Genomic DNA, 72,089 nt, shown 5'->3' with positions numbered 1-72,089 from the left:
TCCTTAATCTTACAAGAAAAATACCATGTACATCTCCGCCAACACACTTGGAAATTTTGATAAAATGATTATTAACAGGGCAGGCATTTGGTGCAGCCATTAACAGGCCACTTAGGACACCTGTATCCTGCATCAGAGGGCCTGAGTTTCAATCATAACTCTGCTTTTTATTGCAGTTTCCTGCTAATGCACCTCTGGGATGCTGCTGGTAATGGCCTAAGTACTAGGATCCCTGCTTCCCACATGGGAGACCTGAGTTCTGGGCTCCTGACCCAGGCCAGGCTGTTTGCAGGTGTTTGGAGACTAATGGAAGGTTGTTCTCTCTCTGTCTCTTTCTCTCTGCCTCTTTGATTTTCAAATAAAACAATAAAGAATAAGTAGATTATTTTTATACAAAAATGATTACACAGAAAGGTATGCTTAGTCAGTTTATTGAATAAGCTGTGCTTATTATGGGTAATATTTAAAGTAGCTCATCTTTTTGTGAATAGTTGAGGTTGCAGGCAGATCCCATAGTTCATGTCCTATTCCAGTCTGATTCATTTTATTTTTTATTTTTAAAAATATCTGGTAGTCAAATAAAGAGGAAATATAGTCAAAGTGTCCAACATGATTTGTTAAATGCATAGATTGTATGATTACCACAGTCAGATTTTCAAATCTTTCCAAGATGACTCAATACCAGAGATACTAGGGCCTGGCTTGACTGCAGGTGCAGTGTCATGGTTTGTGGGGAGCAACTCGGACTAGACTAAGTTACTGGAATTAAGACTTATTCTATGCATCTGCTCTCCCACAATATGGCGCTGGGAGAGGAGTAAACAACTTCTACACAGCTGCCTCCAGTTCGACCAATAACCTCCAGGAGCTGATCCTGCTCCTGATTGGAGGAGAGCAGCGTACTCGGCCTGTGGGTAGCAGAGTTGGGATTGGTGGAAGAGGACTATAAAGGAGGAGAGAGACAACATGCACCAGGAACATCTAAAGGGAACATCCGGATAACACCTGTGCAGCCCCCGAGAGAGCCGGCCGGCGGTGTGCCGCTCCCCCGCAGAAGTGGGGAAAGTGGCAGGGGGAGCCGCCCTTCCACGGAGGTGGAAGGATCGGCAGCCAACCCGGGAAGGACCGGCAGCAAACCCGGGAAGGGCCGAGCAGACAAAAGAACAGCGCAGGGTCTAGTGTCGTTCCTCCACGAAGAGGGGGAGCGACAATGGTTAGCTTTTCTTTGCAACAATACCTGATAATGTACACTTTTTAAAGGAAAAGGTTCAAGAACACAGCACCATCTTCTGCTTGTCTCAGATGACATCTCAGTATCAGCAGTGTGTGTCAAAGAGGGAATCAGGGGCGGATGGCCATGCTGCAGTACAACAACCCCCTCTCTGGAGAAGCTAAAGCAGAAACCTGCATGACTCCCTCCCAGGTGTGCTTCTCCCATGACCAGGTTAACTTCCACGAGGCTCCACCCCTTAAGGTTTCCATCACCTCAATATAGCTGCATGAGGAACCATGTGTCCAGTGCGTGAACTTCTGGGAACTTATTATCAAACCCTAGCAGGCTGGTTGCTTCCTATGAAGTCCTCTCTCTCCTCTGTAACATCAGTGGTTCCAGCAAGCCTGTGTGCTGGGCCCTCCGGAGGCCAAGAAGAGTTCTTTGGAAACCTTTGCTTTGGTTTGGTTTGAAGTGAGGGAAGAAAGCTCTGGACACTTCTGCTATCTGGGGACCCACAGGGCGCCGACAGCTGTCCTCAGAGCCATCCTCACTGTTGACCTATCTTGAGGGATTTCCTCACTTCCACTTATAAACCCTCAAGGACAGCGACCAGCTGAGGTTTCACAGCTGCTTGGGTTGCCCTGCAGAGAGGGGTGGGGACTCATATTTCTCAGTCTTGAGGTCCTCTGCTGAAAATCTGCGATAACAAAAAAAGTGCCCTCCAGCATCTCCTTACATATAAATAACTGAATCTACCAAAAGGATTGCAAGACCAAAAAAGAACGATTTGAACAGTCAAAGGATTTACCTCTAAAATAGAGAAAACTATGACACTTTTCATATAAGTTTTATAAAAATTTCAGAGATAATTTGATATTATGTTAAATTTGCCAATATATTGTAAATGCTGGAAAGTTTTTATGAGACCAACATATCCAGATACTGGTACTGGACAAAGATACCACCATGAAAATTATAGGCTGATATTATTTAGGACCAATGAAGGCAAAAATTCTATCTAAAACTTTAGCAAATAAAACTCAATCAAGGGCCAGCGCCGTGGCTCACTAGGCTAATCCTCCGCCTTGTGGCGCTGGCACACCGGGTTCTAGTCCCGGTCGGGGCACTGGATTCTGTCCCGGTTGCCCCTCTTCCAGGCCAGCCCTCTGCTGTGGCCCAGGAGTGCAGTGGAGGATGGCCCAAGTGCTTGGGCCCTGCACCCCATGGGAGACCAGGAGAAGCACCTGGCTCCTGGCTTCGGATCAGCACGGTGTGCTGGCCGCAGCACAACGGCGGCGGCCATTGGAGGGTGAACCAACGGCAAAAAGGAAGACCTTTCTCTCTGTCTCTCTCTCTCTCCATCTGTCTGGCTATCTATCTCTCTACTTTGAACTAAATAACTAAAATTCTTTTTTAAAACATAAACTCATTCTAGCCCTCCTCACCATTTTGATTTTCCACTTTCAGTTTGCTTTTTGCCCATGAGTATTGCCCTCTATTCATTCTCTCAACCTTTACTGTGTACAAGCTGTGTTCCCACACTGTCAAAGGCATTCGGAATACAGCAGTAATTAAAGCATGCATAAATCACTGCCCCAAATGTAAAAACTTCTAGAAGAAAAAAAAGACAAATATATTTTGATGGCAATGGGATAACACAGATTTATTTATTTCAAAAGATACAGAAAGCACAGACTATTTTTTAAAGGTTTAAGAATTTGACCATATTAAGATAAAAATCTTTGTCTCTCAAAAATCGTGACATAGGGGCTGGCCCTGTTGAGCAATAGGTTAATCCTCCGCCAGCATCCCATTTGGGTGCCAGTTCTAGTCCTGGCTGCTCCTCTTCCAGTCCAGCTCTCTGCTCTGACCTGGGAAAGCAGTAGAGGATGGCCCAAATCCTTAGGCCCCTGCACCCACATGGGAGACCGGGAAGAAGCATCTGGCTCCTGGCTTCGGATTGGCGCAGCTCCAGCCATTGTGGCCATTGGGGAGTGAAACAATTGATGGAAGACCTTTCTCTCTGTTTATTCTTCTCACTGTTTGTAACTACCTCTCAAATAAATAAATAAAATCTTCTAAAAAAATCTTGACATAAACAAAGTGAAAACATAAGTCACAAATTAGGTCACATGCAACTCACATAACACATTTGCAAAAGTATGCAAAGTATACCAGGAACTACTAAAATTCAATAAGAAAAAGCAAACCACTCAGTAGAAAACCAAATGAAGAAAATGAATCAACAGTGCGTTGAAGAAAAAATTCAAATGACTCACACATTTGGAAATGATTGTAAACCTCACTGATACTCAGTAAAATGCACACTTGAAATGAGAGGGAATTCCAAGATGGTGGAATAGTGACAGGGTGGTCTGACTTATGCAGGATGACATTGATATTAAAAAAAGGAGAAAGTACACTCTGAGGGTATAGCTGCAGGGGAAATTGCAGTGGGAGATCCTGTGAAAGCAGTAGAAACAGCCCAGACCTGTGCAGAAAGTGCAGACATGCAGCAAGGTACAGCAAGACAACAAAAGACCCAGCAGCTTGGATCCCAGGAAGAAGGTACCTGCCCTGGCAAACCAGGTGAGATTGGACTCCAGCAGTGTGTGCCACTGTAGATACAGAGGGAGGGAGAGCTTGGTGAACTGCACCTTTTTGAGTCCAGCTGGGATCCCACAGGATAGCCGGGTAACTGCTCTCACGGTGTGGGGGTAGGGAGAAAACAGCCTGTCTCTCTCTCTGCCCCTCCCTCCTACAACAGCAACCTGCAGCCCATGTGGGATGGCTGGGACCATTTTTGAACACAGGCACGCAGCAGCCACCCCAGCTTGCCTGCACATATCCAGCAATTGTTGGGGTCGCCCTCTACCCAGTCAGCACCACAGCAGTGCAAGAGCAACTGCTGGAGACAGTCACCACTGTGCCAGCTGCCACTACCTAGCAACAGGAGGGGATGGTGCAGCCTGTGGGACTCACTTATGCACCCAGCACAACTGTGAAATGAGCAGGGCTGTAGCCGGCAGTTATTGTGTACACCTGTGATCCAGAGAGCCTACAACCTGCATACCCCACTGGCATCAAATCTGGTTGTGAGAACAGGACTTGATCCATTATGCTGGAACAAATCCAGACAGTGGCCCTGGGAGCACATCAGTCCCTCTGCAGTCAGGACAGGTTAGCAGAGTGGAGGGGCTACACTTGTACTCCTTGACCCAGAGGGCCCTGGGTGCTGAGACTGAGAAAACACAGTGATTGTTTGAGAGGAGACAAGGTGCAGCTGAGTTCTGGGCAATCACATAGTGCTGTGGTAGATTCTCAGAACTCCTTGGTTGCCTAGAGAAGCTCACGGCAGGAGGAACAGTGCTCACAGGAGGGGCTGTGCAGATCATACATGCAGTTCATACAGTAGTTCAGATGAGTGTTGAACACACTGGGGGCTAAACTTGGGCACTCCTTAGCTTGGAGAAGGAGTGGTTGCACCAACAGAGGTGACCATTTCTCTCCATTCAGTTAGCAAGAGGAAAGCTACCACACCCAACTTGGGCCTTACCTCAGATACTTACCCCATCCTGGGGCACGGACCAGAACTCCCTGGCCACACTCACCACATCTTGGTATTCACTCAAAGTATAGACATTTCACTAAGCCACAGAGACATAGCTCAAAGATAAAAAGCCATCAGAAGAAAAAAATTCTACAAATGCCTAAGAATAAATGCAAAAATTCAGAAAACAAGAATAAGGAAGACACTATGTCTTTCACAAAGGAGTATGATATTTCAATATTAGAATGTGAAGATGAAGAAATTGAGGAAATGCAATTCAAAAAACTAAAACTAATCATAGGATTCCTCAAAAGTAATCAGAAGCAAATCTATGAGCTAAAGAAAACCATATATGATAGGAATGAAAAATTTTCCTATGAAATTCAGATTTTAAAGAGAAAAATGAAATACTAGAAGTGAATAATTCAATAGATCAAATAAAAAATGCAGTAGAAATCCTTAACAATCGAGTTGGTGAGGTAGAAGAAAGAATATCTGAGCTTTAAGACAAATCTGGAAATTTTATAGTCAGACCAAAAACAAGAAGAACAAATTAGAAAGCTTGAAGACAATGTTAGAGATTTATGGGATACTATCAAATGATCCAACAAATGGGTCTTAGGAGTGCCTGAAGTAGTGGCAAAAGAGAAGAGATTAGAAGGCCTACTTAGTGAAATAATTACAGAAACCTTCCCTCACTTGGAGAAGGGAATGTCCAAGTACAGGAAGCACATAGGACTCCTAAAAGATATGACCAGAAAACATCTTCATCATGACCCATTGTAGTCAAACTTTCCACAGTAAGGCATAAAGAAAAGATTTTAAAATGTGCTTGAGAGAAAAGCCAGATTACCTTCAGAGGATCTCCAATTAGAACCACAGCTGACTTCTCAGCAGAAACCCTGCAGGCTAGAAGGCAATGGCAAAGGTCTAAAGTTAGATATAGACTCCAATATAATATTAGTAGGAGATTTCAATATCCCACTTTCATCAATGGATAGATCAACCAGACAGAAAATCAACAAAGAAACAACAGAGCTAATTGACACTATGGACTAAATGTACCTAACTTATATCTACAGAACTTTTCACCCCACAGTTGCAGAATACACATTCTTCTCAGCAGTGCATGGAAGGAACTTTCTCCAGGATAGACCATATACTAGGCCATAAAGCAATTTAAAAAAAATGAAAATCATACCATGTACCTTCTCTGATCACAATGGATTGAGATCAAAACCAATGACTCAAGAATCTCAAGAACATGTGCAAACACATGGAGACTGAAAAATATTCTCCTAAATGAACAGTGGGTCATAAAAGAAATCAAAAGAGAAATTTAAAAATTTCTGGAATATAATGAAAATGACAATACTGCATATCAAAACTTCTGGGAGGGGCCAGCACTGTGGCAATGCTGGTAAAGCCACCACCTGCAGTGCCTGCATCCTGTATGGGTGCTGGTTTGAGTCCCAGTTGCTCCACTTCCCATCCAGCTCTTTGCTATGGTCTGGGAAAGCTGTAGAAGATGGCCCAAGTTCTTGGACCTCTGCACCCACATGGGAGACCCGGCAGAAGCTCTTGGCTCCCAGCTTCAGATTGGCACAGCTCCAGCTGTTACGACCATTTGGGGAGTGAGCCAGCAGATGGAAGATCTCTCTCTCCCTCTCTCTCTGCCTCTCTTTCTCTCTTTCTGTGTAGTTCTGACTTTCAAATAAATAAATAAATCTTAAAAAAACTTATGGGATACAGCAAATGAAGTGTTAAGAGGGAAGATTATAGCAGTTCCTACATCAAGAAACTGGAAAGTCACCAAATAAATGAGCTATCAAAGCACCTCAAGGAGCTAGAAAAACAACAACAAACCAAACCCAAAATTAATAGGAGGAAAGAAATAATTAAAATTAAGGAAGATATAGGCCGGCGCCGCGGCTCACTAGGCTAATCCTCTGCCTTGTGGCGCCAACACACCAGGTTCTAGTCCCAATCAGGGCGCCGGATTCTGTCCCGGTTGCCCCTCTTCCAGGCCAGCTCTCTGCTGTGGCCTGGGAGTGCAGTGGAGGATGGCCCAAGTCCTTGGGCCCTGCACCCCATGGGAGACCAGGAGAAGCACCTGGCTCCTGCCTTTGGATCAGGGCGGTGCACCGGCCGCAGCGCGCTGGCCGCGGTGGCCATTGGAGAGTGAACCAACGGCAAAGGAAGACCTTTCTCTCTGTCTCTCTCTCTCACTGTCCATTCTGCCTGTCAATAAATAAATAAATAAATAAGGAAGAAATAAACAAAATTGAAATAAAAGATACAAAAGATCAGTGAAATTAAGAGGTTTTTTTTTTTTTTGGAAAAAAAATAAACAAAATTGGCCCACCGTTGACCCAACTAACCAAAAAAAAGAGGGAAAAGATCCAAATCAACACAACCAGAGATGAAAAAGGAAATGTAACAACAGATACCACATAAATAAAAAGAATCATCAGCAAATACTACAAGGAGCTGTTTTCCACAAAATCGGGAAACCTAGAAGAAATGAATAGAATCCTGGACACTAAATTGAGTTATGAAGACAAAGAACACCTAAACAGTCCAATAACCAAAACAGAGATTGAGTCAGTGATAAAGACCCTTCCAACAAAGAAAAGCCTGGGTCCTGTTGGCTTCACTACTGAATTCTACCAGACATTTAAAGAAGAACTAATTCCAATTCTTCTCAAGCTATTCAAAACAATTTTAAGGGAGAGAAACCTCCCAAACTCCTTCTATGAAGCCTGCATCACCTTAATTCCTAAGCCAGAAAAAGCTACAACAGGGAAAGAGAACTATAGACCAATATCCCTGATGAACATGGACACAAAAATCCTCATAAAATACTAGACAATCAAATCAAACAACATATCAAAAAGATCATTAATCCAGACCAAGTGGGATCTCTTCCTGGTATGCAGGGATGGTTCAATACCCAAAAATCAATGAATGTGATTAACCACATCAACAAGCTGAATACCAAAAACCATATGATTATCTAAATAGATGCAGAGAAAGCATTTGGCAATATTCAACACCGTTTTATGATGAAAACATTAAGCAAATTGAGTATAGAAGGAACATTCCTCAACATAATCAAAGCAGTTTATATACATACCCACAGCCAGCATCCTACTGAATGGGGAAAAATTCATGGCATTCCCAATAAGATCTGGAACCAGACAAGGATGCCCACTCTCACCATTGTTATTTAATACCAAGGACATCAAAGATCTCTATGATGAAAATTATAAAACATTAAAGAAAGAAAGAGAAGAAGACATAAAAAAGTAGAAAAATCTTTCATGTTTGTGGATTGGAAGAATCAACATCTTCAAAATGTCCATACTACTGAAAACAATTTATAGATTCAATGCAATACCAATCAAAATATCAACAACGTTTTTCTCAGATCTTGAAAAAATAATGCTAAAATTCATATGGAAACACAAGAGACCCTGAATAAATAAAGCAATCTTAAACAACAAAAACAAAGCCAAAGGCCTGACAATACCAGACCTCAAGACATACCAAAGGGTAGTTATAATCAAAACAGCCTGGAACTGGCAAAAAAAACAGCTGTGTAAACCAATGGTGCAGATTAGAAACTCCAGAAATAAGTCCACACATCTACAACCAACTTACTTCGTCAAAGCAGCAAAATATCAACTCCTGGAGCCAAGATAGTCTCTTCAACAAATGATGCTTGGCAAACTGGATCTTTACATGCAGAAGTATTAAACAAGACCCCTACTTCACACCTTACACAAAAAAATCCACTCAAAATGGTTCAGAGACCTAAATCTATGATGTGACACCAACAAATTACTAGAGAACTTTGGGGAAACTCTACAAGACATTGGAATAGGCAAAGTTTTCTTGGAAAAGACCCCAGAAGCAGAGGCAATCAAAGCAAAAATTAGCAAGTGGGATTATATCAAACTGAGAAACTTCTGCACTGCAAAAGAAATACTCAGCAAAGTGAAAAACCAACTGACAGAATGGGAGAAATATCTGCAAACAATGCAACTGACAAATGATTAACTTCCAGAATCTAATAAAAGAGCTCAAGAAATTCCACAACAACAAAACAAACAATCCAATTAAAAAATGGGCAAAGTATCCCAACAGACATTTTCCAAGAGAGCAAATTCAAATGGCCAACAGACACATTACAAAATGCTCAGGAGGGGCTGGTGCTGTGGCGCAGCTGTTTAAAGCCATGGCCTGCAGTGCCAGCATCCCATATGGGTGCTGGTTTGATCCTGGCTGCTCTGCTTTTGATCCAGCTCTCTGCTATGGCCTGAGAAAGCAGAGGAAGATGGCCCAAGTCCTTGGGCCCTTGTACCCACATGGGAGGCCTGGAAGAAGCTCCTGGCTCCTGGCTTCAGATCAGTTCAGCTCTGGCCATTGTGGTCATTTGGGGAGTGAACCAGTGGATGGAAGACCTCTCTTGCTTTACCTCTCTCTGTAACTCTGACTTTCAAATAAATAAAATAATTTTTTTTAAAAAAGCTCAGGATTGCAAGCCATCAGGGAAAGGCAAAATCAAAAATAAAATGAGGTTTTACCTCCAACCTGTCAGAATAGCTTTTCTGCAGAAATCAACAAACAACAAATGCTGTCAAGGATGGGAACTTTAATCCACTGTTGGTGGGAATGTAAACTGGTACAGCCACTGTGGAAGACAGTATGGAGGTATCTCAGAAAGCTGAGATATGTATGAATATACACATACCATATGACCCTGCCATCCCACTCCTGGGAATTTATCAAAAGGAAATGAAATCAGCATATTTAAGAGTTATCTGTACCCTATGTTCATTTCAGTTCAATTTATAATAGCTAAAATATGGAATCAACCCAGATGTCTATCAACTGAAGACTGGATAAATAAATTATGGTATTTATACACCATGGAATACTACACAGTGGTAAAAAAAAATAAAATCCTGTCATTTGCAACAAAATGGATGCAACTGAAAACCATTACATTTAGTGAAATGAGCCAGTCACAAAAAGACAGATACCATATGGTCTCTCTGATCTGTCATAACTAATAGAGTACTTAAAATTTAATCTACAGGAGGGAAACTTATACTTTGAAATGTTATAATTTTGAACAGCCCTTACCTTAACTGTCAGAGAACAATGTTTTTCTCGTTTGTTTTTGTTCTTTACTTCATTTTTTTTCCTTCATACTAGTTGGTGAACTCTCTGCTAAGTGTAGGGTTAATATTCTGAGTATAAAAATTAACTGAAAATTGATCTCTGTAAAATATAAGAATGGGAAAGGAAGAGGGAGGAGGAAGAAAAGTGGGAGTATGGGTGAGAGGGAAGTGGCAGGGAGAAGAATAATCATGTTCCCAAATATGTAATATTACATGCATGAAGTTGTATTCTTTAAACAAAATTTAAAAAAAGAAATGAAATAGTGTTTGATATTCATAAGATTAAAAAATATACAGTTGTGCTATAAGTGTTGATGAAACTCTGGAGTTCTGGGAAGATGCATATACTTTGGAGAACAATTTACCAGCTATTCCAACAAAGTTGAAAGTGCAATACATCTGGAAGAGTAATAATACCACTCCTGGCCATATTCTCTTCCACATTGTCTTTCAAACTTGTAGGACTGGGCATATTAGAAGGTAGTAAAAAAAAAAAACCAACAAAACAAAACAAAACAAAACAAACTAGGCCAGTGCCATGGCTCAATAGGCTAATCCTCGGCCTGTGGCACCGGCACTCCGGGTTCTAGTCCCAGTCGGGGCACCGGATTCTGTCCCGGTTGCCCCTCTTCCAGGCCAGCTCTCTGCTGTGGCCTGGGAGTGCAGTGGAGGATGGCCCAAGTGCTTGGACCCTGCACCTCATGGGAGACCAGGAGAAGCACCTGGCTCCTGCCTTTGGATCAGCACGGTGCGCTGGCCGCAGCGCGCCAGCCGTGGCGGCCATTGGAGGGTGAACCAATGGCAAAGGAAGACCTTTCTCTCTGTCTCTCTCTCTCACTGTCCACTCTGCCTGTCAAAAAAAAAATAAAAAATAAAAAAAGGAACAAGCTACGTCCTTGTTTATGGCAAGAGATGGAATAAGATGAGATAGGAAAGAATAGAATAGATTTCAATTCAATAGAAAAAGAATAATCAAATTTATTCCAATAAGTAAGATCTATCATCTCTTTTGAAAAGTTTATCTTTTATTACTCCCTCTTTGTGTGCCCATGTGTTGTGTCTTCCCTTTTTTTTAAAAAAAATCATTTTATCTATTTGAAAGGCAGAGTCACAAAGTGAGAAAGAGAGGGAGCTGGCACTGTGGCATAGTGGGCTAAGCCTCTGCTGGTGGAGCTGGCATCCCACATTGGCACCAGTTCAAGTCTTAGCTGCTCCACTTCCAATCCAGCTTCCTGTTAATGGCCTGGGAAAGCAGTGGAAGATGGCCCAAGTGCATGGGCCCCTGCACCTGCAAGGGAGACCCAGAAGAAGCTCCTGGCTCCTGCATCAGATTAGCCCAGCTCTGGCCATTATAGCCAGAGCTATAATGGAGAGTGAGCCAGTTGATGGAAGACCTTTTTCTCTGTCTCTCCCATTCTTTGTCTGTAACTCTACCTCTCAAATAAATAAAAACAATCTTTTTAAAAAAAGAGAGAGACAGAGAGAGAGAGAGAGAAGGGAAGATAGAGAGTGAGATTTTCCACCCACTGGGTCACTCTCAGAAATGACTGCAACAGCCAGGGCTGGGCTAAGCCAAAGCAGGAGCCAGGAGCTCAATCCAGGTCTCCCATATGAGTGGCAGGGGTTCAAGTATTTGGGCCATCATTTGATACTTACCTAGGCACATTAGCAGGAAGTTGGATCAAAGTGGGGTTGCTGGGTCTCAAACTGGTGGTTATATGGGATGCTGGTTTGCAGGTGGCAGCTTAAGTTGCTGTGCCAAAATGCCATGCCCAGAATTGACTTTAATTATGCTCTCTGAGCTGGTCATTCTCAATTTCCTGCTTGTATTTTCTGAGGCGCACTCTCCCCTCCTTCAATACTAGGTAAGCTGGTGGAGACATGATGAATTTCTGTTTTCCTACATTTACATCTTACCTTCTCAGAAACATAAGAGAAACAGAGATGCTGTTGTAGTTTGCATAAAATTCCAGGAACCACAAGTCATTGAGTCGCCTTGGATCATGAAATCTTTCCTATAAAACAAAATCATATCCAAATCAACCAAAGTGGCTGGGGGGATTGAAATGCTAATTAACTTGGCTAGACCTAGGCCACGTGTTCACTTCTGAACCAAGTGCTATGGCTGAATGCTATCATTTATCTGCATCTGATTCAATGGCGCACCTCTAGGCTGCTGCAGTAATTTGTGCAACAAAGTGCCTTCAAGTTTAAGTGGCAAGCTTTGTTGTAGTGATTTTGTGGATCACGAATGTGGGCACAACATGGAAGGAAAGGCTCATCTTTGCTTTCCAATGTCTGAGGCTAAACCTTGTGTGGCCCAAAGAGCTGGATGGGATTGGGACATCTTAACCAGTCCCACATGTCTAGGACCAATGTTCTGACTGGTGAATGGGTTTCCACATTTTCACAACATTGTATCAGCTAGGACTTGGAAAGTCCATGGCGGCTTCTTCACTCCTATTGAAGAGTTAAAGCTTAAGCTTACAGGTTTAAACCTTCCTGGTACAGCTGTAAAAAATAAGACAGAGTAGCACCTTGGCAGTAGGGACTCCATTTTGGAGCACTTGAGACTGCATTCTGGGAAAGCACCCCCCCACTGTGAGACTCTGGTCTGAAACTATGATCTCAAATAGTCGGACAATAGCAGTGCACTACATCACCCTTGGCAGAGCACAAAAACCCCCTAGCATGATTGCTCAAGCTTAAAAGTAGAAAGGTTGCACTTGGGTTACCTGGGCTAATAATAAAGATGTGATTTGTCTGTGTCTTACATTAATGTCAAGTCCTAATTGCTAATTGTAATATTGTAACTGGTATTGTCAAGATTATGATAAATATTAATTTCACTTAGGTTTTAGGTTACGTTGACCCCAGTAACCATATACTCTCTTTTGATTTTATGTACTCTCTTTTGATTTTAGCAACTGTGTATAGCAACCGTGCATAGCAACCATGTATTCCCCCCTTCCCGGTTTTGTGGTTTTTGCCTTTATAAACCCTAACCTTTGGTTATTCGGGGCTGCTCTGTTCATGTATGATCAGACAGCCCCAGCATGCTGGATAATCAATAAATCTTTAACCCTTTGCTGGTTGCATGAGAGAAAAGTCTCTTGGAGTCGTTCCTCAGGCGGTGGGCTTTTTCAGACTGTAACACTATGTCGTGTGCCTAGGCAGGAGCTGCTGAGGCTGACCAGGTGTCTATCTCTCCTTGGGGCCTTCCCATGTGGAAGCTTGGTTTTCTTCCCAACGTGGCAGTCTCAGTGTGGTCAGATTTGTTCCACAGTGACCAGTGTTTATTAAAATGAGTTTTCCAAGATCCCTGGGTAGACAGCACAAGTCATCTTATGAACTAGTCTCAAAAGTCTGAGAGTCTTACCTCTGCCACATTCTAACTTACCAAGCAAATCACTAAGGTATCCCAGAATCAAGAGGAAGGAAATTAGACTTCTCTCTAACTGGAAGAATGATGAATACTTGGCAGCCACATCTAATCCCCCATGGAAGCCACTGATGGAGTCAGCTCAACTGAAATACTCAAGTGAATAGAAAGGGATAACTCCCCCATGAAAAAAGTGAATTCTGTTATAAGAGTGGAATAGAAAATATGTACTATTTATATGGCCAGGTCAGTGCTATTAGGATAGACCAGCAGGGGTGTTTGAATGTAGGCCTGAGAAACCTCTTGTAAATACTCACAAGAGAAAGTAGAGGCTCATAGGTTCAATCAACAGGCAAACTATTTTCTGAATCTATCTTTGAGGGTCTTATACTGGGTTCTTGAGAGAGGGGTCCCTGCTCGTTAATTGGATGAGAAGATTCTTTTTTTTTTTTTTTTTTTTTTTTTTTTTTTTTTTTTTTACAGGTAGAGTGGACAGTGAGAGAGAGAGACAGAGAGAAAGGTCTTCCTTTTGCCGTTGGTTCACCCTCCAATGGCCACCGCGGCCGGCGCGCTGCGGCTGGCGCACCGCACTGATCCAAAGGCAGGAGCCAGGTACTTCTCCTGGTCTCCCATGGGGTGCAGGGCCCAAGTACTTGGGCCATCCTCCACTGCACTCCCTGGCCCCAGAAGAGAGCTGGCCTGGAAGAGGGGCAACCGGGACAGAATCTGGCGCCCCGACCAGGACTAGAACCCAGTGTGCCGGCGCCGCAAGGCAGAGGATAAGCCCATTGAGCCGCGGCGCCGGCCGAGAAGATTCTTTATTAGATATTGGGAGCAAAAAATACAAGAGCCTTATATTTTTATAAAAATGAAGGTAGAGTTTAATTAACCTCACACCCCAGGTCAAACAGTGACAAGAAAGCACAGCAAGATGAGGACAAAGCAGCCAAGACAAAGAGCCAAACTAACATGTGCACCACATGGGGCTCACAAGGCCAGAAAAGGACCAAGAGCAAATGACAAGGGATATCCCCATCAGTTGGGACTTAGATAACACTAAAACTGCAATGTGCCCTATGTTCATTTCCAGACATATAATCAATGTTTCTTTCTAAAAGGCCCAGTGTAGTGCCTGGAACACAGAGGTAGGAGAGAAGGAGGAATTGGAGCCCTGTGGCTAGGTGTGGCATGGTGTTAGAGAACAGACTGGGAGAACTCACAATTCACAAGATGGAACATGAACCAGAAAAACATTGTTTGATTGTTGTTTGTCTATGAAAATCCTAGGTAAATGCTGCTTAGATAAATAGAGGTTCTATGAAGAAATACAGGGGGAAACAAAGAAATATTGTATACTTATCCCTCTACCCAAAGGTGACTCTTCTTAGCTTGAAATTTAAATGCTTTCATTAATCTATTCAACTTATTGGAAATGTCATTTATCTTCACCTGTCTGAAAGTAATTAACATTGTTAAGGCATTTTCCCTTCTTGTCTTTTGGAATGAATGGGAAAAGCATGCATTTTAAACCCAAGTTTAAAATTCTCTTAAATTTTAAGAGAAGCTGAGAAGCCAAAGTCAGTTTACAATCAATCATACATAGCTAAGAGTTGCAGTTACTATAAGACATAAACACTCATTTATTCCTGCCTCAGGGTGCAGAGAGGGTGAGAAGTGAAGGTCCAGAGGTCAGATGAAAGGGAACCAGTGTCACTGACAGTCAGGTTTCTAACTTTGAGGCTTTGGTTAGGTTCTCACAGGAGAGAATTTTAGGAATCTTTGTTCAAAGTATATTTCCAACAAAGTGACAGTGTTTTACAATTGTTATCCCTTGAAGCAGTTTGGAGTAGTTTTAATGATGTCACTTTTATTTCTCCAATTAGTTGCAATAGTACTCATCTAAGTTAGAAAAATATCCAATACACTTTTGTAAGTTTTCTCATCAAGAAAAAAGAAATCAAAAAATACAGTTAATCTAAAGGGGTCAGTCTTGTTCCCAACCACCAAAAGGGAAACAAGTACAAAATCCCATGAGTTTAACAGTGGACTATAGTTTCAAAATATTGCTACTACAGGTTGTCGCAATACTAAAACTTTTTTCTACTTGACAACACCAAATGCTGGTGGGAATGTGGAGTAACAGGAATTCTCGCTTTTTGCTAGAAGGAATGTAAAATGGTACAGCCACTTTGGAAGAACATTGGGCAATTTATTAAAAAAGCTAACCATGGTCTCACATACAATCTAATAATCACAATCCAACATTAAAGTGAAGTGAAAATTGAAGTCCATGCAAGACCAGGTATTCATATGTTTAGAGCAAATTTCTTCATAATTGCCAAAAGTTAGGAACACCCAAGATGTTTGTTAATAGGCAGATGAATAAAAGAAAAAAAAACTGTGGCAAGTCTATACAATGGGATAATCATTCATTGCTAAATAGAAATGAGCTCTGAAGCAATGAAAGCACATGGAAGAATCTTAAATGAGCATTGCAAATGGAAGCCAGGATTTTCAGATTGAAGGTAGGCTGAAAAAGATGCATATTGGTATCTTTCTAACTTTTTCACATTTTGCAAATGGCAAAGCTAAAGAGAATATAGAAAGATCAATGGTGGCTAGGAGTTTGCCAGGGAGGGAGCTATAAACAGGTGGATGACAATGCAAAACTCTTCTGTGTGATGCTATTCTGGTGGATACATGATATCACACAACTCTACAAAGATCGAACCCCAATGTGAACAGTGGACTTATTGAATAACAATGTAGCAATAGTGGTTCAGCAATTGTTAACAAGTGTACCTTGACAATGCAAGGTGTTAATAATGCAGGAAACATATTATGGGAGAGGCAGGATATGGAAACTGTACTTTCTGTTCAATTTTTCTGTAAACCTAAAGCTGTCCTACAGAAAAGAAGTTTGATAATTAAAAACAAAATTGAAGTATTATTGTGTTCCTTTTGTGGGATCAGATTATCTTACTTCTTCATGTTTCTTGTATTTCTACACTTATTTTTGTGCATCTGGAGAAACACTTGTTGATATCTCCTCTGAAGTCTTTGAAGTCTTTGTTCTTGGGAATGTGCCTCTAGGTATAGTGGGTTGCCTGCATCTTCAGGGGCTATTCAGAGGTGTGTACTAGGTAGGTGGGGCCAGGGATCTCTGGCCAGCACTTGTGGGTGGGGCAAAAGTCCAGGGTAACACTCAAATTATTCATGGTAGCTCTCCTCTGTATTCAGTAGGGGAGAAGGAATGAACACTCTGGTTGGCGCGATCACTGCCTCCATCATTCTCTATGCCAAGGTGGACCTCTCTGTGCCAGCACCCCTAACTCACTCAGGTTTGTGAACTAAACAGAGAATCTATATACTCCATGGTGTGAGCATGGAGCCTTCCACAATGTCTGATCCCAGACTCAGGGAATTCAGAACTCCTGGAGTTGGGCTCAGTAATTGCCCCCAAACCCTGCCATGCCCTATACACTTATTGGCTTCCCAACCTATCACACACTCACAGGATTCCCACAGTCACAGGCTGCAGGGGATCCACTGTCTGCCCTGCAAGCTTCCTGGTCCAAAGAGAGAGCCACCCAAAATGCTTGAAATAAATTCCAAAGATTGATTGGAAGATTACTTAAATCACAGATATTAGAAATGAAGAAGGCCGGCGCCGTGGCTCAATAGGCTAATCCTCTGCCTGCGGTGCCGGCACACCGGGTTCTAGTTCTGGTCAGGGCTCCAGATTCTGTCCCCGTTGCCCCTCTTCCAGGCCAGCTCTCTGCTGTGGCCCGGGAGTGCAGTGGAGGATGGCCCGAGTGCTTGGGCCCTGCACCCCATGGGAGACCAGGAGAAGCACCTGGCTCCTGGCTTCGGATCAGCGCCATGTGCCAGCTGCAGCGGCCATTGGAGGGTGAACCAACGGCAAAAGGAAGACCTTTCTCTCTGTCTCTCTCTCTCACTGTCCACTCTGCCAGTCAAAAAATAAAATAAAATAAAAAGAAATGAAGAAATCAATATGTAAAATAAAAAACATAGCAGAACGCCTGAACCACAGACTTGGTGAGGCAGCAGAAAGAATATCTGAAGTGGAAGACAAAGCTTTTGAAATACCTCAGTCAGGCCAAAAAAAAAAAAAAAAAAAAATAGGAGAAGGAAAAATGAAAGGAAATGAAAATAGTGTTCAGGATCGATGGGATACCATTATACAACAAAATATATATGTCTTAGGCATTCATAAAGGAGTTGAAAAGCACAATGACTTAGAAAACATATTTAGCAAAATAATAACAGAAAATTTCCTCAAGTTGGACAAAGATATGGACATCCAAGAACTGGAAGCATATGGGACCCCAAATAGACATAAGAGAAGATATTCACAATGATACATTATGTTTCTCGTCAGAAACATTACAGGCCAGAAGAGACTAGAGAGATATAGTCCAAGTCCTTAAAGAAAAAACTGTCAGATAAGAATATTGTACCCAGAAAAGCTTTCATTTATAAATAAAGGGGAAATAAAAACCTTCCAAAACAAACAAAAATTGAAAGAATTTGTCACCACTCAGTCAGCTTTAAAAATAATACTTAAGGATGTACTAATCATAGAAGTAGAGAAAGATAACCAGCATCATGAAAGACTGTGAAGACAGAAAAACTCTTAATAATTGTACAAAGGAGATAAAAACCAAAAATAGGAATATTTACAGAAAATGGAAGAACAAGTCATTAATTATCAATAGTGACCTTTAATATAAATGAACTAAATTCTCCAATTAAAAGATATGGGCTGGATGAATGGATTGAAAAGCAAGACCCATCTATATACTGCCTACAGGAAACACACCTCTATTTGTTAAATAAACGAGTCACTGTGCACTAACTTCCCATGCAGGAGTTCTGTCCCCATAGAGTTGCATTATGAGATTTAATAGTAAAATTTGTGCTCAAGAATCACTTCCTTTTAGTGTATTAAATGGAGGATATTATCAAGTCTCATAAGTTATAGTTATGTCTAAGAGTTCATAAAAGGTTTATCATCTTTGGGTTCTTCTTTAAAGACAAGTCTCCAAAGGAAAGAAGGGGAGGAGGGCAGGGAAAAGAGGAAGGGAGAAAAAAAAGCAAAATCACCTTCGAGAAGCAGTAACACAGAACAGCCCTTGTTTAGACTGTTGAGGAATAGTTTTCTTAGTTTTTTTTTTTTTACTGCATTTTTAAAAAATTTATTTATCTTCCTTTTTTCTTCCTTGGACTAAACAGGAGAGGGAGAAGGGTAGGGGGACAAGTGGCTGGGAAGGTGGGTACCATGGAAGAATTACTGTGTTCCTAATGTTGCATTTATGAGATACGTACAAAAAGAAAGAAAGAAAGAAAAGAAAAAAGAAACACACCTCACCAACAAAGATCACACAGACTAAAAGTGAAAGGATGGAAAAAGATATTCCATGCAAATTGAAACATAAAAATGAGCAAGAGTAGCTATCTTGATATCAGATAAAATGGAGTTTAAGGCAGAAACTGTTAGAAGGGACAAAGAAGGTCATTATTCAATGATTAAGTGAGCAACTCAAGAGGGAGATCTGACTGCAGTAAATGTATATGCACCCAATGTTAAAGCACCCAGTTACTTAAAACAAATGTTGACAGATCTATATGGAGACATATGATCCAAGGATACTTCAACACCCGACTTTCATCAATGGCCAGATCAACTAGGCAAAAAAAAAAAAAAAAAAAAAAAAAAAGGCAACAAAGAAACAACAGACCTAATCTGCCCTATCTACCAAATGGATCTAATCGATATCTACAGAACATGTCATCTCACAGCCTCAGAAACACATTCTTTTCATCAAGGCATAGAACATTCTGTAGGATAGACCACATACTAGGCCATGAAACGAATCTGAACAAGTTCAAAAAAATTGAAATCAAGCCATGTATCATTTCTAATCACAATGGAATTAAGCTGGAAACTAACAACTTAAGAAATTCTAGGCCGGCGCCGTGGCTCAATAGGCTAATCCTCCACCTTGCGGCGCCGGCACACCGGGTTCTAGTCCCGGTTGGGGCGCCGGATTCTGTCCCGGTTGCCCCTCTTCCAGGCCAGCTCTCCGGCATGGCCCGGGAGTGCAGTGGAGGATGGCCCAGGTGCTTGGGCCCTGCACCCCATGGGAGACCAGGAAAAGCACCTGGCTCCTGGCTCCTGCCAGGATCAGCGCGGTGCGCCGGCTGCAGCGGCGGCCATTGGAGGGTGAACCAACGGCAAAAGGAAGACCTTTCTCTCTCTGTCTCTCTCTCACTGTCCACTCTGCCTGTCAAAAAAAAAAAAATAAAAAATAAAAAAAAATAAAAAAAAAAAGAAATTCTAGAAAATATGCAAACACATGGAGACAGAACAACATGCTCCTGAATGAACAGTGGGCCATAGAAGAAATCAAAAGGGAAATAAAAAAATTCTTTGAAACAAATGAAAATGACAACACAGTGCACCAAAACATTTGGGGTACAGATAAGCAGAGTTATGAGGAAAGTTTATAGCAATCAGTGACTACATCAAAAAATTGGAAAGATATCAAGTAAATAATCCAACAATGCATCTCAAGGATCTAGAAATACTGTTGGGCACCAAAAAGTATGTTGTATCCAGATCGTTAGATCGCCGCAGAGACCCCCAGAGAGTCGATCACACCGAACTGCAAAAGCAAGGTTTATTCGGGAGTACAAGCCGCGACAGGGACCCCGTCCAACCAACCGGCACAGCGGAGGAAGGAGTGAGGCCCCGGTCTTTGTTTGGGAGAGTTTTTAAAGGAAAAAAGAGTTACATACAGCACGGAAGCTTTGGGCGCAGGGAGTTACTTTGTTCAGCAATCTCTACTGTGCTGTCCTTGGTCTACCGAGCTAGCTGTCCCTGGTAAGCTTTGCTATCTCCAGAATGCCTGAATGCCTGCTTTTACAAGGACCTGGGTCTGCTATGGGAAACGGAGGCTGCTTTTTTTATTGTTTAAAAATGGAGTCACTTTGGTTCTTCATTCCCCCCTTGTTTTTGTACGTGTTTGAAAAACCCAGTCATGGGTTTTGGACTGACATTTTATAGGTTTTACAAACATTTAAGGGTTTATATTGGGACCGTTGGACCATTAATTGAATGGTACCCAATCTCTGTTTCATAAACTGTACAAGTTTGTTAACAATGCAAGGGCCAAACGTTAAAATTAAAATCAGGAGAACAAGGGGCCCTATGAGTCCTGATAGTAGGGTGGCTTGCCACGGAGAAGAATTGAACCAAGACTCAAACCACCCCTGAGAGGCCTCCTTTTTTTTTTATTTTGCCAGCCTCTCCCTGACCTTAGCCAGCCATGTTATCTTTTATTAGGCCCGAGTGATGGGCGTAAAAGCAGCATTCTTTCCCAGAGTGGGGCATAGCCCACCACATCAGTCCCAGAAGTCCCAGAGGTGCAGAGGGATCCGTCTTCAGAGTCACCCCTGCTGACGTGGAGCAATGAGGCACTCTGCGCTGCCATGGGGTGATGTCTTAAGCCACTGCCTCCTGGGTGGGGAGCCGAGCACATTCCTGTAGTAGCATTTGGTTGACCGCCTGGTTGCCGAAGGCCTTGGTTTGCTCCATTACCAGCTGTAAACACTTAAACAGACACTGTAGTATAGAGGTAGGGTGAGAATAAAGCAGATTCCAGCCAAAACTGGGAGAAAAGCCACTCATTAGTGTGGGAGAGGATTACCAGTACACACATGTTGGGAGTATAAATGGCATTCTACGACCGAGAACAAAAAATTCACAGAAATCCTCAGCGTTTAATTTCTGCTCTACTTTTATACACAGAATAATGACTAGCTATTTGCAGCATGTCTTTAACTTCTTAACTTTGTGTATTTACTTTTCCTGAACAAGGCGGAGCTGCTGCTGCTATGTGTAACTGAGACAGTGATTGATATTTAATAGGAAACACTGCTCACAGAACTGTACTTCCTACTAGCCAAATTTACCTAATAATGAATTATCCTGATAATGGAGAATAGATACCATATGCACTAATTATACAGATGTTAAAGTCACAGTTTTAAACAAGGTAATTTATATTTTTTCTTTTTTCTTTTCTTTTTTTTTTACAGGTAGAGTGGACAGTATGAGAGAGAGACAGAGAGAAAGGTCTTCCTTTTTGTAGTTGGTTCACCCTCCAATGGCCGCTGCTGGCGCGCTGCGGCCGGCACACTGCGCTGATCTGAAAGCAGGAGCCAGGTGCATCTCCTGGTCTCCCATGCGGCTGCAGGGCCCAAGCACTTGGGCCATCCTCCACTGCACTCCCTGGCCACAGCAGAGGGCTGGCCTGGAAGAGGGGCAACCGGGACAGAATCCGGTGCCTCGACCTGGGCTAGAACCCAGTGTGCCGGCACCACAAGGGGGAGGATTAGCCTATTGAGCTGCGGTGCCGGTGGTAATTTACATTTTGAAGTACACTATTTACGGTAATACTGTTTAAAAGATACTACTGCTGCCCCCACAGGATATGTACAGAATGTCTGTATACCACTGATTTTAATAAGCAACAAAATTACAAAGGAATGAGGCCCAGGAGTGGGCCAGACAGGGTCTAGAACAATGGACAGAGTTGCTATTAGAGGAGTCAAGAAAGGTGTTGTCCAAGTTACAAATAAGTTTTCTGATTGAGAGGCAAAGAGAACCTGATAGAAGGGGCTTGATAAGAACCTGGTGGACTTTAGGCCTTGTAAGTTAAGGGAGCTAGACCTATCTATCTTTTTACATAGGGTACATTTTAAGGGAGGAGTGAACCTCCTTGGGGAAGGCACTCTGTTGACTTTTATTACTTACCTGGCCTGGGAGGAGAGCTGGCCAGGTAAAGGAAGGTGGCATCTCCAACAGGAAATTTACAGCTCTGTCTGCAATGTTACTGACCCTACTTGGCCATTCTTTCAACAGTGGCGGTCACTTTGGAGGTTGGGCTAAGTGAAGGGCTTTTCAGCTTAGAGCCAATAAGATCTGTGGCTCTGACCTGAAGTCCTTCGACTCCAGGGCAGGTCCATTTCCAGTGATCCAACTCTTGGCTGGCAGAGCTCCCAGGGCTCTTTATAAGCTGACTTCTGCTGAAGCCCAGGCTTACCTCATCAGAAGCCACTGCAGTGGACTGGCCTGTTGGGTCTCGCTGAGGGCAGATCACTGTACAGAGCTGTCTGTAATAGGCCTGCCACCCATCTTTACATTGTTTCTGATGCCCAGCTCTCTTTTCCTCCTGGTTTTTGTTAAATCAGACCAGAGAATGAAAGTCAAGGGAGTGCTCAGTCCCACCTCTAATTTTTGTTGCCTAGACTAGAAGTCTATTGTCATAGGCATGTTTCTTATGAATATTAAGCTGGGCTGAGTTACTCTGATTTCTGAACATGGTTGACCTTTAACAGAACTGACTTATGTCCTTACCCAAATAGCTATGCAAGGATACTGCCAGATTGTCACTACAAAATTTTACCAGTTACCAGCCATGCTTAAAAACCTTGCACCACCAGAGGCAAAACAGATACGTTACTCTGTGTGGTGTTGCCTGGCAGCAGATTTAATTTTTTACACTAGTCTTTAAGTAATTAAGTAATCTCACAGGAATAATTATATATGACAATAGGGTTAAAAAGGTAGGGCAGCTCTTCCATGCACAAGAGTAATATCAAATGAAAACTTAGCAAGTAGATTCAATTATTAGACAACTTAGGAAAACACTTACCAGAAGGTCCAATGTCCTTTACAAATGTTAAGAATACATGTACTTGGAAACATCTCTTAAATACCCAACATGGCGTAGCTTGTTTAACCAGCAAATTTAAGCACAAGTATATACAATGTTTTCAGCTTTTTTTTTTTAACAAGTTTACAGAGATTTAGGTTACACGGATTTTCGAATTTTTGATTAACTTTAGCTGTTTAAACTTACGGGAAACATTTTGTTACAGATTACAATATAATCAAGCTCTACAGCAATATGAACACTTGAGATAACTTTCTTGTATACATAACATTTAGTCCAGCAGAGACATTAGAAAAACATACATAAATGATACAGAGGAGTTGATTTAAAGGCTAACTACATTTAGGATTGATGCATTTAGTTTCACAGCAAACTACAGGGTTACATACATCAGAACAAAAAAGCAGTTTCAGTAATAGCTGTTAAAATTTTTAACCTTTTTTATAAATCACCAATTGATCTGAATTACTTTCTGATCTTAGTAACCTCAGTTAACTATACTTTTTCCCAGTTGGTACCTGTAATACATTATTGGCTTTATCAATTTACAGAGTCATTCCAAAGTACTGAATACAATAGATGTAGCTGGAAAAAGTCCGTTGCAACCTATAGGAGGACAGTTAAATACAGAACCAACGATGCGTTAGTTTTATGAGCAGTAAATCTGATATACAAAACTGTGGATGACAAAAGACCTTAAGTTGTCATTTTTAAAATTACAAACTTGTTAACCAAGAAGAGGCATTTCTTTACTTTATATAGCATTTTTGAAAGCACTTATAGGATTTTACAAGGCACACAACATTTTTAGGCCTCTGGGGCCCCTTCACCAAGATGACCATTATGTTTAGTAACACTAGATTACCAGACTTTATAATTTTCAGACATCTGTATCAATACCATTTTATATCATGACATAATACAGCCCAAATGTGATCATTTTATAGGGTGATTATTTAAAGGTTTGAAAATAAGCACATATTTAAATAACCCATAGCTCTTAATAAAAACTCAGTTGTTTTTAAACAATTAGAATTTGACAGACATCAAGAGAACACAATAGATAACTTTAACTTATTGCTTTAACAGAGAGTCAGTAATAGCTTCCGTGTTTAAAAAAATTTTTATAACTTTTTGTGACTTTTATACACCCTCTTTAACTTACTTGAAACATTTTATTTTTATATTTGTGATGTTTTTTATCTGTCAAGACAACATTTTTAAACAAGGTAACACATTAAATTTCAGCATTAATTACTTTTAAGTGATGTTGAACTATTTTTTATATGGACAATCCATGAAAACACGTTAGCAAATTCAAGCAGTTTTTCTATAGAATATAAGGTGTTGAAACTACCAAAGTTTACATTTAGACAAGTATTTTATTTGTCTTTACCCAATTTAAGTTAGCAGTTACACCTAAATGACTTACGATGCTGATATTATATATCTCTATGTGAATTTAATTAAAATTAAAATTGTATTTATTTAAAACAAGTGCTAATTACCTATTATTGTTTTATTGAGTGCTGACCACCCAGAAATTTTTAAAACAAATTGCAAAACAAGTTCAGCAAGTTACAAAGCAATATCTTCTGGCTTGCACGAGATAAAACAGAAGAGCCATCAGAAGGGTGGGATCCTGATTTGTTTCACTGATAAGACAGGGAGAGTACACTTTGGACCAGACCTGGTTCTAAGATAAAGTTCAAATTCTGAGATAAGGCAAGGGGGAGGAGAGTTACCCATTCCACGCCAGTCTCCAAGGCCAAATTTGAATTTTGCACCAATCTTGCACGCAGCGCCGCTGCTTTGAGACCCGCCAACAGAGTCTGGCGATAGACATGGAGCCTCTCCTTTACAGAAATTAACCCAATTGTAATTGGTTTTTTTTTTTTTTTTTTTAACATTTACATTGTTTTAACATGTCAGAGGCTGTTCACCTTGGAGACCTGCTGTGGATGTGGGTACAGCCCGGAGGGAGATTTACACCCTCTCCCCTGGATTTTTAAGGGCCAGCAAGAGCTCACCAGATGCCGCCACCAGCTCCCCGGGCTCCTGCTGGCTTTCCGCGCTTTATTGAATTTCTTTACTTTGACATTTAGAGCACTGGGCAGAAATCACATCACGTCAACACATGCCATGGGCCCTCATGATGCTTTAACAGTTGAATGCCCCTGGTCCCCACCAGTTCTAAGTCAAGGTGAGCCACGGCTGCAGGGGCGGGCCCGGGTGGGAGGGGCCACACGCCCGAGGGGCACCAAGGCGCGGGGTAGGGGGTGGGGGGGAAGAGGGGTCTCCTCCTTGCACCCCGACCCCATGAGTGCCGCGCGCATGCATGCATGCAGCGCCTGCCAGGCTCCTGGAAGGCGGCCGCAACTCCAGTCGCAGCTGATGCAATCCATGGGAAGGGCCCAGCTCTTGTGCAGAGTTGCAGCTGCCCCCCGGCTCCCCGGGTGCCCCTCCAGGGGGGGGGCGGTGCCTCATCCAGCCACAGCGTGCACCCAGCCCTGCTTCACTCCCCAGCCCGACTGACCCAGTCCTTAACCTACATTATCATGAGCCACTTTTTTTTTACTGTGCAAGAGTTAGATCCAGTGCAGAGGATGGAGTCGCCCCCATGTTCTAAGTCCAGTTAAGTCAGTTGTCAACAGAAATAACACAAACACCACTTAACAAAAAGACAAACAAACACAGGGCCCGTACAGAATTTCTGCGGACAGATTCAGGTGGTCATATTACAGAAGGTCTTGACAGCTCCAAGGGCGAACCTCTGGGAGTCTGAAGGAAACCAAAGACCTTACAGATGGGACGAGAACTCTGCAGCAGTCCCTCTTCTCTTCGTCCCCAGATACAGATTGGACCTCCCCAGGTCCCAGACGAGGAATCCGGACGCCTGCCATTTCCTCCGGGGTGTGCCCTATGAGCGCGTCCGCTCAGGCAGTGACCCCTCACAGATTCAGAATGCAGATGCACCAGCCAATGCTACAGATTCAGATTTAGACACAGTTAAACAATGAACAAATAGACTAACAAACTCACCCAGTCGACTGGAGCAAACCTTCGGGGTTGAGGTCACTGGGGGGCTTTTTGGGGATCACAATCCTGGGTGAGCCCCCAAATATGTTGGGCACCAAAAAGTACGTTGTGCCCAGATTGTTAGATCCCCGCAGAGACCCCCAGAGAGTCGATCACACCGAACTGCAAAAGCAAGGTTTATTCGGGAGTACAAGCCGCGACAGGGACCCCATCCAACCAACCGGCACAGCAGAGGAAGGAGTGAGGCCTCGGTCTTTGTTAGGGAGAGTTTTTAAAGGAAAAAAGGGCTACATCAGCAGGAAAAAAGAGTTACATACAGCATGGAAGCTTTGGGTACAGGGAGTTACAGCGGGGGCTTACAGCACGGAAGCTCTGGGCACAGGGAGTTACTTTGTTCAGCAATCTCTACTGTGCTGTCCTTGGTCCACCGAGCTAGCTGTCCCTGGTAAGCTTTCATATCTCCGGAATGCCTGAATGCCTGCTTTTACAAGGACCCGGGTCTGCTATGGGAAACGGAGGCTGCTTTTTTCAATTGTTTAAAAATGGAGTCACTTTGGTTCTTCAATACAAGAACAAACTAAACCCAAAATTAGTAGGAGGGAAGAAACAGTAAAAATTAGAGAAGAAATAAATAAAACTGAAAAAAAAAATCCCATACAATAGATTAGTGAAATGAAGAGTTGGTTTTTTTGAAAAAAAAAAAAAAATTGATAAACCATTGCTGCAACCAACAAAAAAAAGAAGACTTAAATTACTAAAATTCAAATATGATAATGGAGATTTTACAATGGATGCCACTAAATAAAAAGAATCATTAAGAATTATTATAAACAGCTTTTTGCCAACAAATTGGAAAATATAGAAAAATGGATAGATTTCTGGACACATACAACTTACCAAAATTGAGGCATGAAGACATGAAAAAAATCTAAATAAACCAATAATCAAGATGGAGATTGAATTGAATGAGAAGAGGATATGAGGAGCCAGATGGGCTAATGGGCAACAGAGCCAGTTGGAAGGCAGTTAGGTCCCTCGGAAGGCAGTTTTGTCTGTTAGCTGTAATTAGTTTTATCGAAGCTAGAAAGGATTGCAATCTCTGCCTTCAGTACCTGTTATTCTGATCCTCCCCTGATTGGTTAAATGTAGGTTTGATTTTCAGAAAGCAGCCAATCAGAGAGAGCCGCTTCATGTTTATAAAGGGCAGACACTGGCAAGCTTCTTTGGCAATTCCTACTTAGATCCCCCTCCTGACTGCTGGTCAGGTTTCTCAGTTTCCATAAATCTTGCATTGCTTACTGGCCCTGTCTGCATGGAAATTCTTCAACAAGAAACACGAACTGAGATCACCTTTGCCCTCATCCTCCCACAACAGAATCAATAGCAAAGACCCTTCTAACAAAGAAAAGCCCAGGAATGGATGGCTTCACTGTTGAAGCCATCTCTTAAAAACTTTTAAAGAACTAATCCCAATACTTCTTAAACTATTTAAAAAAAATTAAAGGGAGGGAATCCACCTAAACTCCTTTTTTGAGGTCAATATCACCTTAATTCCCACGCTGTAAAAAGATACAACAAAGAATGAGAACTATAGACTGATATCCCTCAGGATCATTGCTGCAATTATCATCAATAAGAATCAAATCCAACAACAATCCAAAAGATCATCCAACTGGAGTAAGTGGGATTTATCCCAGGGATGCAGGGATGGTTCAACATATGCAAATCGATAAATGTGATATATCACATTAACAATTGATTAATGAAAACCACGTGATTATCTGAACAGATGCAGAAAAAGTATTTGAAAAATACATCCTTTTATGATAAAAAAGAATCCCTTAGACAAAATGGTTAGAAGGAATATATTTCAACATAATCAAGGCACTATATCACAAATAGGATTTGTACACACAAACAATGCCATGAGAGGGAAAGAAATTGTAAGACCAGTAACATTCACAATAGTTGCAAAAAATCTTAAATATCTTGCGATAAATTTAACCAACGATATGAAATCTCTACAATGAAAATTATAAATAAGAAAAGAAATAGAAGACACACAAAAAAATGAAAAATCTTCCATGTTTGGGAATTGAAAGGATTAATCGGTTGGAGGCACGGCTCAATAGGCTAATCCTCCACCTTGCAGCGCCAGCACACCGAGTTCTAGTCCTGGTCGGGGTGCCAGATTCTGTCCCGGTTGCCCCTCTTCCAGGCCAGCTCTCTGCTGTGGCCCTGGAGAGCAGTGGAGGATGGCCCAAGTCCTTGGGCCCTGCACCCGCATGGGAGACCAGGAGAAGCACCTGGCTCCTGGCTTCGGATCAGCGCGGTGCACCAGCCGAGCGGCCATTGGAGGGTGAACCAACGGTAAAGGAAGACCTTTCTCTTTGTTTCTCTCTCTCACTATCCACTCTGTCAAAAAAAAAAAAAAAAGTCTTAAAAAAAAAGAAAGGATTAATATCATGAAAATGTTGATACTACCCAGCCCCAGCAGTTGTGGCCATCTGGAGAGTGAACCAGCAGATGGAAGACCTCTCTCTCTCTCTCTCTCTCATTCTTTCTCTTCTCTCTCTCTCTCTGTAATTCTGTCTTTTGAATAAATAAATCTTTTTTAAAAAGTTACTGGTTCTAAACAGCCAGATGTATATTTGCTGTGATGTTGTTACTTGTCATAATCCCTGTACAGGCAGCAGGGTGTCATACACGTGATATTTTATTTGACGGCTTTTAAAATTTTTATGTTCATATGTGACTTTTGCCCAAAGCCTGACTTCTTTTCCTGAGGGTCCAGTTTCAGAGGTGCTTTCTGTCTTAGTCATATATTTTGTCTGGACACTTATCTACAAATATGTAAACTTTCAAATTAAGCTGGGGTGCAGGAGATTCTTCCTGCTATGATCTTGAGGCCTTTTTTTTTTCCTACCAGCTGATCTTAAATAAGAAAATTTAAATCTCAGCTTAAATGAGTGGATTCTCAGTTAAAAAACATCAATCCATTTTTAAGAGATACATTATTCAAGAGATCCAGACTCAGAGATAGTCTTGGATGTTGTAAGGGACAAAGATTTTAAAAACCGTGATTAGTATGTTAAAGCATCTTGTGGAATAGGTAGACAGTGGGAAGTAACAGATGGGGAAATTTCATTGCAAAGACAGAAACTAATGATAGCTAAGTGAAAATGCTAGAAATAAAAAAGAGAAACATGAGAACAGAGGTTAGGAATTCATTCCTTAAGTTTACTAGCAGACTGGAAACTACAGAAGAATCATTGAATTTGAAAACAAGTTGTTAGGAAGCACACAAACTGACTCACAGGAGAAGAGAGAGAGAGAGTGAGTGAGCAGAGCTGTGTTATAATAACAAGCCATCTACATGGAATTGGCTTCTGGAAGGAGAAGAAAGTGAAAGATGGGTGGAAAAATATTTTAAGAGTTGATGGCCAAGGACTTCCGAAGCTCAATGAAAGAAAACAAAGCAGAGATTCAAGGTATAAAAGTCTCAAAATATTGTTGTTAAACTGTTGAGAATCAAAGGCAAAAATATATTTAAGGAGGTTAGAAGTGAATCCTTATCATGTAGAGATAGAGCACCACCACCTAGCCAAACAATCATACAGTCAGCTGAAATGAAACAGCAGCTATCACTGGTAATCTGACTCATGATGTTGTCCTATTCTTCCCCTTGCTATGAAAACAGAAAAATTCTTGTGGCGAGGTCCTCATGTCTCAAGATTTGGTGCTTCTCTAGGATCTTGCTCCTTAATTGCATTACTGTCTTATTTTGTAAACACAAGGGCCTTGGCTTAGAACAACTTGCAGGCCCAGATTTTGCTGGCTCCCAAAGTTGCCATGGGAGACTGAGCTCTGAATGAGTTATGTGTGTACAGTTTTTTTCTGGAATTCTAGTTCATACTTCTCACAGAGTTATTGCTGCTTCCTCAGGTTTATGAAACCACCACCACCTCCCTATATACAAAATTATGTTTTCCGTGGTTTCAGTTATCCACAGTAAGCTACACTCTGAAAGCACTAAATGAATAAAATTCCAGAAGTAAACAATTCATGTTTTAAATTGTATATTATCTACAAAGTGTGGTGAAATCATACATAGTTCTGCTTTGTCCAAACAAGGATGTGAGTCATTCCTTTGTTCAGCATATCTATATTGTATGTGCTACCCACCCATTGATCACTTAGTAACCATCTCAGTTATCACATTGTCATGATGGTATCACAGCACTTAGGTTCAAGTAACCCTTATTTTATTTAATAATGGTCCTAAAGTGCAAGAATGGTGAGGTTGGCAATCTAAGTAAAGCCAAAGAGAAGCTATGAAGTGCTTCCTTTAAGTGAAAAGGTGAAATTCTCAACAGGGCAAGAAAAACATTTTATATTGAGGTTGCTAAGATTTACTGTAAGAATGTATAGTCTATCTAAGAAACTGTGAAGTAGGAAAATTAGTTTTACCATCATCTCAAACTGCAAAATTTATGACCATAGTACATGCTAACTGCTTAGCTAAGATAGATGAGGCATAAATTTTGTGGGTAACAGACATGAATAGAAAACATTTTCCAGCTGAAGACAACATGCCATGACAGAAAGCCTGAGGTTATATAAAGCTTTCAGCATCAAGGGACACCTGACAGTGAGGGACAGTAGGCCACTTACTCCAAGTCAAGGAGGTTATACAGATTCAGGAATAGTTTTACACTGAAAAACAGAGAAGTTATTATAGAGGTTGCATCTGCTGGTGAAGAAGCTACTTCAACGTTCCCAGTAGAGTTGAAGAAGTTGGTTAAGGAGAAAGAGTAATATCCAAAGCAGGTCTAATGCCAAATCACAATGCCTACATCATTCCCCAACTCCCCCCTATAACAGGCATTTTGTGTTCTTGCATCATCACAACAGAAAGGTTAACGTGATATAATAAAATATTTTGAAGGGAAGATCACATACAAGTAGCTTTTATTACAGTATATTGCTATAACTTTAATATCACTTTTAATATTTTACTGTGTCTAATTTATAAATTAAACTTACTGTGTATCTCCTCCCTCTCTTATTCCCACTCTTATATTTAACAGGGATCACTTTCCAGTTAAATTTCAACACCTAAGAATAAATGTGTGTTAATTACAGAGTTCAACCAATAGTATTAACTAGAACAAAAAAAATACTAAAAGGGATAAAGTATTAAATTGTACATCAACAGTCAGGACAAGGGCTGATCAAGTCACTGTTTCTCATAGTGTCGCTTTCACTTCAACAGGTTTCCTTTTTTGTGGTTGGTTAGATGTACAATTTGGGACATGCTCAATCAGACTTGCCCCAAATGGTGGAGTTACAAATGTGCCAGGGGATTCCAATACAATCCCATCAAGATTGCATGTACCAATGCCATCTCACTAGTCCAAGTGATCAATTTCTGTTCAAAATTGATCACACTGATAGGTCTAAGAGTCAAAGGGATCACACAAACAAGACTAGTGTCTGCGAATACTAACTTATAGAATAAAAAAGGGAAAGAACGATCCAACATGGGAAGTGGGATACACAGCAGACTCATAGAATGGCAGATGTCCTAAACAGCTCTCCGGCCTCAGATCAGCCCTTAAGGCATTCGGATCTGGCTGAAGAGCCCATGAGAGTATTTCAGGCATGGAAAGCCAAGACACTATGGGGAAAAAAAAAAAAAAAAAAAAAAAAAAAAAAAAAAAAAAAAAAAAAAACCCTAAATGAAAGATCTCTGCGAGTGAGATCCCAGTAGATAGAACGGGCCATCAAAGAAGGAGGTACCTTTCTCTGAAGGGAGGAGAGAACTTCCACTTTGACTATGACCCTGTCTGAATAAGATCGAAATCTGCGAACTCAAAAGGCTTCCATAGCCTTGGCAACTCATGACTAGAGCCTAGGGAGATTTCTGATGCCAGAAACAAGAGTGTCAAATTGTTAAGTCAACAACAGGAGTCACTGTGTACTTACTCCTCATGTGGGATCTCTGTCCTTAATGTGTTGTCTAATGTGAAGTAATGCTATAACTAGTACTGAAACAGTATTTTACACTTTGTGTTTCTGTGTGGGTGCAAACTGATGAAATCTTTACTTAATATATACTAAATCGATCTTCTGTATATAAAGATAATTGAAAATGAATCTTGATGTGAATGGAATGGGAGAGGGAGCGGGAGATGGGAGGGGTGCGGGTAGGAGGGAAGTTATGGGGGGGGGGAAGCCATTGTAATCCATAAACTGTACTTTGGAAATTTATATTTACTAAATAAAAGTTTAAAAAAATAAATTAAACTTAATTACAGCTATGGATGTATAGGAAGAACATTGCATGTATAGAGTTTGGTGCTATTCATTGTTTCATTCAACTACTGAGTGTCTTGGAATGTATTATCTCCCTTAGACATGGGGAGATAGTAGGGCAATAACTTAAAGGCAAGGTCAGTGTATATGGTTGTCCACTAGAGGGCAATATGTGCATTTACCTCTTTAAATGTGACAGTAAATTTCTAGCACAAACATATTTGTGTATTAGGGAAAGAAATAATGAATGAAATGAAAACAAGAAAAACGTACCATATTTTCATACTATATTCTGGTTTGTGATATGGTTGTATACAGTTAATTTTTCCCAGAAATAATCATCAGAGAGGAATGGGTAAGCAAATAGAAGACAATAATTATTGCTAGGGACAAAAGGTATTCTATAATGTACAAAAGGTCAGTCTATTGAGCAGTTATAACATTTATAAATATGTATGCACATACCAACAAAGTGCTAAAACACATGAAGCAAAATGGACACAGTTCAAGGACTAAATGGTAAAATAACAATAGTTGAAGACTTCGGTACTTCACTTCCTTACATCTTTTTACTTTTAAAAAAGATTTATTCGTTTTATTTGAAAGGCAGAGCTACAGAGAGGCAGAGGCAGAGAAAGAGAGAGAGAGAGAAGGAGACAGAGAGAGGTCTTCCATCTGTTGGTTCACTCCCCAGATTGTCACAATGGCTGGAGCTGAGCTGATCCAAAGCCAGGAGCCAGAAGCTTCTTCCAGGTCTCCCACATGGGTGCAGGTGCCCAAGAACTTGGGCCATTTTTCACTGTTTTCCCAGGTGATAGCAGAGAGCTGGATTGGAAGTAGAGCAGCTGGGACTCGAACCAGTGCCCATATGGGATGGCAGCACCACAGGCTGTGGCTTTACTTGCTGTGCCACAGCATTTCCCCTAATACCTCACTTTCAGTACCAGATTGAGCAACTAGACTGAAGGTCAACAGGAAACTAGAGGGCTAGAGTAACACTATAAATTATAATATATATGTATATGTATATGATACTCCACCCAACAAAAGCAGAATACAAGTTCTTCTTAAGTACATGTGGAATATTCTTGGATAGATATATGGTAGGGTATATAACGTAAGTCTCAATATATTTATTTTTTTAACTTTTATTTAATGAATATAGATCTCCAAAGTACAGCTTATGGATTACATCGGCTCCCCCCCACCGCCAATGACCCCCCTGCCATCCGCAACCCTCCCCTCTCCCGCTCTCTCTCCCCTTCCATTCACACCAAGATTCATCTTCAATTTTCTATATATACAGAAGATCAGTTCAGTATACATTAAGTAAAGACTTCAACAGTCTGCACCCACACAGAAACACAAAGTGAAAAATACTGTTTGAGTACCCGTCATAGCATTAAATCTCAATGTACAGCACATTAAGGACAGAGATCCTACATGAGGAGTAAGCACACAGTGACTCCTGTTGTTGACTTTACAAATTGACACTCCTGTTTATGGCATCTCCCTATGCTCCAGTCATGAGTTTCCAAGGCTATGGAAGCCTTTTGAGTTCACCGACTCTTATCTTATTTAGACAAGGTCGTAGTCAGAGTGGAAGTTCTCTCCTCCCTTCAGAGAAAGGTACCCCCTTCTTTGAAGACCTGTTCTTTCCACTGGGATCTCACTCACAGAGATCTTTCATTTAGGTGGTTTTTTTTTTTTTTTTTTTTTTTTTTTTTTTTTTTTTTTTTTTGCCAGAGTGTCTTGGCTTTCCATGCCTGAAATACTCTCATGGGCTTTTCAGCCGGATCCACATGCCTTAAGGGCTGATCTGAGGCCAGAGTGCTGTTTAGGACATCCGCCATTCTGAGTCTGCTGTGTATCTCGCTTCCCATGTTGGATCGCTCTCCCCTTTATTTATTCTATTGGTTAGCATTAGCAGGCACTGGACTTGTTTATGTGATCCCTTTGACTCTTAGTCCTTTCATTATGATCAATTGTGAACAGAAATTGATCACTAAGTCTCAATATATTTAAAACATAGACATTATCCAAAATATATTCTCTAACATAATGGAATGAAAGTAGACCTCAAAAATAGTCAGAAATTTGAGAAGTGAAACTATACACTCCTAAATAACTAACAAACCAAAAAATCACAAAGAAAATTAGAAATATTTTGAGATGAACTCAATAAAGACACAAAAAATAAAAACTTGTAGTGTGTTGAGGGAAACTTATATGGGGGCTTCAAAAAGTTTTTGGAGAATAGAATTTAAATGTAAGCTTATTTTGGTACAAAAATATTTTGAAATAATTTTCTATAATATGCATTTCTGTGAAGTCTTGACTCCCCTTATATAACTGAAATGCCCCTATTAAAATAGAACAAAGGTCTCCAAAATACCTTAATCTTTTACTTTGAGAAACTAGAAAACTAGGAAAAAGATAACCCAAACCAAGCAGCACAGAAGAAAGTATAAATATCAAACAAAAACACAAATGAAGGGGCCGGTACTACTGCTCAGTGGGTTAAAGCCCTCATCTGCAGTGCTGGCATCCCATATGTGTGCCAACTAGAATCTCAGCTCCACTTCCAATCTAGCTCTCTGCTATGGCCTGGGAAAGCAGTCGAAGATGGCCCAAGTCCTTGAGCCCCTGCACCCACGTGGGAGACCCAGAAGAAGCTCCTGGTGCCTGGCTTCAGATTGGAGCAGCTCCAGCTGTTGTGGCCAATTGGGGAGTGAACTAGCGGATGGAAGACTACCCTCCTCCCAATCTTCCTCTCCTTCTCTCTCTGTGTAACTCTGCCTTCCAAATAAATAAAATAAATCTTTAAAAAAATAAAGAATGTACAGGGTATGCTTTAAAAAAAGAGAAATGAAATAGAGAATAGAAAAACAATGGAAAATGATCAACAAACAAAAAATTACTTCCTTGAAAAGATCAACAAAATCAACAAATATTTAGCTAAGTGAGAGAAAGAAGGAGAGGAAATGAACTCGAATTATTAAAATTAAAGATGAACGAAGTAATATTACTACTGAGTTTAAAGAAATGAAGACAATTATAAGGTAATGCTAAGAGCAAATGTATGTCAACAAATCAGATAATTTAAGTGAAACTGGATTCATTATAGGAGGGTGCAAACTATCAAAAGTGACTTGAGAAGAAATTTAAAAATCTGAATAGACCTAGAACAAGAAAAAGATTGAAGTAGAATTTTTTTTTTGACAGGCAGAGTTAGACAGTGAGAGACAGAGAGACAGAGAGAAAGGTCTTCCTTCCATTGGTTCACCCCCCCAAAATGGCCGCTATGGCTGGTGCTGTGCCGATCTGAAGCCAGGAGCCAGGTGCTTCCTCCCGGACTCCCATGTGGGTGCAGGGCCCAAGGACTTGGGCCATCTTCCACTGCCTTCCTGGGTCACAGCAGAGAGCTGGACTGAAAGAGGAGCAACAGGACTAGAATCCGGCACCAATATGGGATGCTGGCGCTGTAGGCGGAGGATTAACCAAGTGAGCCACGGTGCCAGCCCCAAGACTTGTATATTGAAAACTATAAAACATCAGTGGAGATAATTACAGAAAACATAAATAAATAGAAGACATCCCATCTTCATGGATTGCAAAACTTGATATTGTTAAAATATTATACTCTTTTGGGCTAGTGCTATGGCACAGTAGATTAAGCCTCTGCCTGTGGTACCAGCATCCCATATGGGCACTGATTCGAATCCTGGCTGCTCCACTTATGATCCAGCTCCCTGCTAATGGTCTGGGGAAGCAGTGGATGATAGCTCAAGTGCTTGGGCCCTAGCACTCACATGGGAGACCTGGAAGACGCTCCTGGTTCCTGGCTTTAGATTATCCTAGTGCTGGCTGTTGCAGACATTTGGGGAGTGAACCAGCAGATGGAAGACTTTTCTCTGTGTTTCCCTCTCTCTGTCAGTAACTCTGCCTCTCACATAAATAAATGAACAAACAAACAAATCTTTAAAAAAATTAAATAAACTGCTTGGCCAGATGCCTGCCCTCCAAAAATATTATACTCTTTCTCCAAACTTATCTAGATATTGAATGAAGTGTTCAGGAAATTCTCAATTTAAAATTTTGCAGAAATTGGCATGCTGATTCTAAAATATTTTATGGAAATGTAAGGAATCCAGAACATTCAAAACAACCTTGAAAAATAATACAGTAAGAAGACTTATGCTTCCTAGTATCAGAATTTACTATAAGTCTACTGTAATGAAGACTTTCTGATATCAGCATAAAGATAGACTTTTAGGTCAATTTAATAGAATTGAGAATCCTGAAATAAACTCATACACTTATGATCAACTGGTTTTTTACAACAGTGTTAACAGACTTCAATGGTAAAAGAATATTCTTTTTCACAAATGGTTCTGGAACAACTAGATATCCATACATAAAATAATTGAAGTTGACCACTACTTCATACAAGATACAGGTACTGACATAAAATGAATCAAAGACTTAAATGGAAGAACCAAAACTATAAAACTCATAAGAGAAAACAGGTATAAATCTACCTACCCTTAGACCTGGAAATGTTTCTTAGATATGACACCAAAATAACAGCCAAGAAAAAATATAAAACTGCATTTCATCCATGTTAATATTTTTATGCATCAAAGACTATTATTAAGAAAATATTTGAGAATCATATCTGGTAAGGATCTAACATCTACCATATAGAAAGAATTCTTACAACTCAAAAGAGAGAAGAACACATTTTATAAAAAATAAGGAACGGATTTGAATAGACATTTCTCCAGAGAAGATAAACAAGTGGCCAATAAGCACGTGAAAAGACATTCAACATCACTAGTAAAGCAAAACCCCAATGAGATACCCCTTCACTTGCATGAGAGTAGCTATAATAAAAAAGGCAGATAATAGTAAGTGTTGCCAAGAATATGGAGAGATTTGAAAACCCTCACATATGGCTGGTGGGAATGTACCCAGGAAATTTAAACACATCTTCAAACAAAAACTTGCACAGAAATATTCATAGCAGCATCATTTTTTAAAAGATTGATTTGTTTATTTGAAAAGCAGAGCAACACAGAGAGAGGGAGAGAGAGAGATTGTGCATCACCTGTTTCACTCCCCAAATGGCCACAACAGCCATGTGGGGGCAGACAGAAGCCAAGAGCCAGGAACTCCTGGGTGGCAGGGATCAATCTAGGTACTTGGGGCATCATCTGCTGCCTTCCCAGGAGTATTAGAGCATTAGCAGGAAACTGGGTCAAAAGTAGAGCAATTGGTTCTCAAAACTGCACTCTGATATGGGTTCCAGGATTGTAAATGGTGTCTTAACGCACTAGGCCACAATGCTAGCTCCCATAGCAGCGCTATTAATTCTTAATAGGTTCCAGCATTTGGCATAGCAATTAAGACACATTTGGGACACCTGCATCCCATGTTAGACTACCTGGGTTTGACAGTGGAAAGAATAGGGCCATCAAAGAAGGAGGTACCTTTCTCTGAAGGGAGGAGAGATCTTCCACTTTGACTATGACCCTGTCTGAATAAGATCGAAATCTGCGAACTCAAAAGGCTTCCATAGCCTTGGCAACTCATGACTAGAGCCTAGGGAGATTTCTGATGCCAGAAACAAGAGTGTCAAATTGTTAAGTCAACAACAGGAGTCACTGTGTACTTACTCCTCATGTGGGATCTCTGTCCTTAATGTGTTGTCTAATGTGAAGTAATGCTATAACTAGTACTGAAACAGTATTTTACACTTTGTGTTTCTGTGTGGGTGCAAACTGATGAAATCTTTACTTAATATATACTAAATCGATCTTCTGTATATAAAGATAATTGAAAATGAATCTTGATGTGAATGGAAAGGGAGAGGGAGTGGGGGATGGGAGGGGTGCGGGTGGAAGGGAAGTTATGGGGAGGGGAAGCCATTGTAATCCATAAACTGTACTTTGGAAATTTATATTTACTAAATAAAAGTTTAAAAAAAATACCTGAGTTTGAGATCGGGCTCTGCTTCCAATTCCAGCTTTTTGCATAGGTGTACTCTGAGAGGCAGCAGATAATGGCTCAAGTAATTAGGTTCCTGCTACTCACTATGGCGACCTGATTCAGTTACCAGCTCCTAGATTTAGCCTGACCTAGCCCTGGTTGTTGTGGACATTTGGTGAGTGAACCAGCAAATGCTGTATTTCTGTTTCTGTCTGCCTTTCAAATAAATTGAAAATAAAAATTTAAAAATGGTGATAGTAAGTATAACGTGAAAACACTATTTAAATGTCCATCAACTGACAAATAAACAAAATGTGATATATCCATATTATATTATTCAGCCATAAAAAGTAATCAAATACTGATACATGCTACAATGTAGAATAACTTTGAAAATATCATGCTAAATGAAAGAAACCAGACACACAAAAACATGTTTTATGACTGCATTTATATGAAATGTTGACAATAAGCAAATCTAAATATATACAGAAAATACATTGGTGGTTGCCAGGGACCAAGGGTGGAAAAAGACTACTAATGGATATACTATTTCTTTTGGTGAAAACATTCTGAAAACATTCTGGAATCAGATAGTGGTGATTTTGCAACCTTAGAATATGCTGGAGATGGTGAAATTATATTCTTTAAAAGGGTAAATTACATGGTAATTGAATTTTACCTCAACGACAATGAATATTAAAATATTTGAGGGTATGGATTTTGCTAGGCAGCTGGCATGCCGCGGTATTTTCCTTTCTTCTAGCTTTGTAGTCAGCCCTTCCTTCAAACAAACTTTTCATGTACTTCCACTTTAATGAAGCAGTAACTGGAGAGCACAGTGTGCTGCCAGTTTCCCTAGAGCTCTGGGAGATAAAGCTTAAAATACAAGGGCATGCCTGTAAGCTGTGGAGTCCACAAGCAGAATCCTAGAACTGCAACTCACACGAATTGAATTTTGGCAAGTTGCTAACACTCTCCAAGTTCCTGTCTTCTCATCATGCTATTGCAAGGGCTGAATGAGATTATTTATTGTAAGACCTTGGCACAATAGTAAATGCTCTGCCACACTGTCTATACTTTCATCAGGTATTTTCATAAATAAATCATCATTTCCTTAATATATGAAAAAGGAGACCACAGAACTGATAGGCCTCTTTAGAATACATGGAGCAGGTTAGCAGTCAAGTTGCTAAACTTCTTCATGGATCTCACAAGTTTTTGTTCTGTTAGACTATAAGAATAATTAGTCTCTCTTGTTTTACTGTATGCAAATGAAAATAGTACTTCAGTAGGCGATCAAGTTCAAGATATTTTCAGGTCCAGGGGTATGCAGGGGTATGATCTACTCCTTCAGCGCTCCATCTCCTGGGGATCTCTGCCTTCTTCCTAGGAGGGGGGAAAAGTTAGAAGGTGCAGGTAGCCCCCAGCTAGAGTATACTGTCCTGTTCTGGCTCAGGAAAACTAGTTTCTCTCTGTCTCTGTCTCTGTCTCTATCCCTATCTCTATCTCTCTGAAGACTGAGAAGGAGAAGCGATAGGAGAGATTTTTTTTTTCTTTTAATTTGAAAGAGAGACAGAGATAGACCAATAGAGAAGAGTGAGCTCCATTCACTGGTTCACTCCCCAAATGCCAGCGACAGCCAGGGCTGAGCAGGGGCAGAGCCAGGAGTTGGGATTTCAATATAGGTCTTCCATGTAGATGGCAGGAACCCAATCATTTGAGCCAACATCACTGCCTCCCAAGGTCTGCTTTAGCAGGAGAATGAGACCAGAGTTGGAGTCTGGAGTTAAACTCAGGCACTGCAATGTGGGGCATGGACATCTTAACTGCTAATCTAAATACTTTCTCTCGGGTGAAACTTATCACAAAAGCAAAGGAGTTACTGAGATTTCTTCAACTCTAGGTCCACAAGCCTGCCTTTACCTTGAGCACATGGAGTTCTCTCTGTGTACAGCACAGCATAGCAGTGACTACCTTGGGCTTGGAGCCAGAGCCTCGCAATATGAAGCCATCTGTACCAGGAGGTAAAAGAGCCAGCCTTGTAGTGCTACCATGTGGGTGAAGTGAGGAAATTTGTGAAGATCTGAGCACCTAACTGATGAATTGGCCCAACGTTTTCTTATAATAAAAATGATGATGTCTTTATCAGAAACTGCAGTATCTGTTTTCCTGTTGATTGGCTGTGCCCCTTTGAGGGCAGAAACTTTGCCTGTCTTAGTTACTTTCTTAACTCCAGATCCTCAAAAGTGTTTTGCAGGAAGAAGGTGCTACTATGAATGAATGAATGAATGAATGAACGAATAAAATGCATGAGATGAATAGTTGAATGATTGTTTCACATCTTCCTCATCAACTCATAGGGCCTTCTACACATAAGTCAACTCTACACTTGAACATGCAGGTAGGTGGTAGGGTGCTTATCCTTTCCTAAATCTGACCTAGGACTCATTGGGTCCATTAAACGTTTTGTGAGGTACTGGGCTGGAACGGTTGAATGCTGACCTGCAATTCTGAGAAATCCAGGGTTGAAGCCTGAATTTGCTACTTCAATATACCGCAAGCATTTTTGAGCATAAGCTATGCAGCAGCATTGACCTAAGCATCTAACACCATCGTGTCATCGTAGCATCTACATTATAAGTCTGCACTGTAATCATCTCCATTGTATAGATGAACAAAGACTTGGAGAAGAAAACCATCTTGTTCAAAGGTAAATACTTAGTGGCAGAGCCAAATAGAAAACTATGATTTTTTTTATTTATTTATTTATTTATTTTTGACAGGCAGAGTGGGCAGTGAGAGAGAGAGAGAGACAGAGAGAAAGGTCTTCCTTTTGCCGTTGGTTCACCCTCCAATGGCCGCCGCGGCCGGCGCGCTGCAGCCGGCGCACCGTGCTGATCCGATGGCAGGAGCCAGGTGCTTCTCCTGGTCTCCCATGGGGTGCAGGGCCCAAGTACTTGGGCCATCCTCCACTGCACTCCCGGGCCATAGCAGAGAGATGGCCTGGAAGAGGCGAACCGGGACAGAATCCGGCACCCCGACCGGGACTAGAACCTGCTGTGCCGGCGCCGCAAGGTGGAGGATTAGTCTATCGAGCCACGGCGCCGGCCACCAATAGCTTTTAAAAACTGAAATTCTCAAAATGAATATAGTGGTCAGTGCTGTGGCCTAAGCAAGCTAAGCTTCTGCCTGTGGCATAGGCATCCTATATGGGTACCAGTTCCCATTCCTGCTGCTCCTCTTCTGATTCAGCTCTCTGCTATGGCCTGGGAAAGCAGTAGAGCTTGGGCTCCTGCACCTGTGTGGGAGATGGGGCAGAAGCTCCTGGATCCTGGCTTCAGGTTGGCCCGGCTCCTGCCTTTGCAGCCATGTGGGGAGTGAACCAGTGGATGGAAGACCTCCCATTGAGTAGACCTGAGTTAGGAACCTCATGTGCAGGCTTGATTCACGACAGCTCTGTGATATCCTTGGAAAAATGCAAGGAATTACCTTCATCGAGGCTGCCTGTGCTCTCCCACAGAGAGTTAATTTGACTTGTGAATTCAAGAAAACAGATGACTTGAGTGAACTGATAATATTCACCATTGCTTTTATTGAAAGCAATCAGATTAAATCAGACTTCTTTGTTCACTGCATCTATAATAGAAACTACACCTAAATAAATGCACTATCAGTTTACATAACTGATAGTCTGAGCTGTTCCTTCTACTCCTCTGGCTTAAGTTTCCGTGTTTCATATGTTTGTGTTCAAGAGGATGGAGTGTTGGACCCAGGCCCTATATTTCCTGAGGCCTACAAGCAAGTTCTTTCTCCACACTTCAGAAACTGTGGTATTCTACATTATTCTATAAAAACAGAGAGGAGAAAGACAGGCAATGTAGGGAAGAGAGTTTGAGATAAATTCAGTTTATCATACCAGGCCTTTTGGCAACTCTACACCTTTCTTCGCAAGGGCACTTAGCCTTTCACCCTGCTGCAATGGAAATTCCACAGGGTCAAGGTTACAGCTGTCTTGTTTACACTGTGTCCCTGGAGCTGACTCAGTGCCTGGCATGTGGTTGGTTCTGGTGTGTGTGTTCATGTGTGCGGTGTGTGTGTGTGTGTGTGTGTGTGACACACAGAGAGAGACAGAGAGACAGAGAGAGAATAACTAAAATTTTAGTAGCAGAAATAGAGGAGAAAGGAAAAGCAGGCAAAGTACTTGGTCAGTGAGCTGGCAATTATTTAACACCCAACACACCAAGATCTGTGTTAAAAACACATTGTCATAAACCTCACACATGCAACTTTATGCACTGTATTCATCCAGAAATTCTTCAGATATTTCCTTGCAGTCTATTAATAGTGTTGACAACTGTAACAAGCATCTGACTTCATACCCACCACATTAGAAGCAACATGTTAGGGCTGGGCTAGATGCCATCTGTGGGCATGTAACAGCAGCAGAGAGTGATATCCTCAGAAGGAAAGACATAAACCACGTGTAACAAGAAAAAAATAGTAAGTGTGAATATTCAAGCCTCTGCTTTGATGAGGGTAATGGACATAGAGATGAACACTACCAGGCCACACTTAATACTTGTGGTGTTCTGAGATTGAGTGAGGAAGATAAAACTTACTGAAGTTTTTCTGGCGGTAGTGAATGTATTTCTCCTTTACCATTTGAGAACCTTTGACATTTTGACATAATTATAGACTTAGAGGAGTTTGCAAAGACAGTACTGAGAGGTCTCTTGTTACTACTTTCTGTCTATTTTTCTTTATTTTCCTTTGTATGTTTGAGACGTGACTCTACAGGGTTAAATTGTTTGGATGTTAGAGGAAGGTTTTCTCTGTGATTAACTGCTATATGGATTTTCCACATAAAAGTTCAAGTTCTTTATGAGTCATATAAAAGAAAAGGTAATATTAATTTAAAAAATAATCAGTCTAAATATATTAAATGTGCACAAAACCATGGAAAACTTAGATCTGAGAAAATCTATGTACTACCACACAAAGATTGATGTTAATAATTATGGTCATAAGTCACACATAAAAAGATTCATGGTCTCTATTGAAGGAGACAAAAAATGATTAAATAAATCTGCAGTCTTTAGTCAAATTAAGAATAAGTCAAATTTCCATCAATAGGGAATAAGCTAAATAAATTGTAGTACACTTAGTCAATGGAAGACTAAATAAATAATAAAAAATGCACAGGCAACAAAAGCAAAACCAAACAAATGAGACTATATCAAACTCAGAAGTTTTTGCTCAGCAAAGGAAATGATCAATAGAGTGAAGAGCCATCCAACAGAATGGGAAAAATATTTGCAAACCTCCTATCTGACAAAGGATTAATACCCCAAATATATCAGCAACTTAAAAAACTCAACAACAAAATAGAATGGTCAAACTGGTTGAGAAATGGGCAAAGGATTTCAATGGACAGTTCTCAAAAAAAGAAATACAAATGCCAAAAAAATACATGAAAAATGTTCAACATTACTAGCCATCAGGGGAATGCAAATAAAAACCAGAATTAGATTTCTCATTCCTGTCAGAATGAGTAAAATCCAAAAAACAGGGAATAACAAATGCTGATGAGGATGTGGGCTGAGGGGAACATTTATACACTGTGGGAATCTAAATTAGTGCAGGTACTATGGAAAACAGTATGGGGATTTCTTTAAAAAGTAGCAATAGACTTACCATATGATCTAGCAATCCCACTACTGGGTGTATACCCAAAAGACTTGAACACGATGTATCAGAGAGATACCTGTAGCACCATGTTTGTGGCAGCACTGTTCACAATAACTAAAATTTGGAATCAACCGAGGTGTCCATCATCAGATGAATGGATAAAGAAAATGTGATATATATATATACACAATGGGATATTATTCAGCTATAAAAAAGAATGAAATTCTACCATTTGCAGCAAAATGGATGGAACTGGGGAACATCATGTTGAGCGAAATAAGCTGGACCCAAAAGACAAATACTGCATGTTCTCCCCTACATGTGGGAAAAAAAAAAAAGAAAGAAAGAGAGAGAGAGAGAGAAATGTCTTTATGTATGTGTACATCAGTATTGCTGCAAATGTAGTTTTGTAAAACTTTGTTTAATACCTTTGTCAAACCAATGGCTAAGAATGCTACACTAGGGATCGGCATTGTGTTTAGCAGGTAAAGCCACCCCGTGTGGCACTGGCATCCCATATGGGTGCCAGTGGGAGACCTGGCTGTTCTACTTCCGAGGTGGATCCCTGCTGTTGTGCCTGGGAAAACAGCAGAAAATGGTCCAAGTCCTTGGGCCCCTGTACCCACATGGGAGACCTTGAAGCTCCTGGCTCCTGACTTTGAATCGGTCCAGCTCCAGCCTTTGTAGCCATTTGGGGACTGAAACAGTGAATGGAAGCTCTCTCTCTCTCTGCCCCCCCACCCTGTGTCCCTCTCTCTTTCTCTGTAAACTCTACCTTTCAAATAAATAAATAAGTCTTTTATTTTAGAAAAATAATGTTCTATTACTATAGTTTTAATGATCTGTGACTACTTTAAAACTTCCTTTATATGGGTGAAATGGTTGTTTTTCCATTCAATTATTATTTATAGCTGTTGTCTATATTCCCACTAAATGGGTCTTTTTGCTTTTTACCTGTTAAGCTTCTTATTCAGTGAAGTATTAAGCCTTTTTAATGTAATGTAAACTTAAAATATGTCAAAAACTAAAAAGGGAGAAAGCAAGAGAGTGGAGGGAGAGAGGAGGAGAGAAGGGAAAGAAGAAAGGAGGCAGCAAAGATCATTATGTTCTTAGAATTTTCTCTGTAAGTCACATTGAAACAGTTAAAAACTAAGAATAAAAATCTAAAAAGATCAGTGCAAAGGTGGGTATTTGACACTGTAATTAATTAGCCACTTGGGACACCTGCATCCCATCTAGAAGTACCTAGTTCAAGTCCTAGTGACACTGCTTCCGATCCAGATTTTTTTTTTTTTTTTTTTTTTGACAGGCAGAGTGGACAGTGAGAGAGAGAGACAGAGAGAAAGAAAGGTCTTCCTTTTGCCATTGGTTCACCCTCCAATGGCCGGCGCGGCCGGCGCGCTGTGGCTGGCGTACCGCACTGATCCGATGGCAGGAGCCAGGAGCCAGGTGCTTTTCCTGGTCTCCCATGGGGTGCAGGGCCCAAGCACCTGGGCCATCCTCCACTGCACTCCCTGGCCACAGCAGAGGGCTGGCCTGGAAGAGGGGCAACCGGGACAGAATCCGGCGCCCCGACTGGGACTAGAACCCGGTGTGCCGGCGCCGCTAGGCGGAGGATTAGCCTAGTGAGCCGCGGCGCCGGCCCTGATCCAGCTTTCTGATACTGTGTACCCTGGGAGGCAGAAGGTGAAGACTCAAGTATTTGGGTCCCTGTCACCCATATGGGAGAAATGGATTGAGTTCCAGGGTCCTGGCTTCAGTTTAGCCTAGCCATGGCTGTTGCTGGCATTTGAAAAGTGAAGCAGTGAGTGGAAAAACTAACTCTCTCTCTATCTCCCTTTCTCTCTCTGCATAAAAATGAAAATAAATAAACACATTTTAAAAGGTAAAAAAAAGTAACAACAATGAAGTCTATAAATACATGAGTCTTTAAAAAGTTCATGAAAAAAAAAACTATCCATGTATTTCAACATTTTCTACGCTAAAATAAACTTATATTTTAGTTTCATTTTTCCCTGAGTTTTTTTGTTGAAGTATTGCATATGTGTGTGTGTGTGTGTGTAATAAGAATGTATACATCTCCAGAGCATGATACTACTGCCCTTCAAACCCACAAAGTCTTTAATATAACCTCATATTTGTGCATGTGTTTATATGTCAGTCATCTAACCCCGTGTTGTCAGATTCAGGGGTCATTTTTGATCCTCTTACTTGACCTCGGAGTAGCATGTGATATAGTTCACTCATCTTCCTTCTGCTCTGGCTTTCTGTACCATGATATCATCTGCATTTTCTTCCTGACTCTCATTATCTTCCTCCTCACCTTGGACTGATCTCCCCGAGTGAAGTGTCTGTGGCCTGGGGTTGAATTCTGTTTCTTTCTTTGATCTTTCTTTCTCCCTAAGTGATTTCATAGGACCTCTTGGCTTTAAATACCATCCAAATGCTGGTGAATTGATATTTATATCTCCAACTCTAGCCTTTCTCCTTCACTTTAGACTCACTCAATTGTCAACTTGACATTGACCCGATGGTTCCTAAAAGATCTCCCAAACATCATATGTCCAAAATAGTATTCTGATGTATTGCCTTCCAAGACCTCTCTCCCTGCTCACAAGCAATTCTGTATGAATTGTTTCTTATCTAACTTTTTGTGGTTTTAATCTTAGGTAACTTTGTCGGATTCACTCTGCTCCAGTTAGTTGTACTAAATTTTCCAGTTAGTAGATGTACAAAGTTTATGTTTGAAATGAGGTGGGTTTCTTTAATAAATAGAAAAATTAATAAACAAATTTAAGGTATAAAAAAGTTTGATAATGTTTTTATGCTTAAAAGAAACTGTTTTATTTACTTTCTTGATACTAGGTGAGTAATATGTTATGATCTATGTAAATTGTCTATGATTTTGGAAAAATACTGAGACTTGAAGCAAGAGAATCTAGTTCTCTTCCCTTTGAACTTAACCATTGGATCTCTCTGGCATTTAAATTAATTTCTTCTTCAAAATGTAATAAGATAAAAAAAGCAACAAGATCAAATCACTAGTTTGATGAATAATTTATACTTAGTTTTCTTTATGTGTTACATATTTACTACATATGTTCATCTTGAACAGATTTGTTTTTATACACATACCTAACTTGTAATACTAGCTGCTGTCCCCAGGAATGAATGTTGAGTCAACATATGTTTGAGAGACCTTCAACTTATCAAGTATTGCAGGTTTCTGATTGTTTTGGAAGATCTTCTGATGCCTGTGGACTTAGTTCAAGGCTAGTTAATACCACTATCTTTTTTTTCCTAATAGGATGAACAAATGGTTAATTGTTTGCTTTGGTCACTCAAGTTCAAGTTATTGAATCAGGGTCCTACGTATATAAAAACTCTAGCTTCAGACTGTTCAGAGACACCCTTGCCTTTCTAATCATAGATTCTCCCTGTCAGGAGTTTTACAGATTTGCGAAATGATTACCATATTTTGGATCTGGGGGATATGTCTATCAGTGTGCTGTTGTTTGTGGCTTATTCTGGGACTAAGGAGAAGGTAAGGAAAGTTTGTTTATGTTAAATTACCTTTTAGTTGTTTCATTTAATGTTCTTTTTCCTCTACTGTATAATAAGTTTGGTTTCCCATACTTACATATATCTGCATTTTCTTCTTCATTTTAAACTACTGATTTCATTCAAACAAATTGATATATTTTGACTATAACAAAGCATTTGGCAGGTTCCTTTTTTAAAATTGACATATACTAATGTAATGTATAAATGTGTACATTTGTTAACTATGATTGATGGAAATTTCATAAGATCCCTGTATGTGTTTACGTGTCTATGTACAAAAAAAGCTCGGATTAGGAAGGATCCACTTGGCAAGTGAGAAACTGCAATGGAAAGGATGGATTAAACAGCTGCTCTGACTGAATAAATATTCTCTGTTCAACTGGCTCTGGCCCTTGTGCATTATATAGACTCAGGCTGAGCCTGAAAAAGAGCCTATAGTCTGAGCTGATCATTCTACTACTCTTTTCTTATTAAGTTAACCGAGCACAGTGAATTGGGAAAAATTTGCTAGGAATATGTGGCATCATTTTGATTTGTATGTATCATTTGTTTACAATTAGTTCAAGAATACAAGAACTACAAACAGAGTCAGAGCCAGAGCCAATGTTTATTTAACTTGTGATTGACTCAAAGAGTATTTGGGGGAGGCATGAAGATATTCTTTGTTATGTTAGTCTCAAAAAAGAAAATAATTCCCTCGTATCTTCAGCTAGGCAGATTGCTATTTGTGTCTATTGTTTGCAAGTTTCCTTTTAATTCAGGTATTTTAACTTTAAGGTATTTTATGTATTTTAATCACTGCCTGATCATTTCTAGCTTTAATTAAATGACTTATCTTCAAAATAAGAAAATAAATGTAATTATTTATACTATGTTATTCTATCATGAGGGACAGGAGTTATGTTGAAAATACTTATAATTTTTTTCTTTTTTTTTTTTTAAAGGCAGAGTGGACAGAGAGAGAGAGAGACAGAGAGAAAGGTCTTCCTTTTGCCATTGGTTCACCCTCCAATGGCCGCCGCGCTGATCCGAAGCCAGGAGCCAGGTGCTTCTCCTGGTCTCCCATGGGGTGCAGGGCCCAAGCACTTGGGCCATCCTCCACTGCACTCCCTGGCCACAGCAGAGAGCTGGCCTGGAAGAGGGGCAACCGGGACAGAATCCGGTGCCCCGACTGGGACTAGAACCCGATGTGCCGTCGCCTCAAGGCGGAGGATTAGCCTAGTGAGCCGCGGCGCCGGCATAATTTCTTTTTAAAAAACTTGTTAAGTTGAAAGGTGAAGATACAGAGGGAGAGGAGTGTAAAAGAGAAGAAGGGAGGGGAGAGGGAGAGAGAGAAATCTCCCATCTACCGGGATACTCCTTAAATGTCCGCAACAGCCAGGGCTGGACCAGACTGAAACTAGGAGTTAGGAACTTAATGTGAGTCTCCCACATAGGTAGCAGGGACTCTAGCACTTGAATCATCACCTGCTGCTTCCCCAGGTGCACAGGAGGAAGTTGGACTTACGAGCAGAGCCTGGGCTTGAACCACAGCCACTCTGATAAGGGATGCAGGTGTCCCACGCAGCATAACAGCTGTGTCAATCAACCAGCCTCAGGTTCACATTTTCTAACAAAAGCACAGAAAGCAGCTGGAAGGAGCAGGAATTAAATTGATGATCCTGTTCGTGTTTCTCTACTCAACTTCATTTTATGATAAACCAATATCTCAAGTGATACTCACTCTTCAGTTGTCATTACAGAATATCTTTAAGCCATGAAGATTTTGACAATATCAGTTCTGCAAATCTGTCTGATATTCTGGGTTCTACATCTTTAAAGAAAACATTGAAGTGATACATTTTGAGATATTCATTCAAATGACACTTAAAAAATATAAACTTTTGAAGGAAATTCTTTCTGCATTCCACATTTGCACAAATCTCACTGGCCTTGTTCATCCTTTTGCTCCCACCCTTGGGAAGAGGGACTAGAACATACTAAACATTCAGTAATGCTTGTTGAAGTATGTGTGGATGTATGTGTATACAGATTTAGTACTCATTTTCACCAACATATCAGGTTACAAGGTTACTAGAATCCATTGTTTTAGTGAAAGATGAGCGTTCCATCATACAAGAAGTATTATGGGGGGCCAGCGCCGTGGCTCACTTGGTTAATCCTCTGCTTGCAGCCCCGGCATCCCATATGGGAGCTGGGTTCTAGTCCTGGTTGCTCCTCTTCCAGTCCAGCTCTCTGCTGTGGCCTGGGAAGGCAGTGGAAGATGGCCCAAGTGCTTGGGCCCTGCACCCACATAAGAAACCAGGAGGAAGAACCTGGATCCTGGCTTCAGATTGGCACAGCGCCGGCCATAGCGGCCATCTGGGGAGTGAACCAACAGAAGGAAGACCTCTCTCTCTCTCTCTCTCTCTCTCCATCTCTCTCTGTCTCTGTCTCTCTCTCACTGTCTATAACTCTACATAGTCAAATATAAAAAAAATTTTAAAAGAATATTATGTATAAACTATAGATTTTTGAAGTCTGAGATAGCGGTAAAAGCTTTAAAATCTGGTATAATTTAAAATGAAATATTTAATCATCCTTATCTACCATACATTTGTAACTTAAGGCGAATGGGTGAACCACCTCTGGAGAAAGGATGGATTCCATATCTGGGCTGTGCTCTGCAATTTGGAGCCAATCCTCTTGACTTTCTCAGAGCAAATCAAAGGAAATATGGTCATGTTTTTACCTGCAAACTAATGGGAAAATATGTCCACTTCATCACAAATTCCTTGTCATACCACAAGGTGTTGTGCCATGGAAAATATTTCGATTGGAAAAAATTTCACTTCACTACTTCTGCAAAGGTAATCAATTATACATTTGTATGGCATTACTTGTTTCCTACCTTTTTTCTATGTTAGCCCATTTGGCAGTTTTGATTTACCATACCATAGAGGTGCAAAAGAGAGGGTTACCCTTGTGTGGAGATTCTTAGAAACCTAATAAATGAAACTAGAAACTAGACACAGCCTCTTAATACTAATCATTTCAAAAAGACGAAGAGGTATATGTTTGTCATTTGTTAATCAGTTGATAAGGGTAAAGAGAAATGCTTTAATAAGCCAGATGGCAGTGTATCAGTAAGGTAGATACAAACTCATGTCATCACCAATGTCTACAACACCACCCAGAGAGCACATGTTAAGAAGTTACTCAACAATTGTTTTACCACATTCTCGCCACACAAGTGCTTCAATTTGTTAAGGAGTTTCTTGGGTATTTTAACATCATTTAGATGTAATCTAAGAAGCTGTGCTATGGAGAAAACAATCAGTACTTATTTCTGCAAAGAAATATTAGACATGGTCTTGGCCACCAGGTAGCTTAAGTTCAGTGAAAATACATTTACAAAGAACTGAAGGGAATGAATGATTAAAAATAACATCAATTAGTAACAAATTGTTGCACACATGAGTGCAGCAGCATAAGAGGAAAGAAATAGATGAGCAGGGTGGTCCAGGGAATTTCACTGAAGAGCTGGGATTTAAATTTCACCTTAAACAAAGGCAGTGACTTGGCCCATTTCCTTACCAAGTGCTCGCAAACTGTGCACATTCCAATTTTCTTTTTCTTTTTTTTTTTTAACTATAGAGAATTAGTAACATAGGTAAGGTGTTTTCAGTCATTTACTAACTCTAGGTCAAGTTTACTTTCTTTTTTTTTTTTTTTCACACATTTTATTTTGCTGTCAGGCATTTGGACATAGAAGCATTGACCCAAGAGATGGAAATACCACCGAAAACATAAACAACACTTTCAACAAAACCCTGCAGGGCGATGCCTTGATTTCCCTCACAGACGCCATGATGGAAAACCTCCAACTTACCTTGAGACGTCCTGAACCAAAGAGCAGGGCCTGGGTGACAGAGGGGATGTACTCCTTCTGCTACCGGGTGATGTTCGAGGCTGGGTACCTAACCCTCTTCGGCAGAGAGCTTACAAGGCAAGACGCACAACGAGCATTTATTCTAAACAGCCTTGAAGATTTCAAGCAATTTGACAAAGTCTTTCCTGCCCTGGTAGCAGGACTTCCCATTCACATATTCATGACTGCCCACAATGCCCGGGAGAAGCTAGCTGAGGGCTTGAAGCATGACAACCTCCGAACCAGGGACCACATCTCAGAACTGATCCGCCTGCGCATGTTTCTGAATGACACACTCTCCACCTTCGACGCCATGGAGAAGGCCAAGACGCACCTGGCTATCCTGTGGGCTTCGCAAGCAAACACCATCCCAGCAACTTTCTGGAGTCTATTTCATATGATGAGGTGACTAGCAACTTCGGCTCTTTTCATCTTTATTTTGGCTGAAAGTAGAAATTCAACCATTTTAAGTTTAAAACACTCTTAGTGCTTTCTCATGTCATCCATCCAGAATATAACACATAGCCTTGTTAAGTGCTTAACAGGTGCCAGCTTGTTGAAAATAAAAAAACATAACCAATGGCCAGCGCCGCGGCTCAATAGGTTAATCCTCCGCCTGTGGCGCAGGCACAGCGGGTTCTAGTCCCGGTCGGGGCGCTGGAGTCTGTCCCAGTTGCTCCTCTTCCAGGCCAGCTCTCTGCTGTGGCCAGGGAGTGCAGTGGAGGATGGCCCAAGTGCTTGGGCCCTGCACCCGCACGGGAGACCAGGAGAGGCACCTGGCTCCTGGCTTTGGATCAGCGCGGTGTGCTGGCCGCAGCGGCCATTGCCAGGGGGTGAATCAACGGAAAAGGAAGACCTTTCTCTCTGTCGCTCTCTCTCTCTCACTGTCCATTCTGCCTGTCAAAAAATAAATAAATAAATAATAAAAAAACATAAGCAGTTACAACTGGTAAACAAAATTACTGACTCAGAGTCCAAGAGAAAGGGATGCTACAAAGCCACAGAGCTCAGACGCATTGGTGCCAAGTAAATTGAGGCCACCAGGTCCAGATACCTTGCTTGCAACCCCACACTGTTCCTCATAATCCCACAGTGTTCCTCTGACAACAGCTTAGGTCCATGAATGCAGTCTTCATAATCACAAAAATATTTAAATTATTACTCAATTACTCATTTTATTCATTTGTGCCTTCACAGATGGCTTCTCACTCAGTTAGCAATTGCTGTCTTAATTAATGTTTACTTGACCAACTACAACAGTCCTGGATCAATTCCCATCTGAGACTGATAAGAGATTTAGCTAGGCTTTGCCTTTTAAAATTGTAACCAAAAACCCTTGTAGATAACACACATTTTACATGTGGTTTCTTTCCAAAGTGGGCAATCTGACATGAAAAAAGTTTATTAGATGATTCTAATTAAATTGGATATTTAGTACCATATAGACATAAAAGTACTATTCCATAAAATCAGAAATGCCAAATTCCCATTAATGGCTGATGATTTTATGTCTAATTATAAAAATATTTTAAAACTTAAATTTGAGATATAAAACCCATACTAATTTGACCCAAATGTTAAATGTCAAATGTCTTCCCAAGTTGTTACTTGAGAAAGCTCATCTGGAATAAATTCATGTATTTATAAAAAAGTTTCAACATCAATTTAATGTTATATAGGTAACTGTGGCAATATTTTGATAGTCTCATAAATACTACTGGTCAACCATTTCTGAGACATAATTTGCAGTGATTATGTGACACTGATCCCTAACTGTGGCGCTGGGGCTCCAGTGACTTCCATATACTAAGGAAGTAGCCTTCATCTGACAATTCAAGATTATCATGTGAATGCAAAAGTTGTTGTTATACCTGAAATCATCCTATGTGCTTTGAGAGCAAATATGAACTTTCATTTGGAATTTAGCCACTACTTTGTAATTGTTGTTTTACATGTAAATTTTCCTTCTATATGTAAGTGTACTTCAAAAAGTTCATGAAAAATGGAATTAAAAAATGTTTGCTTTGGCATAAAAAATTTAAAATCAAGCATAGTTTTTTTTCACAACACACATTTTCCATAAACTTCTAAAAGATTCCTCATTTATGACTGCTTTAAGATATGTGACTCAAGTCTTACTTTTGTATAACAAGGTACATTTAAGGCAACAAGTTTTGCTAATATCCCAGAATATAAAAATTGCCATAGAGTAGAAATGAATGAAAATGTCACTTTCTCACCTTCTCTGGTATCCTGATCACTTAGTTAAGGGCAAAATGCTCATTTGTTTATTTATCTTTGGGTATGGAAAAATTTTATTTTCTGTACATCTTTTGTATTCTTTTTACTTTAATAGGAGCTCTGAAGCCCTGAAAGCAGCTACTGAAGAAGTGAACAAAGCATTAGAAGATGCTGATCAACAAATCAACTTTGAAGGCAAACCTATTCATTTGAATCAAACACAACTGAATGACATGCCAGTACTAGGTGAGCTTGCTAGGCTGCATTTCCCTTCCTGAGTTCTATTAACATTAATTGTCAAAAATGCTAATTGCTTCCTGAGCTCTAGAAATTATGCTAGATGTTTTGTATGAGATGTCTTGTTTAATGCTCACAGCAATTCTATGAGTAGAATGGTTTCCATCTATTAAATGGGGAGACTGACAGAAATCAAGCTACTGCCTGAGATTCAATGGTGGAACCAAATCACAGCATTATTGCAAGACTTGTGATACTATGCTGTCCAGCACCATTCTGCCCTCGGTCTCCTCTTTTATTCCTCTTGCCACTAAGTTTGTGGTAATTAGAAACATATCATCCATTTTGATGAAAAATGACATCAAGAAGCTATAATCACCTATAGGCACTGGGTGATGTGATGGAAGGTTATTTGATTTTTCCTCTTTTTCCTGTCCTCTATTTTATAGAATTACGCAAGTACTGTAATTTTATAGTAAGAAAGAATGTTTTTATTATTTTTTGTTATTTTTCTCACAAGGAAAGGAACCAATATGTGCTTTTAAGAGCAGTGTTGCATAGAGGAAGTGGCAGGAGGCAGGAAGCCTAGGGTCCATGTTGGGTTTTATCTGATCTAGGAGACCTCAGACATGCAGCTTCTCATTTGAAGTCTGACTTTTCTCATTTGTGAGATAAAGTGATAACATTTTGTGATTTTACACACAATTCTGTGACAAGTACCTGAACACACAAATAAGGGATCGAGGCTAGAAGCACAGGCTGGACGATTCACAGGATCTCTATATTTTATTTCAATTTTAAGAACTTCTTTATTTTGTATATTTGTATTTATTTGAAAGGCAGACCAACACAGAGAGATAGAGACAGAGATAATCTTCCTTCTATGGTTCACTCCCCAAATGCACACAACATCCAGGGTTCGATCAGGCTGAAACCAGGAGCCAGGAACTCAGTCTACATCTTCTACATGGGTGGCAGGGACCCGAGTACTTAATTATCACCTGCCGCCTCCCAGGGTGGAAGCTGGAATTGGGAGTGGAGCCAGGACTTGAATTCAGGCACTCCAATGTCTGATGCTGGTGTCCCAGAGGCAGGTTAACCTGTTGTACAACAGCTCCCACCCCAGAGGTCTCTATATTTTAGCTAGCCTCAGGGTGGTTGTTTTTGTCTCTTTATGACTATACCAGGAAGTAGAGCATCACCATATAAGACCAGATAGTATATAGATAAAATGTGTTCTTGTAAATATGGACTTCAATCCTCACTAATATTTTGCAAAAACATTTCTGCATAAAAGTGTTTTTAGTATATTGTCTCATTCACAACAGAAATACTGGTCCTTTCAGTTTTGTTAGATGTTTAGTATCTTATAGAAATAATTACTTTTCTATAAAATTAAGCATGTCTAGTTCTCTATAACCAAGATTATATCTTAATCAAATATTAACTTCGGTCATTGGATTAAAAAACACACTCAGATAGAACTGAATGAATGATAAAATCAGAACTGAATGAATGATAAAATCAGAGTGGCAACAGAAAAAACACTTGGGGAATCTGTACCTGGTCCATTTCTCAGAGTCCGTTCAGCTTTCTATTCAGGCTCTACTTTATGTGGCCTTAAATACTTAATTTGTTCTTTTCTCCCTTTCTTCCTCCCCCTCCTTCTTTTCATTTTACCATTTTCTTTCTTTCTTTGAAAACATTTAGACAGCATCATCAAGGAGTCCCTGAGGCTTTCCAGTGCCTCCCTGAACATCCGCACAGCGAAGGAGGACTTCACTTTGCACCTTGAGGATGGTTCCTACAACATCCGGAAAGATGACATCATAGCTCTTTATCCGCAGTTAATGCACTTAGATCCAGAAATCTACCCAGACCCTATGGTAAGTGGCTGCTCATCAAAGTTTAATCTCCAGGTGATAGCTACCAGCATTGAAATAAGGACAACATTTACAAATATAGAATTAAATTGGTCATTGTAGCAATTGGGAGTGTCCCCCTAATTATCTCACTTATTCATATCTGGCTTGTGGCCTGAGTTTTTGTTTTGAAATTTTAATTATTTATTTATGTTGGGAAGGGGGAGAGATCTCCCATCTGCTGATTCATTCCTCAAATGCCCTCACTGGCTCCCAGCTAAGGCTGAAGCATGGCAGTGGAATGCAATCCAGGTCTCCCACCTGAGTGGCAAGAACTCAATTACTTGAGCTATCACTGCTGCCTCGAAGGGTCTGCATTAGCAGGAAGCTGGAATCATGAGCCAGAGACAGGAATCGAACTCAGGAACTCTGATATAGGATGTGAACATCTTAACTTCTAGGCTAAAGGCTGACTCCCATGTGGCTTGAAGTTTTCATTTTTAGTCCTGGTATTTGACATCACATGGTCTCTGCTAGATTCTATTTGATGCTAATGTTCTAATTCCTTAAAAATGTCTTAATCCAATATTCAAGACATTGGTGGTTAATGTATTGACTCTTCTGGTTTCCAATTGGACTCTCTTTCTAGTTCTGTCTAACTGAGGACACCTAGGCGGGGCAGGTGGCATTATGAAGCTTACCTACCTGTTCTATCCATTCTCATTAGCTTCTGTTCACTATTACTCTGTGATTCAATGTGAAGCATTTGCTAAATTTCTAATGGGGTGAATTTAAAAAGGAAATTACTTTTTGGAGCTCTCAGGTCAAAAAAGAAATCAATGCCTTTCAAGGTAGCTTATTTTCTTTGTCTATTCATTGCAGACTTTTAAATATGATCGATATCTCGATGAAAACAGGAAGACAAAGACCACCTTCTACAGTAAAGGCCTCAAGTTAAAGTATTATTATATGCCCTTTGGATCGGGAGCGACAATATGCCCTGGAAGATTATTTGCTATCCAAGAAATCAAACAGTTTTTGATTCTGATGCTTTCCTATTTCGAACTGGAGTTTGTAGACAGTCATGTTAAATGTCCTCCTTTGGACCAGTCCCGGGCGGGCTTGGGCATTTTACCACCACTAAATGATATTGAGTTTAAATATAAATTCAAACATTTGTGAATATAGAGTTGAAAACAGGGGGCACACAATGATGTTACAGGATGACCGAGCACCAGCACCACACTGTCCCCTTGGACAAATGCCTTTAGTGGTGGTGGACACGAGTTAGCAGGCCCCTTCTGCTGAATGATGGTTGCTTGCGAATCGTGATATTTTTGGTGATGGCTTCCAGATACCATCTCAGACTGCAGTAGTGAAAAGAACTAGTTTCTAGGAGTGCAATAATGTGCTTTTGTTTGTATAAGTCAATGAATATTCATATAGCCAGAGACTGAACTTCATTATTTCCAGAGAAAGATGCCTTCTTTTTCTCAAAATGAAGATATTCCAATTGGCAGATATTTTTCCTAAGGAAATGGCTTTATTTTTATAAGACTTGCCCCTGAATTATGAGAGAGGTTCAAATTCACGTTTTAGTGAAACTGAATTTTTGTTTTTGCATAGCTTGTGGAGTTTTTCAGGTGGGAGCACTTATAAAGTATTATGAATGGATATTTTAAAAGATTATACCATGTCTTTTAATAAAAAGGAAATATTTTTCAGCTTCATCTGTATATCCAGTGTTTAGGGCTTTTAAAATGTTGATCTTGATGCCCTAAAAACATTAAAGATGCTTTTCATATTGTCCCTTTGTGTTCTAATTTACTGTTGATGGAATATTGTCAGGCTTTTAACCATCTTATCTATACTTTTACTAGATTTCAAATTAATGAGAAGAGCTCTTTTTTTCTTCAGAGACTGAAGAAGTTCTTCTGTCATTTCTAAATGTATGTAAGTGAAAATAATGTAGCTCTATGTGATACATTTTAAAATTAAAATCGGGGGGCTGGTGCTGTGGCATATTGGATTGGGCTGCCGCCTGCAACACTGACACCCCATATAGGCGCTGGTTCCAGTCCCAGTTGCTCCACTTCAGATCCAGCTCCCTACTAATGACCTGGGAAAGCAATTCTGGGCTCCTGGCTTCAGCCTAGCCTAGCCGTGGCCATTGCAGCCATCTTGGAGTGAACCAGAGGATGGAAGAACTCTCTCTTTTTCTGTCTCTGTAACTCTACCTTTCAAAGAAATGAAGTAAATCTTAAAAAAAAAAATGGATGAAAATGACTATTTAAAAGCTTTGGTTGTGAAGTATTCAGCATTATTAAATGCAGCTTAATGTGTTTTATTTAAATAGCTTGTATCTCTAAATGGCTTGAAGTTGGAAGAAAAATAAGGGTACATAATACTGTTTACTGTATACAATACTTTGAGAAAATATTTTAAATATAAGTGTCACCAGCTATAATATTTTATTGACATGTCTATGTATTTATATGTAAAGTATGTTTTTTCTTGTACTGTAAATGTGAAGGAAACATTGTAATGTTCTAATTTTGAAACAATTCATCTTTCAGAAATAAAAGTGTAAATATATGTACTCAGAATGTTTCTTTAAACATTCACCTATTGATAAGTTATGATAATTTTTAGGACTCATACAATATATTCATATTTCCAAATATTTTAAAAATATTCAAAATAATCATTCACTCAAAGCTCTCCCTCATCTTTAACCTTCCTATTTAGTATCATTATAGAACTATTTATTGCATTTTTTTAATCAAGAAAAAGAAAACTCATTGAAATGTGGGTCAAGATTACCAAACTACTAGCATCTAGCAAACTATTAGAAACTAAATCTCTAATGTGGTTTCCTAATAGATTTTCTGGCTTTCTGAAGGCGTCCATAAATCTTTCCATATGCCATTATTCTTGTACAGCAGAGGTTGTCCCCCCTCATCCTGTTTTTATATAGCCTACACATTAAGAATGGTTTTTATATTTTAAAAAATGAAAGGAATATCTCATGACCGTAGGAAGTACATGCAATACAGGTTTCCACATCCGTATACATGAACTTTTACAGGGCTGCAAGAATGCCCTCTTCTTGCTTCCTTGCCTGTTGTTGCTCTTGCGATGCAATGGCACAGCTCAGGAGTTAACAAAGAGCAAATGTGGCTACAAAGCCTACAGCATGTCCTGTATTCTCCTTACTCAAAATGTTTGCTAAGCCTTCTTGTATAGCATTCCTCAAAACTATTTTTACTATAATATTTTTAAATTTTAAACAATGCACTAAAGGGGCTGGCATTCTGTCATAGCAGGTAAAGCCACTACCTACAATGCTGACATCCCATGTGGATGCTGGTTCGAGTCCCAGCCACTCCACTTCTAATCCAGTTCCCTGTTAATGCACCTGGGAAAGCAGAGGAGGATGACCTAAGTGCTTGTGCACCTGTACCCACGTGGGAGATCCGAAAGAAGCTCCTGGATCCTAGCTTTGGTCTGGCCCAGTTGTGGCTGTTGTGGCCATTTGGGGGAGTGAATCAGCAGATGGAAGATTCTCTCTCTCTTTCTCTTTAACTCTATCTTTCAAATAAGTAAAATGAATGTTTTTTTCTTTTTTTTTTTTTTTTTTTGCCTAGAGGGACCTTCAGGGTTTCCTTTTCTTTTCTTCTCTTTTAAATATTTATTTATTTGAAATGGCCACAACAGCCAGAACTGGGCTGAACTGAAGCCAGGAGCCAGGGGGTTCCTCCAGGTCTACCATGTGAGTGCAGGGGCCCAAGGACTTGGGCCATCTTTACTGCTTCCCCAGGCCTTAGCAGAGAGCTGGATTGGAAGTAGAGCAGCCAAGACTTGAACCAACGCCCAAACAGGATGCTTGCATTCCAGGCGGCAGTTTTACCTGCTATGCCATGGCACCAGCCCAAATAAAATAAATCTCTAAAAAACCAAAAATACTCTAGTAAAAGTTCACGGAAAACGATATTAAAGGTAAGTTTATTTTGGTGCTAAAAATTTGGAATTCATGTCAAGTTTTTTATAATACACATTTTCCATGAATATTTGAAGACCCCTCATATATTAAATCTATTTTTTAAAGCACATCAGGAGAATATATTTTAGAAACAAGGGTAGTTGCCCTCTCATGTTTATTGCAGCACTATTCACAATAGCAAAGATATGGAATCAACTGAGGTGTATCCCCCCGAAAGAAGGAATAAAATAACCATGGTATATATACATAATGGAGTATTATTCGGTTGTAAAAAAGAATGTAATACTGTTGTGTGCATCATGGATGACACTGGAAGACATGTTAAGGGAGATAAGTCAAGCACAGAAGGATACATACTGCACATTCTCACTTACATGGACAAGTTAAAATATTGATCTTGTAGAAGTAGAAAATAGGATGTAGTTACCAGAGCCTGAGAAAAAGAATGGGGAGAAGAGGGCTCACAGCTGCAAGCATACAGCTGGAGAGGAGGAATGATTTCTAATGTTCTGTACCACAATAGGGTCCCCGTGGTTGACAACATTTAACTGCATATTTCAAAATAACCAGTTAGGGGCCAGCGCCGTGGCTCACTAGGCTAATCCTCCACCTTGCGGCGCCAGCACACCGGGTTCTAGTCCCGGTCGGGGCGCTGGATTCTGTCCCGGTTGCCCCTCTTCCAGGCCAGCTCTCTGCTATGGCCTGGGAGTGCAGTGGAGGATGGCCCAAGTCCTTGGGCCCTGCACCTGCATGGGAGACCAGGAGAAACACCTGGCTCCTGGCTTCGGATAGGTGTGGTGCGCCGCGCCGGCCACAGCGCGCCGGCCGCACTAGCCATTGGAGGGTGAACCAATGGCAAAGGAAGACCTTTCTCTCTGTCTCTCTCTCACTGTTCACTCTGCCTGTCAAAAAAAAAAAAAAAAAAAAAAAAAAAAAAAAAAAAAAAAAACAGGAGGACTTTGTTTCCAGAACAAAGGATTTATAAATGCTTGAACCTATGGGTATGCAAGTCACCCTGATCTGATCATTACACATTGCATAAACATATTGAAATGTTACACTGAACACCATATATGTGTGATTAATGTACCTTTTTAAGATAATAAAATGTTAACAAAATGTTGACAGTACTCAATAGTTCTCCAGATTCATATATGCCCTCTTTTGGCTTTCAAACAATTATCTCCTGATACCAAATTTGTTCAGGATGTAGTATTAAATGAAAAGATCAAGACTCTCTGGGTAACTTCTGGTCTTAAAGAAAAAAATATAAACACATTACAACAAACTAAATATTAAACTGGAATCAATCCAAACTGAAATCAACACCAAACTTAAAAAAAAAAAAATCCACTGAGGGGCTGATTATTCTGCACAATGTCACATCCATTATGGATGCTGGTTCAAGTCCTGGCTGCTCTACTTCTGATCCAGCTACCTGCTAGTGGCCTGGGAATAGCAGCAGAGAATGACTCAAGTGCTTGGTTCCCTGTCACTCACACAGGAGATCCAGATGGAGTTTCAGGATCCTGGCTTCAGTATAGGCTAGCGCTGGTTGTGTTAGGGCCATTTGAAGAGTGAACCAGCAGATGGAAGCCTTCTCACTTTCTCTATTTCTCAGTCTCTCTCTCTCTCTCTGTAATTCTGCCTTTTAAATAAATAAATAAATAAATATTTAAAAGAAAAAAATTTATGAGTATGGTTTTATCTTACACAATCTTAAATTAGACCTTTTCTGACGACTAAACCATCCCATTTGGAAGAGAGATCTTTATTTGAAAAGGGTACCTAAATTAAAAATGAAATTATAGCAATCATTTATAAAATCAAATTGTCCAGGCCTAGAAGACATTAATGATTAAATCTATTCAAGGTTACTGTGATCCAGGTCTGGGCTCAACACTTTCCATGTGTGGTCACATCATGATATTTATAAGGGTTCTAATAGGTTTTTGTTACTATTACCTCTATATTACAGAGAAGAAAGAGGGGACTCCATAAAGGTCAAGTTATTGACCTAAAGCCAAAATGTAAGCAACTAGAAGAGCTGGGAGTATTGAATTCCAAGTTGTTCCAACTCCAGTGCCAGCATTCTTCACTTTACAGCAAGCCCAGGTGACATTGTCTTGACTTAGGTCATTGAAAATACAAGTTACTGTAAACACAACTCCTACTGTTGTTTCTGTTTGTAAATTCCCACTGTTTGGGGGACTGCAGCTGCTGTGCTCAGCCCATCCAGGAGAAGCCAGAAAAGAGGCTAAAGAGCCTGAGAGTCTGTGAAGAAATAGCACCTAATCAAACCTGCTATGACATCGTGCTCCCCTTCCCACAGGAAGGTGTTCTTTCAACTCACCAATAGCTCCAAGTTTTTCATTGTGTATTTCCTGTTGTTCCTCTTAGGATCAGTGTTAGGCATTTTAGAGCAGTAGGATGAAAGTTTTCTCACTGGTCTCCTTCCCAGACAATAGAATACAGCTTCTCACCAGCACGTTCTACATGCCACGTTGGTTGATACCAATCTAGAGGTTTAGACCAATCACACAAGCCTAACACATCAGCACTGAGAATTCCTAGAGCATCACAGACTATTCAAAGTCATTCAGTCTAAGCTCTCATTTTAGTTATAAACTGACATTTAGTGAAAAGAGAAGTGACTTTTGTTTAAAATGTTGTACAGCAAGTTCTAGGGCAGGTGTGGGGTAGAAATCTCCTGTTCGCACATCAAATGCTGCATCCACAGAAATTCCACAGGAATACCTTAAGGTTGTCAACTTTGAAACAGAGGCATTGGCTCTCAAAGATCGCACAAAGTGTGTTTCTTTATTTATAAAGCCATACATGGAAAAAATAAAGAATAAATCAAATATGTTAAAAACTTAAAATCTGTAGTCATAAACTTTCACTTTACTATATTTATGCAAACTCGCCACTTTCATTGAAAAAAATAAATATCCCACCCAGACCAAGTGGGATTTATCCCTGGTATGCAGGGATGGTTCAAGGTGTGCAAAACAATCAATGTGATACACCACATTAACAGACTGCAGAAGAAAACCATATGATTATCTCAATAGATGCAGAGAAAGCATTTGATAAAATACAACACCGTTTCATGATGAAAACTCTAAGCAAACTGGGTATGGAAGGAACATTCCTCAATACAATCAAAACAATTTATGAAAAACCCACGGCCAGCATCCTATTGAATGGGGAAAAGTTGGAAGCATTTCCACTGAGATCTGGTACCAGACAGGGATGCCCACTCTCACCACTGCTATTCAATGTAGTTCTGGAAGTTCTAGCCAGAGCTATTAGGCAAGAAAAAGAAATTAAAGGGATACAAATTGGGAAGGAATAACTCAAACTATCCCTCTTTGCAGATGGTATGATTCTTTATTTAGGGGACCCAAATAACTCTACTAAGAGACTACTGGAACTCATAGAGGAGTTTGGCAAAGTAGCAGGATATAAAATCAATGCACAAAAATCAACAGCCTCTGTATACACAGGCAATGCCACGGCTGAGGAAGAACTTCTAAGATCAATCCCATTCACAATAACTACAAAAACAATCAAACAACTTGGAATAAACTTAACCAAGGAGGTTAAAGATCTCTACAATGAAAATTACAAAACCTTAAAGAAAGAAATAGAACAGGATACCAAAAAATGGAAAAATCTGACATGCTCATGGATTGGAAGAATATCATCAAAATGTCCATTCTTCCAAAAGCAATTTATACATTCAATGTAATACCAATGAAGATTCCAAATACATTCTTCTCAGATCTAGCAAAAATGACGCTGAAATTCATATGGAGACACAGGAGACCTTGAATAGCTAAAGCAATCTTGTACAACAAAAACACAGCCAGAGGCATCACAATACCAGATTTCAGGACATACTACAGGGCAGTTGTTATCAAAAACAGCATGGTACTGGTACAGAAACAGATGGATAGACCAATGGAACAGAATAGAAACACCAGAAATCAATCCAAACATCTACAGCCAACTTATATTTGATCAAGGATCCAAAACCAATCCCTGGAGTAAGGATAGTCTATTCAATAAATGGTGCTGAGAAAATTGGATTTCCACGTGCAGAAGCATGAAGCAAGACCCCTACCTTTCACCTTACACAAAAATCCACTCAACATGGATTAAAGACTTAAATCTACGACCTGACACCATCAAATTATTAGAGAGCATTGGAAAAACCCTGCAAGATATAGGTACTGGCAAAGACTTCTTGGAAAATACCCCAGAAGCACAGGCAGTCAAAGCCAAAATTAATATTTGGGATTGCATCAAATTGAGAAATTTCTGTACTGCAAAAGAAATAGTCAGGAGAGTGAAGAGGCAACCGACAGAATGGGAAAAAATATTTGCAAACTATGCAACAGATAAAGGGTTAATAACCAGAATCTACAAAGAAATCAAGAAACTCCACAACATCAAAACAAACAACCCACTTAAGAGATGGGCCAAGGACCTCAATAGACATTTTTCAAAAGAGGAAATCCAAATGGTCAACAGACAAATGAAAAAATGTTCAAGATCACTAGCAATCAGGGAAATGCAAATCAAAACCACAATGAGGTTTCACCTCACCCAGGTTAGAATGGCTCACATACAGAAATCTACCAACAATAGATGCTGGCGAGGATGTGGGGAAAAAGGGACACTAACCCACTGTTGGTGGGAATGCAAACTGGTTAAGCCACTATGGAAGTCAGTCTGGAGATTCCTCAGAAACCTGAAGATAACCCTACTGTTCGACTCAGCCATCCCGATCCTTGGAATTTACCCAAAGGAATTTAAATTGGCAAACAAAAAAGCGGTCTGCACCCTAATGTTTATTTCAGCTCAATTCACAATATCAAAGACCTGGAACCAACCTAAATGCTCATCAACGGTAGACTGGATAAAGAAATTATGGGATATGTACTCTTTAGAATACTATACCGCAGTAAGAAACAATGAAATCCAGTCATTTGCAACAAAATGGAGGAATCTGGAACACATCATGCTGAGTGAAATAAGCCAGTCCCAAAGGGACAAATATCATATGTTCTCCCTGATCGGTGACAACTGACTGAACCCCAAAAAGGAAACCTGTTGAAGTGAAATGGACACTATGGGAAACGGTGACTTGATCAGCATAGCCCTGACTGTTAATGAACAACTTATTACATTATCCCTCTTAGTATTTTTTTTGTCTGTTCTACTTAATATGACTGGTTTAATTCTGTAATTAATACACAATTATTCTTAAGTGTTGAAATTTAACTGAAATGTGATCTCTGTTAAATATAAGAGTGGGAATAAGAGAGGGAAGAGATGTACAATTTGGGACATGCTCAAGCTGACTTGCCCCAAATGGTAGAGTTAGAAACATACCAGGGGATTCCAATTCAATCCCATCAAGGTGGCATGTACCAATGCCATCTCACTATTCCAAGTGATCAATTTCAGTTCACAATTGATCATAATGAAAGGACTAAGAGTCAAAGGAAGCACATAAACAAGTCTAGTGCCTGCTAATACTAACCGATAGAATAAATAAAGGGGAGAGTGATCCAACATGGGAAGCAAGATACACAATAGACTCATAGAATGGCATATGTCCTAAACAGCACTCTGGCCTCAGAATCAGCCCTAAAGGCATTCGGATCCGGCTGAAAAGCCCATGAGAGTATTTTAGGCATGGAAAGCCAAGACACTCTGGCAAAAAAGTCTTCAAATAAGGAGGTACCTTTCTCTGAAGGGAGGAGAGAACTTCCACTCTGACTACGACCTTGTCTAAATATGATCAGAGTTAGTGAACTCAAAAGGCTTCCATAGCCTTAGCAACTCATGATAAGAGCCTAGGGTGATTACTGATGCCATAAACAGGAGTGTCAATTTGTAAAGTCAACAACAGGAGTCACTGTGTACTTACTCCTCATGTAGGATCTCTGTCCTTAATGTGCTGTACATTGAGATTTAATGCTATGACGGGTACTCAAACAGTATTTTTCACTTTGTGTTTCTATGTGGGGGCAAACTGTTGAAATCTTTCCTTAATATATACTAAACTGATCTTCTGTATATAAAGAGAATTGAAAATGAATCTTGATGTGAATGGAAGGGAAGAGGGAGCAGGAAAGGGGAGGGTTGTGGGTGGGAGGGAAGTTATGGGGTGGGAAGCCATTGTAATCCATAAGCTGCACTTTGGAAATTTATATTCATTAAATAAAAGTTAAAAAATGCTCTGAAGAGAAAAAAAATAAATAATTATCCATAATCTCTGGTTTCCGCAACACAATTCAAATTAAATTAATTAATCTAAGAGGGAGAGAAACACACACACACACACACACATACACACACACTGGGGGTGGGAGGTGGGGGACAGAGAGTACTCCCATCCACTGGTTCACTCCCTAAATGCCTACAATGTCCAGATCTGGGCCAGGTCTCCGACATAGGCAGCCAGGGCACAGTTACTTAAGTCGTTAGTTTGCTTACCAGGATACCCATTAACAGATAGTTGGAACTGTGAGCAGAGATGGAGCCGAAAACTCAGATATGGGATGTGGGCTTCCCAACAAAGATCTTAACGACAAGGACAAACGCCCATCCCCTCAACTCCTTCTAAGGAATCATTTCTTATGGAAAGTTACCCTGCATTGAGTGGAAAGAATAATCCAACGTGTATATAACACTTAACATTTCTAGAACAATTCACCATGGATTTTAAAAATGTCAATTTTAAGAACTATCAGAGCTGTTGTGACAGTTTATGAGAGGAGGAGAGGGAGTCACTAAAGGATTAAATTTATTTAATTAAATAACCTTTTTTTTTTTTTGACAGGCAGAGTGGACAGTGAGAGAGAGAGACAGAGAGAAAGGTCTTCCTTTGCCATTGGTTCACCCTCCAATGGCCGCCGCAGCCAGTGCACCACGCTGATCCGATGGCAGGAGCCAGGTACTTATTACTTATCCTGGTCTCCCATGGGGTGCAGGGCCCACAGCACTCCCTGGCCACAGCAGAGAGCTGGCCTGGAAGAGGGGCAACCGGGACAGAATCCAGCATCCCGACCGGGACTAGAACCTGGTGTGCCGGCGCCGCAAGGCGGAGGATTAGCCTAGTGAGCCATGGCGCCGGCCCAAATAAACTTCTTATTTCACAAATTTTCAAGCCTGACAAAGGTTAAAGAGCACAATGAATACCCTCCACTTCCACTTAAATTCATCCATTGTTAAAATTTTGCCACATCTGCTTTGATTCAGAAAGATGGTTTGAAAGTGATTTTAGTTAGGTTTTTCATTTGTAATGTTTTTTTTTTTCTCTCTCAAGTTTCTATCTGGGGGTTTTCTCTATGGCTCCTTGGACTCTGGAGAGGAGCCAAGGTTGAGCAGCCCAGGAGGGAGTGGAGGGGGAATTAATTATCCTTTTCCTCACCATGGCCAAAATCACATTTGATTGTTTTACCTTTATGGCGCAAAAAAGTGAAAAATCACTGAAACTCCACTGGAAATAAATTTTGCTATTTCAAAACATACAAATACATACATGTAAGGATCCTTACAATGTGTTGGTATAAAAAAGGGCACATCAGTGAACACACTGACAACATCTTCAAAGCACTCAGTGCTCCAGATAGCAATATGTATGTCAAGAGCAATGGCAGGTGTCTCGGGAGTACTTTGGCCACCAAAACATGACAGTCAAGCAGAATCAGCAGTTTCTCAGAAATTCTGCTGTGTTTTTACTTCATCACTTTTTTGAAGTGAATCCAAGGGATGCCACTTCTCCAAGAAGAGTAGTTGTATTTTACTCAACTATGTAGTGCACCAGAGCTCCTCATGGTGTCTCACACAAGGTAGGAGCTCAAGCCAGTGATGGAATAAATGAACGGTTCACAGGGAGGCACTGTGCAGTCTGTTTTCTTCATGCCTTGGTCTCCAACACACTGCCAATGCTTTGTTTGGTTCTTCACTAGGAGACCGTTTTGCTTCTCCCTATTGATCCTTACTCTAACTATTGGGAAAGAGTTACACACAGAACTGAGAACACAGCTGGCCTATGCTCAGGCCCATGTTGCGTGATAAGGCAAGGTTACTATCTGTTGACACAATGTGGAGGTGGAGGCACTCTCGGCAGGATCTCAGAGGGACAAGGATCTCAGGCCAGCCCCGCCACAAGAGTCAGTGGAACAGAGATAAATGGGTTTCAGAGTCATCTATGTCCTTCTAGCCAACTCCTAATTTACTGAACATCCTACTTATTCTCTATTTTGTTATTAAGTCCCCATGATAAAAGCAGTAGGCTCCAAAGGTCCACTGATGAGCAGAATAAATTTCACTTTTCCTTTAGGACTCTAAATATCAATGTAATCACACGTAGGAACCAGGCAGGGAGCTTTTTATTTTTTTGAAGATTTATTCATTTATTTGAAAGTCAAGAGTTACACTGAGAGAGGAGAGGGAAAGAGCGAGAAAGAGGTCTTCCATCCACTGGTTCACTCCCCAACTGGCTGCAATGGCTGGAGCTGTGCCAATTTCAAGCCAGGAGCCAGGAACCTCCTTTGGGTCTCCCAAGTTGGTCCAGGGGCCCAAGGACTTGGGCCATCCTCTACTGCTCTCCCAGGCTGTAGGAGAGAGCTGGATTGGAAGTGGAGCAGCCGGGACTTGAACTGGCGCCCGTATGGGATGCCAGAACTGCAGGTGGTGGCTTTACTTGCTATACCACAGCTCCAGCTCTAGGTAGGGAGCTTTTATCCTATTTTAAAGATCTGCTCAAGTGTACAATGTCTTTGGGTCCAACTCTCTATGAACCATTGGTTAGCTGAGACTCCTGGGCAGTCCCCAAGGATATCAGGGAACAATGGCCAAGGGCTTCCCTCCCAGACAGCATGATCCAGAGGACCAATCACAAAGCCTCTCGACACCCAAGTTAGACAATATTTCTATATCTGGCCTGAGGCATTTCCAAGGGTCTGCAAGCTATAATTGCTTTCTCCCACTCCACCTCACTCTTTATAGGAGTGTTTTATTGCACTTATCAGATCCCTAATAAAACATCAATGAAGTAGGTTGACAAAGACACAATAAGATATCCCATGTACATGGATTGAAAGAATTAATATTGTAAAAATGACCAAATTATCCAATGTGATCTGCAGATTCAACGTAATCCCTATCAAAAATCCTATGACTTTTTTTTAGAGAAATAGAAAAAGCAATCCTAAAGCTCATGCAAAATGACAAAAGACCCTAAATACCCAAAGCAATGTGTAGGACCCCCAAAACCTAGGTCCATATGCCCAATGTGCAGAAAGCCAATGCTGGCACTAGAGTTGTAGTTTATAGTTTATTTTGTAATGTGCAAAGCAAGGAGTGGGGCAATTTTTACTTAATTTCATGACCCTCCAACAGATGAAGGGTCATGAATTTTATAGATTAAAGTTGATGTTGAGCAGTATGTGATCAGTTGATGTGTGGGTCACTGCTTGGTCCACTGTAATCACGGCCTTTCTTTGCTCAGCAATAGGAAGTCAATCTGTTTTGAAAATACTTTGATGGCAACGTGGGCTGCAACCCATCTGGGGTCTACTGGTAGATTACTTTGTTTGACCAGAGCCTGAAGTTGCTCTGAAGATTCTCAAAATAATATAGTGTTCAAATGTTAACTAACGAGGTGATAATTGCATTATAAATCTTGTGAACTGGGGTCCTGTGGGGCTCGCCTGAATCCTGTGTGGCTCCCTTAATTTAGCAAGTTAATCTTTGGTAAAGCATTGACTTATAATGGAGGGGGATTGGGGCACAACAAAGTGTATACAGTAAAGGCTTTAGAGATAGGGGCTCAGTTTTAGCAAACTGACAAGGAAAAAGAATGTTCAAGGCACCACATTCCTTAATTTCAAACTATATCAATGGGTTGCAGTCATCAAAAATGTATGGTACTGGTATAAAAGAAGACATACAGACCAATGGAACATAATAGAGAGTCCAGTAATAAATCCATGTACATATGGTCAACTAATCTTAGAAAAGGGCATCAAGAATATATAATGGAGTAGCAAGCATTTGGCTTTGTAGTTAAGATTCCAGTTATGATACTACATTCTATGTCAGAGTGCCTGGTTTCAAGTCCTGGCTCAACTGTTGATTCTAGTTTCCTGCTGATGTACTGCCTGGGAGTCAGCACATGATTACTCAAGTAATTAGGATCCTGCCAGCCATTCAGAAGACCCAGGATAAGTTCTGGCTCCAGCTCTGGCCTGGCACAGCCCCTTATGTTGTGGGTATTTGAGAGTGGATAGGAATGCTGTCTATCTCTTTCTCTTCATATATCTCTTGGTGGTGATGGTGGTGGTGGTGGTGGTGGTGGTGGTGGTGTGTGTGCATGCATTGCACGCACTTGTGTCAAATTAACTAATTAATTTTTAAAAAGAATATATAATGGGATAAAAGTCTTCAAGATGGTGGAATAGGAAGGGAGCTTGCTGCTCCAGCCTAGGGGAAGATACTTAAAAAAAAGTGGAGAGAGTGTAATCTCAGGGAAGATTTAGGAAGAAAATGGCAAAGAAAACTACACACAAGTTAGAGGGACACTGTGGAGTTATATGGAAGGTGTGGACGTGCACAATTCAGGACCCCAGTGGCTGAGAGCCTCAGCACCAGCTTTGGAGTGAAGTAAGTCAGACTGTATTAGCCCAAGCCACTGGCAATAAAGCTGCAGGAAGAGTCTGGCATGAGTCTGGCTTGGAGCCCTGTGGGGGACAGTGTACTTGCCAACCTAGAGGAAAAAAAGGGAGGGCATGTTTTATTCTCCCTGACCACCCAGCACCAGTGTCCTGTAACTTGCCATAAGAGGGCAGGTGACATGTTGGACATACAAAACAGCTGCACCAGATCATGTCTGTGTGCCCAGCAACCAGATGGGAGGAGACACCTGAGTCTGAGAGAGTTGATAGGGGGCTGGGAGTTTGTGTCTGTGGGAACCTTGTGTACCAGGACTGTGAAAACACTGTAGCTATGTGGGAGGCCACAGTGCGTGGCTGGGCAGTCACTGTGGGTGGCTCCACACATTTGGGCTCCCTGATTCCCTGGTGGTAAGAATCATTGTTGCAGGACCTGTGTTCACACTGAAGACTGTACAGATCCTTTGTGTGGTTCTTGTGGCAAAGCAGATGAAAATTGTACCCATTGGGGCTAGCACCCAGGCGTTGGTCTCCTATGAGGAGAGGAGGTCCTATGAGTGTGAGAATATGCCAACAAAGCAGAACAAACCTCTCCTCTGATAAAAAACGAGGGTATTTATCACACCCAACTTGCATGTCACCTTGGACGCTTCTCTCACCTTGGAGCACTGAATAGTGCTGCCTGACCAGACCCAGCACATATCTCTGGGTATTCACTGAAAGAGCACACACTCCACTAAGCCACAGAGGAATAGTCAAAATATAAAATCCATCACAGGGAGAAAATAAAACACTAAGTATCACCACAAATACCTAATAAAAAAATTAGAGTAAGGAAGACAACATGACACCCCCAAAAGAACAAAACACTTCAATATTAGAATGTGAAAATGAAGAGATTGGTGAAATGCCAAAAACAGAATTCAAAAAAAAAATTTTTTTTTGACAGGCAGAGTGGACAGTGAGAGAGAGAGAGAAACAGAGAGAAAGGTCTTCCTTTACCATTGGTTCACCCTCCAATGGCCACTGCAGCCGGTGCGCTGTAGCTGGCACACTGCGCTGATCCAAAGCCAGGAGCCAGGAGCTTCTAGTTGGTCTCCCATGTGGGTGCAGGGCCCAAGGACTTGGGCCATCCTCCACTGCACTCCTGGGCCAGAGCAGAGAGCTGGACTAGAAGAGGGACAACCGGGACAGAATCCGGTGCCCCAACCAGGACTAGAACCTGGTGTGCCGGTGCCACAGAGGGAGGATTAGCCTATTGAACTGTGGTGCTGGCCTAATTCAAAAAATTTATTATAGGATTAATTAGAAGTAATCAGAAGCAAATTTAGGAAGTAAAGAAATTTGTACATGACATGAATGAAAATTTTTCCCACAAGATTGAGATTTTAAAGAGAAATCAAAACAAAATATTGGAAATGAAGAATTCAATAGAATA

The 72,089-nt window shown here is 40.6% G+C and overlaps 1 protein-coding gene across 1 annotated transcript; it reads left to right on the top strand.

Annotated features, from left to right (window-relative positions):
* Positions 1-47,524: 47,524 nt before the first annotated feature.
* On the top strand, positions 47,525-58,545 carry CYP7A1 (cytochrome P450 family 7 subfamily A member 1). Its single transcript, NM_001170929.1, is given in 6 exon segments — positions 47,525-47,681; positions 50,310-50,550; positions 51,439-52,016; positions 53,968-54,098; positions 55,800-55,975; positions 56,834-58,545. Coding segments are annotated over 6 exon segments (1,506 nt in total). The 5' UTR covers positions 47,525-47,601; the 3' UTR covers positions 57,134-58,545.
* The last annotated feature ends 13,544 nt before the right edge of the window (positions 58,546-72,089 follow it).

This window comes from Oryctolagus cuniculus, chromosome 6 (genome assembly GCF_051225735.1).
Source record: "Oryctolagus cuniculus isolate XC-2025 breed Fujian yellow rabbit chromosome 6, ASM5122573v1, whole genome shotgun sequence".
Classification (NCBI taxonomy): domain Eukaryota; kingdom Metazoa; phylum Chordata; class Mammalia; order Lagomorpha; family Leporidae; genus Oryctolagus; species Oryctolagus cuniculus.
Note: the sequence above shows the minus strand (reverse complement) of the source record. Positions and strands in the feature narration are given on the sequence as shown.